At 51.0% G+C, this 72,089-nt stretch overlaps 1 protein-coding gene across 3 annotated transcripts; it reads right to left on the reverse strand.

Moving 5' to 3' along the window:
• Positions 1–203: 203 nt before the first annotated feature.
• On the reverse strand, positions 204–39,910 carry PRDM11 (PR/SET domain 11; the record flags this gene model as incomplete). 3 transcript variants are annotated; one of them, XM_080931574.1, is made up of 7 exons in its annotated part: positions 204–2,368; positions 3,357–3,968; positions 8,309–8,496; positions 20,723–20,790; positions 38,700–38,962; positions 39,382–39,485; positions 39,792–39,910. In XM_080931574.1, 7 exons carry the CDS (start codon positions 39,908–39,910, stop codon positions 204–206), a joined length of 3,519 nt encoding a protein of 1,172 aa, XP_080787700.1. The 3 variants fall into 3 exon arrangements, with proteins under 3 accessions (XP_080787700.1, XP_080787701.1, XP_080787702.1); XM_080931575.1 differs by lacking the exon at positions 3,357–3,968; XM_080931576.1 differs by lacking the exons at positions 204–2,368; positions 3,357–3,968; positions 8,309–8,496 and adding exons at positions 13,825–14,384; positions 16,774–17,195.
• Between the last annotated feature and the right edge of the window lie 32,179 nt (positions 39,911–72,089).

Genomic DNA, 72,089 nt, shown 5'->3' on the forward strand with positions numbered 1-72,089 from the left:
GGAGACAAGGGCCAGATGCCAACACTGCTCCTTTCTGAAAGCTGCCAGTGGCTTCTGGTGGACATAATTAACTTAGTCTTTAAAAAATTTCAGTGTGGGTGTATATATATATAATATAATATATATTTATATAATATATCAAAGCTTATGAGTATAGATTAAAAAAATATTCACCGGCTTTGTTGCCGCCAGAGCGCAGGCCCCTACATGTCTGGGTAGAACTCAGATCCGTGGTCCACAGCCTGCATCATGGGCTTCTGCTCCAAGGCAGACATCCTGCTGAGGACCTCTGCTGAGAGTGTGTAGCTGTTACCAGACTTCTCCTCAAACCAGCTGTCCAGGGCTCGCTTGGCATCAAAGTTTGCGATGGGTGGTCCGTTCACAGCGATTGTCAACAGGTCACTGAGCTGCTCCAGGGTCAGGCGGGAGCGGTGGTTTTTGCGGACCCGCTGGAGGGCACTTCGGCCTCTCTCGCAGCAGGCGGTGGAGGTGGGGAGAACTTTAAGGACCTGAATGATCTTGTTCAAGAGTGGAAACCTTAGCTTGTACTTGCAGATGTGGCTGATGAGGTCTTTGAAGCCATTTTTGGTGTAGTAATCAGCCTTGAGGTCTCTCCACTCCATCAGCAGGCTCCCCCGGGGATCCATCCCTTCACGGCACAAATCCCGGGAGAAGGCAGGAATGGCTTCCAGGTGGTCGAAGATCTGAACCATGTCCTCCTTGCCAAAGCTCAGAAGCTCCTCGCTGCTCCGGGGCCAGGCGGCTAAGTCGAACACTTGGCAGGCCTTCACAAAGACCCGGCTTCGGGAGTCGAACCTCTGAGCCAGAATGACCTGCGTCTTCTGACAGATCTTCTCCCTGATGGACTGGAACTTGGCCTCTGCCACCCTGAGGTTCTTCACGGCGATCCCATTGAAGCTCTCTCGAAAGTTCTCCTCGAATTCCTGCAGGTACTCCCCCGGGGAGTCTGCAAGCCGGCTGATCTCCTGGATCGCCTCCTCGATCTTATCATCCACCTGTGACACCAGGAGGTACTCTCCCTGGAAGATGTAGGCCAGGCGTGACAGCACAGCGATCACATCCAGCAGGAAGTAGATGAGCTTCATTGACTGATAGTCCATGAGGAACTGCAGCAGGGCCAGGGCTATGGCTGAGGCGTCGGCCCGCTGTGTCTGGCTGCTGACATCCTTCAGGTGGGCCACCACTTCCAGGTAGTCCTTGATAAGGGCATTCAAGACATTCTGCTCACCAATGATCCACCTGACAGCACGAATGTCCCCCAGAAATTCGGTCTCCTCGCACAGGGTGGAGGCTGTGGAGCGCAGCTCACACATGAGGCGTGGGGAGTAGCGGTAGAAGCTGAGGAGCTGCTTCAGGTTGTTCTCCAGCTCCTCTAGGCAGGGCAGCTCCTTGCCACTGATGGCATCCAGGATCTCCAGGTGGGGCCGGTGCACCATGAAGGGCAAGCACAGCAGCCATGGAAGTGTCTTTCGGATGGTCATGAACATGCTGGCACGCAAGCTGGCGGTGATGTTGGCCCCGTCTACTCCCAGGCCCACAGTTGGCTTCTCATCCTGTAAGCGGATGCCCAACGCAGCAAAGGCCCGGTCAAGTGCCTGGAGATAGCTTTCTGTGCTGGAGAAGCCGAGCTCCTGCAAGGACAGGAATTCTGTGGCTGGGGGTCCGTCACTGCTGGTGTACTGCACATAGACGGCCACCGTGTCAGCCAGGAGGTCGTCACTCTGTCCATCCAGGATGATGCTGAGGCAGGGCGACTGACGGATGCGCTCCACCAGGTCCTCTCTCAGTGCCCGGGCGATGTGATGGATGAGGATCTGGCAGTCCCCCTCGTTCATATACTGGTCCACCACCTTGAGCTCACACTTACGCAGCAGCTCTGCCAGTGGCCGGAAGTCGAGGTAGGGCCTTCCCTCCAGTGCCAGGTGGTAGGCAGTATTGAAGAGCAGGGTCATGTTGCGGCACATCTCCTCGGTCTTCTCCGGGTGCATGCGCAGCTTGTACAGCTGCAGACACTTCTTGTGCAGGTTGCTCTGGCTGTGCAGCTTGATGGTGTGGATCTTAAACTGCTTGGAGCCGATGATGAAGGCGGAAGTGCGTGAGGACTGCACCGTGTACTGGCGGCACACATGACACCACATCTCATTGAGGGTCGGGGAGTACCGGAGGAACCAGAATTTCTTCAGCCACTCCTGCTTGAAGCGCCGGATTCGGCGGCCCGTGGCAGAGGACATCTTGGAGGGCTCATCGGTTGCCGTTATCACATCATTGGAGACAGATTCATCTGCTGAATCCACTTCCTGGTCATCATCCTCCATGATGGCCGGACCCGAGACCATACTCTCTGAGGCTGGAAAATAAGAGGGTTAAGAGAATTCACATGGGCTGTTGACAACACAGACTCAGCGAGGTACTCTGAGGGAGAGCAGGCCCCAGAGAGATGGAAGCCCAGTCTGGAGTTGATTCGAGGGAAACCCTGCTCTCCACACTGAGGTTCCCTCCCTATGAGTTGCCCATGATGGTCCTGGACACGACTTATTATGCTCCAAGCTGCCTGCACCAGAGCTCAGCCTTGACTTGTGGGTGTTTCTGGGGTGGAAGGTTCTAGAAGAGGCAGAATGTTTGATGTCACACATTCAGGTTACACCAGAGGCCCTGGCACTGATATGGTCAGGGTAAGCATGTGGCTCTTAACTGACGGCAATCTGGACACTGAGGTGAAATGTGATTTTTATGTCTACCCCACCCCATTCTGGGGGCGGCTGAGGAGGAGAGCCTGAGGGAAACAGCCCGGCTTAGCTGCAGACCTGCACAGAACCAACCCCCATTTTTCCTAGGTCCAACAACTTGAAGAGATCGGCCCCAGGTTCTCTGGTTCCTCATCCTTCTAGAACCCAGGCTGGGAACCGAGCACCATGTGGGTAGGACAGAGTCTGGAAGGAGTGGACGAGGCTGTGCTCCTGGCCTGAGCTTGGGAAGCTGTGAAAGCTCCCAGAAGACACCCTGTTCAAGACTGGGGGAGAGAGAAGTTGGGTCAGGGGAGACAACGGTGGGACCCCTCCCCCCAAGAGAAAACAACAGGTCAAGAACACAGCACACAACCCTCCTGCGATGGGACATGTTTTATTGACAAGGAGGATACAGGTTGGCACATGCAATGCCCCCCAGAGCTTCAAGCCAGCCTGTCTTTGGCACCCGAGGGAGTGGGCTCCCACCCCAGAGGTGGCTGCCTCTGCGTTGCACTCCTCCGGTCTCCTGGCAGGTGGCTGCGACAGAGACTCTGTGTCACCCACCACACATTCTTCCCTTAGACAGCAACTTCATCCTCAGCAACTTACCTGCAGGATCTGGGAACTCTGGGAGCTCCAGTACCTGCGGTGGCAGGATGGGGGGCTCAGGCAACCTTCCAGACTTAAGCATATCTAGCTCCGCCTGCAGTTCCCGCACTTTCTTTTTCAAGCGAATGCAGTTAGGGCAAAAGGAGGTGGTGGGCAGCTCATGGGGGTCAGATGCCAGAGAGGCCTCGGCCGGACTGTCGGCTTTGAATGATGTCGGCTCCTCCTCCTCATCTTCCAGTGGGCCTAGCTCCTTGGCCACCCTTTGAGGGACCTTCCAGTCCCCTTCCCCTGGGGTCCTGCAGATGCCGTGTGTCAGGGCAGCTCTTCCATAGTCATCGTCCTGGTACTTGGGGACTTTCCGGATGACCAGGGAGGTGCTGAGGGCCAGCTGGCGGGCTTCCACGTTAGTAGACTCCAGTGAGGCCTCTAGTACATCCTTGAAGATGAGGTCTATTTTCTTCTTCTTGGCCGGAGGTTGTATGTCCCCCTCATCATAGCTGCGCTTGTAAGAATCTCTTCCCTGCTTCCACACAGGGAACTGAGTGGGGTCCCTTAGGTCTTCTGGGCTATCCAGGGCTTTCTCAGCCTTCTCTCTCTGCAGCCTCTTCTCTCCTAGGAAGGAAAACCAGGGTGTGAGGATATGGGGAAAAGCCCCAAATGGAGAAACCAACAGGGAACAGGATGGGCCTTCTGCTAGGGAACTGCCTGACCACCCCCTGGTTCTGACCGTCTGGATCTCACCTGACCCAGATGGAGAGAAAAACGGGTCATGGGAACTAGAGCTTTGAAGAAGTCTCACATGATAAATGTTACACCTGTTAGTTGGCACATGTCTGAAGGAGACAAGAAAGTTACCATCCTATGGGGATGGCGCTGGCCATACTACGAGCCCAGGAGACAGCATCTCACCCTGTCTGATGAATGCAATAGCCTTCAGAGCCGAGCACATATACGCCCACCATGGGACAAGCTGTCCTTTAGACCTAGGAACTACACAGTTGCAGGGCCTCAGCAGAAGGCATGGGGATAGCGCAGTCCCGCCCTCCTCCATGCCCGAGGGTCTGGAGAGCCAAGGGAAACAGCCGCCCACAGTTGCTGCCTCTTTAGTCTCCCAGCGGTCTAAAGACAAGAAATACATAATGAAGGATGGTTCAAAGTCCCATGGGCCTCAGTGATGGATAAGGTTGAAAAAAGAAGCAGGGATGCTTGGGAAAGATCCCTAAACGTGTGAGTCTCAGCTACCCTAAAGATAAGGGCAAGGTGACCGAGAGACCCAAAGAATCTTCAAATACAGCTGTTTCCCCACCCAACAAAAGACACCTCTTTTTCCTTCATGTTTAATTACCTTGAATGTTGGCGTGATCACCCATAGTAAGCTATTTTAGATTTTTTTAACGAGGCCAGCTGAATAGCACAGGCTGCTAGAGGAAGTGCTGGGATGCCCAGGGAAGACATGCTGAGGAGAGTTGTCTCTCAGCTTTCAGAAGGTTCTACCAGCAGCCTGTGGGGTTGGACAATCTCAAAGGCCTCCGGGATGGGTCAGGGTCAGGGGCCTGGGGCTACAACCTTGAGCCTCTGTTCAGTGTCCAGACTGCATAGGCCCTTGGGTGAAGGTCAGGAGGCTCCATGCTGCCCACCCCCGCAGGCTGCTTCCCTCATGTCTCCAGGCTCCCACAGGAAACGGCACAGCAGGGTTAGTCCACTCAGGCCCTACTCTGTCCTCACAGGTATTACCTTAAGTAATAACCTCACCCCAGGCTCCTGGCACTCGGGCAGCTTCCAGAAGCCCTTGTATCTCTACCAGCAGAACCACAGGAAACTCAGTGATGAGATGGAGCCCTTCAAAATAAATTTTGTGAGCTGGAGAGATGGCTCAGATCAGAAGTACTGGCTGCTCCTCCAAAAGACTTGAGTTCAATTCCCAGCACCCACACGGCAGCTCATAACACTCTGTGACAGACTCTAATCCTAGGGTACCCAGAAGACACGTCAAAGGGCAGAAGACACACCTGTGGTACCCAGGCATATATGCAGACAAAACACCCATATACATAAAGTACATAAATAAAATTAAATTTTACAAATGTAATGCAATGTGCTTGTACCACAGAGCAGGCGAGGGGCTGACCAAGAGGAATCTCTGAAAGGCAAGGGTGCCCTTTCACCTTCTCATGGACCCTCAGACATCAGACAGACCGCTGAGAACGCTGGGCGGTCAGAGTGATAATCACAGACAACTCTCACTGTCTGTAACCAAAGATAGTCATCCATGTTTTCTAGGATGAGCAGAACAGCCTTCTGAACTTGTGGCTTCCTTCCATATAAAATCCCTGGTCCACAGATGACCTCTGATAAAGGTCACCATGAATTCTATTCCAAATCCTCCATGACACTCATGGATAAAAATCAAAGAAAAAATTTTAAAATCCCCAGACAAGTCGCACAGATCACCTAGGTACACTGGCTCCTATCCTTCAGAGACAATCACAGAGGAACAAGACATCCTCTCCAGAAGCTCTGGGCTCCAACAACTCTTCCATAAACATGGCAATATGTGCCAGCTGGTTAAGCAGCCTCTGATCAGGAAGATGCCCTGCTCTCAGATGCAGCGGTGCCCATCAGTGATGCCAGTGCAGGAGAATCTGGAGTTCAAAGCCAGCCTCAGTTTCATATGGAATTCAAGGCCAGCCTGGGATACATAAGACTGTGTCTCACAAAGGGGGCGGGGACTGAGAGAGAGCTCAGCTGGTAAAATGTTTGTGTTGCAAGCATGAGGACTTGGGTTTTTGTTTTTGTTTTTAAACTATGTGTAGTGGCAGGCACTTGCAATTCCAGTTCTAGGAAAGTGGATCCCTAAGGTTCGCTGGCAGGCCAGCCCAGCGCATTTGTCAAGTTCCAGGTCAGTGAGAGTTGTCTCAAAAGCAGAGTGATTCCTGAAGAATGACACTTGAGGCTGATTCATACATGCATGCACCTGCATATGAATACACACACACAAACACACATGTAGGCACACACAGACACAGACAAATAGACGGATAGATAGACAGACACATACACACACACACAAAGCTAATATATCTATAATACCTTAAGTGACTGGGCAATGGGGACCTTCCTGAACAGGGCTGATAGGACATCCAAGGCACATTTAAAGGACCAGGACTCTGTACCTAACATCTAACATGCATCCATCAGCTACCAAGGCCCACGGTCACTATCAAGGACCACTTTGTTCACAGCTCCAGCTGGGTGCACTGTGGTTGCTGGTTTCCTCCTGCAGCCTACATTCCCGCCTTGTGATGGATAGATGCTTTCCTCCTGTATCTTCCAAGTCTCGCTCCTTTCAAGCCTCCTATGTGTCTTCACTCCCCATAACTCTCCTTTCTGAGCTGTCCCTGCTTTCCTGAGAATGATGCAGGTGGAGGTGCTTTGGAGAAGACACAGGAACACATGTCCCAGAAGGATCCACGATGGTAAGCAAGAGACAAAACTGCCACAGTAGCTGTGACCTTGCCTGGTTTTCTTTTCTCTGGATGGTGTACTTCTTCTGGAAACCCCCTGGCTGTTTTCATTGACTTCTGCTTTTACCGATGTAACCAAGGCCCACCAAACACTTCTGGAGGTTCTGAGGTCCACTGAACCCTTTTGGAGTTTCAGAAAGAGGCCCAAACAGTAGCCACCCTTCACCACAGAAGTCATTGTTGCAATGAAACCAGCATGGCCCAAGCTCAGACCTCTCAGCTCTCCTGCAATTCCCAGAGAGTTTCTGGGAACCCCAAGATCTGCTCTGTTTTGTCTTCCAAACGTCACCCCAGTGAGTCACTGATTCCATCTTCTTCTTCTGAACAAGGCTACCCCCAGTGAAGAGGTTAGATAAGATGGTGTTGAAGACCTTGGACCAAATGAACCCTGGGTGTGTGGATGTGCAGCTCTGTGCAAAGATGGCTCTCTTGAAAGGGCCTGGGTGCACCTGTTTACCCTGGCCAGGATGGCATCTACAGCTGGAGAACCAGGGGCAAGGAGTGAGTCATCCCAGTGGGGCTAGGACGGAAAGACAACCCACTAGGGTCTCCCAGCCTAAGCACATCTCATCTCCTCTAGCCTTCTTCTGGTAGAAAACATTTCTTCATGTTGACTATGTAGCATTTGGGCTACCAGGAACAAAATCAACAATACCAAGGCTGGCTTTGTCTGGTGGCTACTGTTAGATAAAACTTAGATCCTCGAATCAGATGCCTCAAGTTGGAAAGCTAGCCCTGGCCTCACTAGTCACGTGACCCTGGGTAAGCCACTGCATTTCTATAATGCTGGTTTTGGACATTTGTACAGCAATGGAGCTGATGCCACAAAAGTCATTTGACAACCAAGGACTTGGTGGAGATGGTCAGGGTAGAGATTGCTTCAATGGTGGTTAAGTACATTGCTCCATGGATTGATTCTCAGAGCATCTTGGCAGGTTAGTTCTCTTTACCTCGATCCTATAGCGAAGGGCAGAAAACCCAGCTAGCACACAGGAAGTTCTATTGAGGTACTGAGTGAGGAGTGTCTTTTCATCAGTAAGAGTTGGGGTAACAGGAATGGTGTTCATTCAACTGATTGATTTGGCTGGGATTTGCTGGTCTCTCAGGACAGCCTCCTAGAGAAGAGAATTCCTGCGGTGGCCACTGGCTTTCTGTGCTGAGAGGACTGTCCTGGCTCTTTGCACTGCTGGATACTGCATTCCTTACTGGTTTGCTTGGAAGTTTCCCAAAGAAGCTTTCTGGGCTTTTGTGATTCAGAGAGGGTATGACCTTCGAGGGTGGATGTGGGCGTGGTCTTGGGCCTGTAGGCGTGACCCTAGCTTGGGGCGGGGGTGTCCCTTCAAAATAAGTACTGACTTGTGGACCTAGCCTCTTGGGCATGTCGCTGGCCCTGAGGGCATGCTCGCTCCTTCCCAAGCCCTTACTCACCCCGGGCCAGGTTGCGGTGGATGGTTTCCTGGGACATGCTATGCAGGCGCTTCATGTAGTCCTCGCTGTACCAGACCCGCAGCCGCTCTCCTGGCCGGATGTCTCGGCATGCCCGGAAGTAGATGCGCTCGCTGTGCTGGAATGCCAGGAGGTTCTGCTCCCTCTCCTCCCGGGAAATGACCACGTACCTGGTGGGGAGGGGACAGGTGAGAACCATGGGCCACACCTGGTTGAGTGCCTCCAGTGTAGGGCACAAGAGGTCAGGGTCCGAGGACACATAAGAGAGCTGCAATCTCACCTAGAGACAGCTAATTAGAGCTGGTCCTCCTACTTACATCTCTATTCTGCATCCTGTTAACTCATTTAGGGCTGGAGAGGTGGATCAGTGGCTAAGAGCACTGGCTGCTCTTCCAGAGGCCCTGAGTTCAATTCCCAGCAACCACGTGGTGGCTCAGAACCATCTGTAATGGGATCTGTGCCCTCTTCTGGTGTGTCTGAGACAGCAACAGTGTGTGTGTGTGAATCTGTTTAATCTGAGACCAGAAATGGTATCTGCCCTGCCAACTTTGAGGGCCACAGTCAACACCAGACTCAGCAGGTGGCTATCCCTTCCACTTTTCATTGACCTTTAAAAAACCTAATTTGACGTCAATATTTTGTGTCTGGGGTGTTCTGTCTGCACTCATGCCTGTGTACCATATGAATACGCCCCTCCCAGAGGTCAGAAGAGAGCATTAAATCCCCTGGAAGCAGAGTCACAGACGGTTGTGAGCTTCCACGTGAGTGCTGGGAATCAAAGCTGGGTCCTGTGAAAGAGCAGTTAGTGCTCTTAGGCAGAGCCACACATGCTCCAGCTCCACGTTCATTGACCTTTAACCTCAGGCCCGACAGCAGTTAGGGCAGGGAAAGCTTTGGGCTGTTTCCATATTTTACTAGGCTTAGCAGAAATAACCAATCCTCTAAGACTGGCCAATGACAGTAGTGTTGGAGCAGCCTCTCTACAGTACTGCCGACAAAGGGGGAAGGTAGAGGAGAGAGAGCAGAGAACTGATAACACAGAAAGTCTCAGAGAGGCCGAGAAGCTTGTCCAAAGACACAGCTAACGATGCAGCTTTGTGGCCTATCCTTCCCTGAGCTCATGGCTCCCATGTTGACAATGCCCAAGACACCAATGAACCCACATCCCTCACCCAGTTTCCTTCAAATGACACTTCCAACAGCCTGGTTATCACGTTACCCAACTCTAAAACAGTGCTGCTCTGTGATACACTGAGGCCGGTTGGAGCCAAAGCCTTCTACACTGTGCTCCAACAACTCATACCCAGCAGAATAGCTTGAAGTAAACACACCCATATTTTAACATGTTTTAATTGCTTTGGGTAGGTCATCTCTGGAATTGTCTGTCATTATTCTGGTGACACAAGATATCTCAGGCCAAGGGATGAAGACCCAAGCAGTGGGAGAACAAATGCCAAACTCCTCCAATCTGGATAAGATCAATGGTGCTTACAGCGCTGGGTCAGACATCTTGCCCAGGATCTCAGCCTCAGCACACCTGTATCTCCATCTTTCGTGAGTATCAAAGAGCCCCCTGGAGCCGTGAAGATCTCATGGGGATCTTGATGCACCTAGCCACAACATTGTTAGCAAAGGCAAAAGACAGACCCCAAGACTGCAGAAACCACACTCAGCCTCATCCTCCACTCAAAGGACCTGCCTCAGCTCCAATCCTGAAATTCCTTTTGCCTAAGCAAAAGAATTCTAAGTTTCCTATTTAGCAAGAGTCAATTGATGTCCAAAACCAACCACCTTAATGGTCAGCAGGGCACAGAATGGATGTAGTTCCCAGCCTTTCTGTTCCAGACATATCTGGAAGGCAGATATCCTTCCCTCGAGAATCACTGGTTCACAGAACACAGAAGGGTAACGTCTCCCCTTTCCCTTTCGGTTTCTGTCTGGCCATCAAATATTAAACGCCAGAGAAAAAGGTAGATGAGGAACTAGTCCTTATCAAGGTTTGTTGATTCAAAACAGCAGTATCTGGAGTGGGTCTAAACATTTTGAACGATTTGTATCCATTTCCCTTCGCACCATCCCACCTCAGAGACGTCCTACCCAACAAAAGCCAGCATTTAGAAAGAGTGCCCTCAGTCTTGACACAGATCACACAGTATTTCCAGCATCAGACCAAAATGTGTTGAGCATCTTGCACTAGGTTGTTTTAAAACTTGGCTTTTTGAAATGAGGTACATATGGCAACTGTGGGTGAATCACAGCCACCCAGTCCCACGGCAAGACATGTTTACGTGACAGAACTTTCAAGAGAAAGTCAACTGCATCCAGATAAGACTCAGGACCCATCACCTCCCTTTACAGTGGTGGCACTCAATGGCTTGGCACATTCTCAGAATCCTGATGTGCTCATGCTTATGAAATACTGTCCCGTGTCACCCTGCCAAGGACCCCATGGTTTCCAGGAACTGACTCCTCCTTGTGGTCACACTCAGCTGTCTACAAGGAGGTCTGAGTTCCCAGCTCATGCTCCCTGGTTGGAAAAGCAGAACCGCGTGGGAAATGCCTGGCCCAGGCTGTTCTGTAGAGACTGAGTTCATGTCTGGCAATTCAGACTCAGGCACCCTACAGTGACTGAAGGTGACTGGCAGTGGTGGGGAGGGCAGGGGTCCTGGACAGAATCTCTCCAGAAGATAATACATTGTTTTGAGTCCTGTCTCCTCACTGGCCTTGGGTGCTGGACAGATAAGCACCGGGAGACAATTCTCAGGCCTCACCCACTGGGCCTTATCAAGTATACCATATTTTCTAACCGGGTCAGGAAATGACTATGGGTTCCGACTCAAGAAAGAAAATGGCTCACAGAGACGTCCACTTTGTTTAATGAGACCGACACAAGCCTGTCTTGGCCAATACAGCTTTCCACCAGAAAGGAAGTTGCCTGGGAAGACTGGACAAGAAGAGCAGGGTTCTGTGATGTCAGGTTAGGTCTCTGCAGCCTCTTGAAAACATCACCCTCATATGCAATGGGCTTTCTTTCAAGACTTCCTCTGGGGGAGCTGGGACAGGCTCCTCATTCATTTCCTCCTCCTATTGAACACTCTGGTCTCCTGGTCCCCACTGTCATCAAGACACCGAAATGGAAATCATTCCCACTTCAGATGGACCACTGTCCCTGGACTCTGACCTTGTTTCTGGTGTACAGCCTTTAATTCGGCCTCTTCTTCCCCAACACCAGAAACAGAGGCCAACCAGTATCACAGATCGTGGGCATTAGAGCAGACCCAGGCCAGTGGCTTGGGATCTCTGTGCCTCCTGCAAACTGAAATCTTAACTTCATGGTCATGCATTTTTGGTCAGGAACTTAAGAGAATGCTCTGGATTCCAAAGCCAAAGGTAGCTAAGAATTATCCATAAAGGACTCTACAGGCTACGATTTGGAGATTCCTGCCTTAAGGAAGCTCTCTTCATGCCTGGAGCTAAGCCAGGCTGATGACAAGTCAGAAGACAGCTCTGTGGTGGGGCACATGCCAGTGAAAACAAGCAGAAGCCACTCTGGTTCCTCTGAGGATTCCTGGCAGTCCAGGCCTTGCCTTTCACAGGAAGCTACCAAGGTCTGTGGGGATGCAGACACTACAGGGGTGTACCCCGGGGTGGCTCCTAAAGGACAGCCAGGACCTCTCAAGTCTCCAGCCAGAAACTATTTTTCTCCCTGGAAACTGCAACATTTTTGGGGAGCACACGGTTAAATTCACTGAGCATTATGACACCTTAAATGTGCAGGAAAAAAAAAAAGTTGACCTAGCAGCCATGGATGCTCAGCTGCCTTTGGCCTACAAGTTGCTGCCTTTCCTTTGGAGGGCCAAGCATGGGGTTGGGCATGCCCATGGGGAGTTTATGGAATCCAGGATGTGCAATGACCACAGAGCTCCCGTCCCCACACACTCTCCATTAGGCATCTAATCCTGTTCTGGAGGCTCGTGGAGTTTCCTTGGGATATGAAGAAAAAAAAATACACACTAAAAAACCAAAAAGATCCTGGAGCCTGGCTGTGTTCAAAGTGTGACATCTGATTCATTTTATTGCCATCTTAACACAAATATTTGAGAAGGCCATATTGGTTTCCAGCATGGACGGGCAGGGTAATTCCAGGCATCAGGCTATTACTGGACAAGACAATATGCAGTCTGATGGGGCAGGAACCCCCAAAGAACCACAAATTTGGGCAATGGAGCCCAGGGTCCAGGGACATGGCAGGTGCCATCCATCCATCATCTCACGGAGGACGAAGCATTAGTGTGTGTTTATAAACAGCTCTAGCAACAGCTTCAGTGAGCACTGAGTCCAGTAGGTATCCAGACCCACTTAGTTTCTTAGGGAGTAAGGGAGGGTGTGAAAGGTCTGCTGGGGTCAGCCTCAGGCCAGGGAGCAAGGTCAAAGCTGCACCTAGGTCAGAGTGAAGCCCTTGGCTTAGGTTCTCCTTCTTAACTCAAAGAACCCAGCTCCCTGGCCATGCTCCTAAAACAAAACACAAAGCTAGAGGTATGTTTGGCTACGTGAATATACAGCCCAAGCAAGCAGAGGCAAGGCATGCTGGGAGGTGGACTGGACACAGCCTCATTGGTCTCTGGCCTGGGACCTCCCACCGCTGGCCATCACAGGCCGGCACACTCTCCCTCCCCACACTGTTTTTGTTCCCTCCTCCAACTGTAGAAACCAAGGCAGAGTTTAGGTGAGGAGCAAAATCCTCATCTACTAATACTCCAGATCTGGCCTCTTGAAGAAATCTGTCCAGGTCCTCACTACATGGCTGTGTCATTTCTGAACCCTGACATGCCTAACAGTGGTTGGAATGACCAGTACTCAGTGATTCTAAAGACTGATTTGGCTGCATCCTCACTGTTCAGAAAGCTCCCTGAGATGGCCTACCGTGTACAGGCTTGGGGAAAAGTACGCTAAGGATGCAAAACCATCTCCTTCCCTTCATTAGCACGCCCCATTTTCCTTCCTCCCAAAAGGGCAAGCACAGCAGCGGAGCACGCAGGGCAAGCACAGGGCCAAGGCCGGGCCCCACCCACCCAGCTGAGCCGGCCCCGCCCACCCAGCTGAGCCAGCCCCGCCCACCCAGCTGAGCCAGCCCCGCCCACCCACAGGCCGAACACCTGGGAGGTCAGCTCTGCTTGCAGCCCTGACTTGGAAGCAAGATTCTGCTGGATGCTGGCCCCTGCCCCAGCAAGGCCTGCTCCATAGGATACAGGCCACGAGGAGAGCCACCTTCTAGGCCAAGCAAGCATTCAAGCAGGCAGCTTTTCTTGTGTCTTGAGCATCTTCCTGGGATAAGGGGTGGGCTGTATATCGCTCTGTTAAAACATGGGAAGCTGGACTGCACCAGGTGAAGGATGACTTGCCCCAGGGTCATCAGTCTTGTTTCTGGACACAAGAGACTCCCCCATCTCAAGGCCAGACACCACCGGGACTGCTTCTCCTTATGCAAACTGGCCACGTTAGAAATTGTGCTTTCTCTTCCGAGACCTGGTAGTCCGTGTTGGGGCTGGTTCTGAGGGGGCTGGTGTAGGGTCCAGCAGGGGTGCCTTAGTCTGGAAAGTGTAGTCAATGGGGGCTGCCCCGTCTGGCCCATGCTGAGATGCCTGAACTGCATCTCGGATCTCCACAAGCGTCTCACACATCTGACCAACACGGCTGTTCAGCTCAGCCACAGCTTGGCTGATGACATGCATGCTGTTTGCCATGTCTTGGTGCACAGTCACCAGCTCCTGGCAGAACTTCTGGAACATTTCAGTCTGATGGGCACGGGCATGCAGGAGATGCCAGTCCAGGCCCATGGTGGGAGAGCTGGGATGTGGCTCTGGGGTCCTGCATGCCTGGGCCTGGAGTGAGGGATGGGGCAGGACCTCTGGCTTACGGCCCAACATCTCGGACTGGTCTGAGGAAGATGAACAGAGCAGTGTGGGCGTGGCCAGGTGGGCCTCCTCCTCTGGAGGATGTAGCAGGGGCATCTGAAGAGGCTGCCGTGAGGGCCCAGGAGCTTTCTCATCTTCATCATCTTGGAGCATACAAGGAGAGGAGGACAGGTGATTAAAAAGGCGGAAAGGGCAGCCCCAGGCACAGGCCCACTTCTGAAGCCCCCTACTGCCCACCCCTCAGACCATACTGGCACCACACACAGAGAAATGCCAGCTTCTAAATCCCTGGGGTATGTAGGTCCAGCATTGGCAGAAGGGTGAGCAGGAGCTGGTCCCCTTCGTCCCACAGAAGCAGCTACATTTCAGGAAAGTAGTCAGTCCAAGGAGACCCCAGTTCCAGTGCAGCTGTGCCAGTCTAAGGACTCATGACTTTGATGGTGCCATCATTTCACTTCCTCCAAAGGGATGATAATGACTGCTCTGCTGAACCCCTGGGGCCCTGGCTGGGCTCTTAGTGGGGTTCCCAGACCTACAGTGCATTGCAGAGCTGAAAGCATTACCCCTGTAAGAAGTTCTAAGCTGCTCTCTTGTGAGTGCCAATCTCCACAAGGGACCTTCAAAGTTGCTTGGGGCCACCTTGTGTTCTTGCTGGAATCCTAACAAACAACTGCAGGGAGATGCCAAATGGCTAAAGATGAGAGGGAAAGGCTAGTGTAGGATTCAGCAGGATTGTGAAGGGTAAGGCATTAGTTCTAATGGCCCGAGGTGGGCCATCATGTGTCTGACATCATAGCCTACCCATGAGTGCTTGATTACACAGGTCAGTGGGTTTCCTGATGCTGGCACAGTGGGAGCCTACTGCTTCCTGAGCATGCTCCATAAATGTCAGCCATCCACTGGGGATGCCAGAAAGGGTGGGAAGGAGCACTCTGAGCTCCCATTACCCCTTTCTAAGCCCCCAGGTCACTACAGCCCCAGCCAGGCTAAGGCTTGTGGCTATAGAAGATTTGGAGGCTCCTGACTCCCATGTTACCTCTGCTAACGTCATCATCTTTCATCCCTAGGAGACAGAGGGGTGAAACATGTAGGATTCAGAAAATAAATTCTTCCGGATGCTGCCTGCTTTGAGGCTTCAGCAAACCCTGGCAGATCCAGGCTCAAGGCTGGTTCTGATGTCTCAGGACCACCTTCATTTTCTGGAAGATTGTTGGCCTCAGCTGGCTAACAAGGAAGTCTGCCTCATCGTGAGCACTCTCTTCTACTCCTGAGGCTGACTTTGTGAGTGGCCACCTGTCAGAGACCTCAGCCAAACAGGAAATAAGCAGATCTCCATGGCAAAGGGCCAGGGAGGAAGTCGGTGAACCACTTTCCTGCTGGCTGAATGCCGGACCCCACAGCCTCCTTGGATCCTCCTGGCCTGCTCACAGGACTCCACTGAGGACAGCAGATGAGAAAGGGTGTGGGTGTGTGAAGAAGCGGGAGGGAGGGAGGAGTGAAATTCCTCAGGGATGGACTGATGGCTCCTCCTCCTGGTGAACTCCAACTAGACAGGCTAAAGTCCCAGGAAGATGGGACACACAGGGAAACACATTGGCTGGGGCAAGGGAGCCAGCAGAGAATGGGGGAAGGGGGCGGGGGGGGGATACTGAGGGGTCAGGGGAGTGGGAGGAGCCCAGCCAGTTTCAGGTGAGCACCAAGAAGCAGGAACTGAACAGAAGCAGATCAAGCTCAGAAGACTGGAGCGTCGAGGACAAAGCAGACAGAGTGACCAGGCAATCATGGAGAAGTCTCTCCCTGGCCTAGCCTGCCACTTGGCTGCTGTGGTGGTCCCCCTCCCCCCACCAGCTACGATGGAGCTTCCCTGGCTTTTGCAGTTCCTGGAACATGCCAAGCGCCTTCCTGATGTGGGACTTGTACATGCTGTTCCCAGCCTGCTCGCCTTCCCTTCCCTCCTCTGCACCTTGAACTAGGCCTGGTTAACTCTTCCTCAACCTTCAAACACATCTTCTTCAGCCAGCCCTGGCCCTTTCTACAGATGCAGCACTCCATCCATGTGCTTCAAAGACATGCGGAGCAGCAGCAACCCCGGTGTGGGCCCGGAAGATCTGGGATGTGCTGGACTGGATGAGGCCTTATCCTTCCTCTACCGTGAACAATAATCTGATTCAAGGAGGCATGGCTAACCTTTTGACACTGAAACACAAAGTCAGCTACAAAGTTTCTGATCCAAGTACCAAACAAACAAACAAAAACCTTGTAGCGTTTTAAACAAGATTATGATCTGGGTTAGGTTGCCTTCATAGCTACGTGCATGTAACCCTTAGGCCACAGGTTGGATTTATCTGAAGCTTGTTTAGTCCTACAAGTGTCTGTGTAGGTTTTAGATGCAGACCTGTCCTTCCTGCTCCTGGCACAGAACGCAGCTCAAAAGTGGAGACAGGTCAGAGGTAAAATGGGGCCATGGAGAGAGGCAGGGCTAAGGGATAGCAGAAGAGGAGGCAAGTCCCACACTCAGCCCATGATACTCACAGCTGGCAGAGGGGCTTTGGGTTCCATCCAGCTCTGCTCTGGGGAAGCCGTGCCCAGCCCTGGCAGCGAGCAGTCCCGACTTGATAGCTCTCTCGTGGGCAGTGAGCAAGATGGGATGGGCATGGCCCCCGATCCCTGGGCCCGACAGTGACTGTCTCATGAAGGCCAGCTTGTCCTTGGTCCTGCGTTTCATGTCATCCCATCTGTGTTTAATATCCTTGATGGAGCGGGGAACCTGGCTGACGGAGGTGACTTTCCGAGCTATGCCTTCCCAAATCTTGTCCCTGTCAGCATGGGACAGCCGCATGGTCTCTCTCCCAAAGAGAACCGCTTCGTGATGGGTCACCTCTGTGACCAGAATGTTCAGCTCCTCCTTGGAGAATTTAGGCTTCCTCTTACGTTCGGCCAGGGGCAGCACATTCCTTGGGTTGAATACCCCACAAAGCATAATTGGGTAAATGACCATAAATGAGGGTGGTCCTCCTCCTTCCCAATCACAGGACCCATCTGAAAAGCCAGGAAACACTGAGCCCCACCACACCCTCTTTCTACAGTGATGCCTTTCCCTCTCTCCTCCTCAGAGGGACGTCAGGAGAAGGTGGTAGGAGTCCAGTGACCGCAGGGCAGGGCTACCCTACCTCACATCAGCCTTGAGTACCAGGGGGTTCAAGCTCACTCAACCTCTGCTGCCTCGTCCCTTCCAGACAAGTTTCTGACGGTTCCATCTATGTACAACAGCCTCACCAACTTAAGGGACTGGAGAAGCAGTTCAGTGGTTAAGGACATTTACTACAGCTCTCTGTTGAGGACTAGGGGTTGAATCCCAGATTCCACATCAGGTAATTCACAAATACCTGTCATTCAAACTCCAGCGGGTCTGTTGACCCTCTTTGGCTTCTGTGGGCATCTGCACACACACACACACACACACACACACACACACACACACACACACACATCCTTCGGTGGACTGCAGCGGCTGTGGCACTGATTGCCCCTGTCCATTATGTTACTTACACACAGAAAGCTTACTCTATCACCTGTGACCTGTTTCCCTTCTTCCAGGGTCTCTCAGATCTCTACTTCCCCATGTGTGTGCAGAGAACAAGCTCTTCTCCCTCATGGAACCACCAGAGGCTCCTCATGGTGTGGCTGCTGTGGTGTTCTAGTTAAGATGTGAGGCACCCAGGAGCATCCAGAAAGGATAACTTTGACTTTGCTGAGGCTCTTCAGCCTGACCTTGCACCTGCTCTGGCTTTAGAAGCCAAAAAGCATCCCAGTTCTACTCGCCTTTCATATAGCTTTGAAACTGGTTCCACCCAGGAGGAACCAGGGTGTTGAGGCAAACTCGGATCCCAACCCGTACCCCTGGATGCTTCCAAAATCACAGTAGTCCCAGCAGAACTTGGTTCCTCCAACTTGGTTCTGAGTCCTCCCAGCCAATCGAGTGTAATCAAATAAAGGAAAGCTCGGGGCTTTGGTGCTCGGCTCAGGACAAAGGCCTTGCACTCAGACAGACTTGTGACTATCCCTGTGCGACCCCAGGGCCTCTGTAAAACTCAGGTGAAGCCTATAGGGTCCTAATTATGCCCCTGTGGGAATTCAGAGTCTTTTTCAGGAGAGATTACTGAACAGTGTGCAATGTTCAATGAGACACTTACCTTTTACCCCTGCAAACCAGCAGTACCCAAGCATGAAGCTGTGCTCATCTAGAGTGAAAGCACTGCCAAAGGCACACATGTCTCACGTGCCCCTGGTTGAGAATTACTGCATGCAGAGCACTTAACACAGAGCTGGCATAGGTTAGCACTCAAGACATGAATACCCTTGTGCCTACCCCTAATTTCATAAAGACGTCAAGCCATGACCTCAGGCCCAAGGCCCTGGCCTGTGACAGCACAACTTAACAAGAGCTCCCAGAAGCAAACCCACACACAAACACAATCACAGGACACATGAGCTAAGACCGACCACCCAGGAGTCACCTGGGGTCAGGACAGGCTAGGGGTAGCAGGACAGAGTCATGTTAATAAAAGTGGGAGCAGCTGATTCCCACCCACTGAACCCAGCCACAGCCACAGGAGCCCTGCTCTGCTTGATCCTGTGTATATTATCAGGAAGAAGTGTGGCTTGCAGGTCTAGAGACACAGGGCCCCAGGCCTCCGTTTGCCACAGATGACATGAATGTGAAGAAGACTTTGTCCTGATCTGGGTCTCAGTTCATCACTGGGGCATGACAACCAGCACAGAGCAATGGCTGTCAGCCTGCATGGCCACAAAAGAGTCATTATTGTGATGCTCTGAACCCATCCCCAACCAGTTACACGGCAGTCCCGGAGTGTTAAACAACGGCCAAGTTGGTTGAGATGAGGCACCGTCTTCTAAGGGGCAGTGGGAAAACCCTTTGCCCAAACAAAATCTCAGAAACGGGACAAAACATGGGATAGGTCAGCTCTCTAAGCCATAGTTTCTGGAGGTCTGCAAGTAATAGTGTCACAGGATGCATCTGATTCACTCTTTCAGCTGTCCTGGACCTGACTGCGGTGACACATGAAGAGGACCAGCCCAGGGCTGTGCTCTCCGTCAGCAGCCTTTCTGCAAGGTTCACGCTCACTTGCTCCAGGTCCTGGGCCCTCAGAAGGCACATATTCCATCTGGAACCTCACACAACATGTCTGTGCCTCTCTGGCTTTTATGTAGTGGCAGGTGTTCCCGTGGGGGTGCAGAGGAGGGCAGGACTGGCCTGGCTACTCTCACAAGTCCATTTGTGTCTGAGCTGATGCTGTACTCAGCATCAGGGATCAACGCACTGTTAAGCCGACCTGGACCTTTGGGCAGAGAGAGAAGAAGGTAGCTAGGAGTATCAAGTACAACTTCTGGTGGCACTTTTAGGGACAGCTGACCATCCCGTAGAGGAGGCCATATGTGTGTGCTGGTTCTGCACCTGTCTAGGGCAGTGGAAAATTGTTGCACTCGCAAGAAGAGGATGAGCACAAAATGCCCTGCAAACCAGCTGCAGCCCGGAGGACATACAGGCGGCAGTGAGGCCATGGAAGGGACCTCTTTATGACTTTCCACTTCTAACCAGCTCCTTTGCATGTGATCAGACTGCCTGAGACATCTCTTGCTGTCCTCATCTCTCCTCTTCCCATCAGTCCCCAAAGGTCACCCATCTGCTATCTGAGAGGCACAGAACTGTACGTGATGGGGTCTTGAATTCATGATGTGGCTGGGCCCCTGGTCCTCAAAGGCCTTCCTTTCCTCTAAGCAAATCTAAATGCCCCATCAGCGCCTCTGGATCCAGATGTAGACCACCAAGTGGTGCTGGCGTTAGGTTGACTTTCTTCCTAATACACACACAGTGGTAAGACCCACACATACCATACAGGCCCGCTCAGAGCATTGATTCCCAACTCAGTGTGGGAAGTGACCCTTGTTCAATTCTCTCCTCTCTCTGCTAGACTTCAAGGATGCTTCCGACACACAGTCCTGGGTCACAGCCTGAGCCAGGGTAGAACCATGCTGGTCAGCAGTCAAGTTTAGCGTGAGCCCCTTGGGAAAGAGAGTCGGAGCTGACAGGAGCTTTCATTTCCATAAAACCATAGGATGGCTTCTGGGTCTTCCCTGGAATGATGTTATCCAGGCACCAAAAATACGCCTTGGAATAAATGTCAGCGGTCCATCCTAGGTTGGGGACATTTTCCTCTTTTCGGGAGTTCTATCAGGAGCCATGGTATGCAGCCCAATACCTGCAGCCTGCTGGTCTGGCCACAGGCTCTCTAGAGCCTGTGATGGAAGCCCATGGGACAGGACACTTCTTCCAGACCCTGTCAGCTGCAGTTCTAGAGCAGCCTGGAGAGAGCTCTGAGATCCTGGAGGCCCCAGATACTTCTTGGGCCCATCCCAGAGGCTGGTGAGGCTCACTGGAGCTGGTAGGGATGGGACTCACCTCATCCAGTTGGCCTTGGTCTCATCCGACCCATCTATGGACTTGTAGCGGTTGTTCTTGTCCACGATCTGGAAAACAGAGAGACTGTCTAAAGTGGGCCATCACGGGAGGGGCGCTCCTGTCTGGCTCCTTACCTGAGGTCCAGGATCCAGCTTCATCCTCAGTCTCACTCTTCCTCTGCCTCCTACACTGTCCACACCACCACCTCAGCTGCTGTTAGGAAGCCCTGCGGCATCCTCTCCACCCACTCCTTTCTTCTCAGAAACCCCGGAGACGACCTGAGAGCCTCTCCCATCTGTGCTGACAGAATGGGAATCCTGGGCAACATGGCCAGGGTCACGGCTCCTCACAGGTACTGGGGCTTGCACGACAAAAGCTGAAGGTGGCCCTTCTCTCTCTGCTGTGTGTGTAGGAGATGAAGGTCATCACTGGGGCCCAGGCACTAGTGATCTAAAAGGGCTCGTCCTCTGCCAAAATTTCAAACACTCAAGATCCTTGAGGTTTGGGGTGGAGCTATGACCAAGTGTCTGTACTCCATAATCATTCTGAGTATTAAAATCCATGGAATTCTAAGTTGTCCCTTACTTTGTGAAGGGCTTAAAAGACAGTTCTGATACAGATATTAAGCTTGGAGGTTAAGGCAGAAAGAGAGATACACTCAGATAAGAAGACACATCAGAGAGCATAGTTGTTGGCTTCTCCAATGGTGTCTCTGGTTTTTTCCTGACCTGTTATAGGCAACCTACTGTTAGTCTACTGTGGTTCTTCTGCAGATAATCAGTCTAGGATCTTTCTGTTTACTGTTTGACATCATTTGCACTGTGTTTGGGAAGCAAAGACTATAAAGTTCTCTTCACTACTTAATGAAAATTAAGTTAATTCTGGAAATTCCTCAGTTTTTATGTTTTTTTAATACAACCTCTCATTTACCCCACCCTCCTATGGTAGAATTTCTATTAAATAAACGTAGAATAGCTCATCGGCCTCTCCGTAGCTTACCCTGTCTTTCAGAGCAGTGTCGGGACATTTCTCAGCGCTCTTTCAACCCACCAGTGGTTTCTCCATTTATTCCAGCTTTGCCCATCCACCAGGGCTTTTCTTTCCTACTCCACTTGTTTATTTGACGATTTGTTTTCATTCTGGTCTGTAGAATTTTTGAGGGACACCTTCACTAGGTACTGGGCTGGTCTTGAACCGTCGCCCTCCCAGGTGCTGGGACTCCAGGCGCTCAGAACCATGCCCAGTGCTTTGCTTCCTTCGTATTGAGCATCTTTCACTCGACTAGTATTTTTCACTTTCAGCGTTATTGACTCTTTTTGAAAATCTACCTCTTTTTTGTTTGTCTCTTTGGGTTCTGCAGTGATAAGATCCGTCCTCCTCATTCCTATGACTTGGTTAGGGTATAAATCACAAAAGACGCACATTTCCTGATTGGGGAAACCTGTTAGATCAAGGCTGGTTCCTGGAGGACTTGGTGGAGCAAAAAAATCACAAGCCCTTTACACTGCTGCTAGCGCTCCACCATTCTCAAAAATGGCAGAACAAACTTTTGTCAGTTGTCATCAGACCATGTGACTTTCGTCATCTCAAGGTTTTCTCATTGAGCTTATGATGAAATTTACATTTATGGTCATAACCTTCCAGGTCTGTACATCTGAGCCTTGCCCAGCTGTCTGATTGACTCTGGCCTGTTATGGTTTGAACATGAACAACTGGGCACATTGGGTTCCTGTGTTGAACGCGTGGTTTTCTGGATGATGGTGCTATTTTGGGAGTTGCTGAGAACTTTAGGAGGAAGATCTACATTCAGGACAATGCTATGATGTGTTTTTTCTTTGTTCCCTGCTTGTTTGTTCACCGTGAGGTGAACACCTTCCTCCACAGGTTCCTACAGCCAGGTTCTGCCTCACCACAAACCTAGGATTAATAGAACAAATACTATGAACTGGGACCTTCAAACCGTGAGCCAAAATAGACTTTTCTTTGTTTTAGCAGTTCAGGTATTTTTCATAGTAGGGAAACATAACGCAGCCTCTCTGTGACCCTCACTCACTGCAGCCTGTTCTGAGGGCCAGTCAGCCCAGCTTGGGTGCATGCCTAGACCCATCTTTTCCATAAGCTTAAAGGAATCATATTCATGAATCATCTCAGAAATGATAAGAGGATAATGTAGCTGACAGCAAGAGCCAACGAAATGCACACCAGTCACTTTCAGCGAAGATCTTTCCCTTTGCTTCGAATAACCCCAAGTTGAGGCAGGAAGATGAGTCAGTGGTTATAGGCACCTGACAACCTGGGTTTAGTCCCCAGATCACAAATGCAGATAGAAAAGAACCAGTTCCTGAGAGCCATCCTCTAACCAAAACATACACACACACACATACACACACACCATATACACAGACACACCTGCCTGCATACAACATACACAAACACACACACACACACACACACTCCAAATAAATAAAAAATTATAAATTCCAAATAAAGACCCTCTCAGCTCCAACTCCTTTTTTACTTTTTCCCTGACAGGACATCCTCAGCACATCCTGAGCCAGTAGGAACCCCCACCCCATTCTGACACATACATTTTCCTCTCCTAAGAACAACATGTGATACTATTTTGCAAAAATCTAGAAAATGTTACAGTCTGGTCTGGAATGTCCCCTGCAGACTTTTGTTTTGACTGTTGGCCCCCTGCTGGTGGCACGATTTTGAAGGGTGCCACTATATTAGAAGACTTTAGGCGCCTAGGTGGCAGACTCTGGTTCCTGGCCCCTTCCCAGCCCCTAAGATGTGAGGTATCTTCACCATTTACACTGTACACTCTGTGGGCACTTCCCTGCTGTGATGGTCTCAATTCCTCTCAAACCTGGGCTAAAATAAGCATTTCTTCCTCTCCTCTTTTCTATTAGGTACTTAATTATAGTCATGCAATAGTAACTAATGTTGGGAGTTCACTGAAATGGCCTCCAAGTGACCACATCCTGTTAAAACGGTTTCTCGCTGAGGTGTGGGTACCCATCCCCCTCTAATCTGTGTGTTTCAGAGTATGTCACTTCTGTGGGCCTTCCTGATTTGAGCTAGCTTTCTCCTGCCACAGCCCTGACCTTCCGTAGCATTAGTCCCATGACATCCCATCACCTTCCTCACGACCCCAGGGATAAAGAACATTTCTGTTGATGGTATGGTATTAGCTGTGAGTCTGATGAGAGGCTCCCTCACCAGGTCCAAAGGAGTGGAGAAGACACAGGTCTCTGACATCCCTAATAGCAGCCCCACTGCCTTACTTAGTGTATATACATGGTAGAATCCTGGCAGATTGATGGATGATAAAACAAAGAGCCTTTTAAGTAAAAAGCAAGGGGGTAACCCCACAAAAACCTAACAGTGTTGATATGTTATTAAAGAAACACTGGGTCAGCCTGTACCAACTGCCAACTATTAGCTTGCTGAACTTCCTTAAAACATCCGTGAGACACATCCATCTTCAAAACATATAAGGCAACACACTTCACATTCTAATTTTTATGTATTTATTAAGATTTATCTATTTATTATAAGTAAATTGTGGCTGTCCTCAGACACCCACAAGAGGGCATCAGATCTCATTATACATGGTTGTGAGCCACCATGTGGTTGCTGGGATTTGAACTCAGGACCTCTGGAAGAGCAGTCAGTGCTCTTAACCACTGAGCCATCTCTCCAGCCCCATCACATTTTTAAAAGGTACCACTCATGGCTGGGCATGATGGTGCTCTGGAGGCAGAAATAGACCATCTCAGTGAATTCAAAGCTAGCCTGGTCTATAGAGTGAGTTCCAGGATAGCCATGGCTGTTACAAAGAGAAACTCTGTCTTGAAACAAAACAAACCAAACCAAACAAAACCAAACAAAATAAAGGAAAGCAAAGCCCTCAGAACTTAGCACTCCTCAGCTGCTACTTTCCCAGCACTGAAGAGAGCTGCCCAGTCCTGTAAGCACTGTTGTGTGCTGGTGTGACCACCTGCTGGTAATGGCCCTGCGGCCAGCATGCATAGCTCCTGTGTAGGTTACCAGAGGGCCCTGAGGCAGTAAATTGGCCCTTTGCTCAGTACTCTTGGAAAGTGATGGGACTTTTACAAGGCAGGGCTAGTGGGAGGTCTTAGGTGCTTATGGAAGGCTAGTCTCTTTCTAGGGGGCACGAGGTTTGCAGCTTGCTTCCTGCTGCTCCCCAGCATAATGTAGGCTGGGGTTAAAACCACCGAAGCCAGGAGCCCAGCTCTTAGCTTGGCCCTCACATGGTCTGTCCCAGCAACAGGCCCTGGGAATGCAACACCCTGGTGGAGACCTTGGCTTACATAATGAGACACAGGACTCCATCCCCAGGACACCCCAGAAACCCACACGTATACCCCACTGTTACCAGCAGGTGGTCACACACCAGCACAGGGCTATGGCCATACTCATAGAATCAGAGGACACGGGTGACACTCTAAACATTCAGCTATGTTCTATTGCTAGAGGAGAGAAGTGGGGTGTTCCTCATTTGTCACAGTAACAAGGTACTGGGAAGATGTCCCCATTGGTAACAGTGCTTGCCAGTCGAATGTGAAGACCTGAGTTCTGTTATGTCTCAGCCCCTTGGACATGCTGCTGAGGTGCCTGTTTAACATATCAGAGTTCTCCCAGTCAGGTTCTCCCAGCATCCCTCAGTCCCTACCTAGGATATGGCTAGCATACCCCGTCCCCACCCTGAATTCTCTAGCTCAGGGGGCTGGGTTGCTCTTCCCTATATAATCCAGCCATTTTGGTTACCTCTCCATTTTTGGACCTCCTAGTGGCTGTACCTGATTCCCCTCTCCCTCTACCTTCCCTCATGTCTGGTCATGCCTCTGACTATGCACTCCCTTTATCTACACTAATTTTTCCCCACCCTACCCAGGAGCACACACTCTTTCCTTTTTAATTTCTTTTTTTTTTCTTTTCCATTCAATTTCAATCCTCAGAACCCAAATAAAAAAGCTGGACATAGTGCTGTGACCTTGTAACCCTGACACTGCAGAGAGGGATGGAGGGTCTTGGGGCTGTTAGTGAGAAACCTTGTTTCCAAAACAAAGGTGAGTGGGCTGGAGAGATGGCTCAGCGTTTCTTCCTGAGGTCCCGAGTTCAATTCCCAGCAACCACCCAGACAGCTACCGTGTACTCATATACATAAAATGAGTGAATAATTCTTAAAAATATACATAAAATAAGTGATTCTTAAAAGTAAATGATTCCTAAAAATATAAATGATTCTTAAACCAAACAACAAAGCCTCTACACATACATACATACATACATACATACATACATACATACATATATACATACATACATACATACATATATACATACATACATACATACATACATATATACATACATACATACATACATACATACATACATACATACATATATACATACATACACATGTGCATGTACACAGGCACAAATACATGAAGTTTAAGATGTGAAGGTCATATGTACTGCAGCTCAGACCTCCCCTCTCCTCCTCCTCTACAAGCTCCTCAGATCAGATGACAGGTGCCCTAGTATATACCAGGACCTCCATGGATGGCAGAGTCTAGTCCTTATATCAACACTGCATGCCTAACACTGCATGCCTAACACTGCATGCCCAACACTGCATGCCCAACACTGCATGCCTAACCCTGCATGCCTAACACTGCATGCCCAACACTGCATGCCCAACACTGCATGCCCAACACTGCATGCCCAACACTGCATGCCCAACACTGCATGCCCAACACTGCATGCCCAACACTGCATGCCCAATACTGCATGTCTAACACTGCATGCCCAACACTGCATGCCCAATACTGCATGTCTAACACTGCATGCCTAACACTGCATGCCTAACACTGCATGCCCAACACTGCATGCCTATATTACGTCTGCCAGCTCATAATTTAGGACCTGCACGTGTGGCCTCAGACAAGTTTTCTCTGTAACTCCACCTTGCAGCCCTTCAGCGCTGAGCACAGCAGAGGGTAATGGTGGGTATCAGCATCATGTCTATGACCAAAAGGCCAAGTACTCCCTCTTGTTACTTCTGCGTTGTGGCGTGGTATATGCCAGTCAACACCAAGTGGCACTAACTACCTTCTGGTCCTTTACAGTTTCAGTGGAGCAGAGAGATGTGATTGGACTGGGAAGGACACGGAAGCTGTGGCTTCTACCTTCTGGGGGATGTCCTGGGCTTAGCTTTACTGCCATTCGGGATGCTGTTCATTCCCACTCCTCAGAACATGCTATCAGAGGAGCAGCTTTAGAAACACAATGGTAAAGACTTAGAATTCTTAGTCTACTGCTTTGAAGAGACACCATGGTCAAGGCCACCCCTGTGAAAGAGAGCAGTTAACTGGGGGCTTACGGTTTAACCTGTTATCGTCAGTCATGGTGGGAACATGGTGACATGCTGGCAGGCGCTGTAGCCGAGAGCTACATCCTGATCCACAGACAGGCAGAGAGAGCATCACCAGGCTTGGTGTGGGCTTTAGAAAGCTCAAAGCCCACCTGCTTTCTCCAGCTAGCCACACTTCCTAATGACTCCAGTCCTTTCACATGGTGCCACTTCCTGGTGACTATGCATTCAAATGTATGAGCCTCTGGGGCCACTCTTACTCAAACCACCACGTTCCATTCCCTGGGCCCCATGAGCTTATAGCTGTATCGTAATACAAAAATGCACTCAGTCCAACTTCAAAAATCCCCACATTCTATCACAGTCTTATCACTCTTTAAAAGTTCAAAGCCTCTTCTGAGATTCATGCAATCTCTTAACTGTAACCCCCCTGTAAAATCAAAATCAAAAGCAGATCATATACTTCCAACATACAAGGGCATATAATACACATTACCATCCCAAAGGGGAGAAGAGTAAGGAAATATTGGGCCAAAACAAGACCAAAACCCAGCAGGATGTGTTCCAAATTCTGCATCTCTATGTCTGATGTCAAAATACTCTTTAGATCCTTAACTTCTTTCAGCTCTGTTGACTGCCGCACACTCTCTGGCTGGGTCCTAACCTAAGAGGTTAGCAGCTCTACTCCACGTGTCTCCCAGGACTCTGACATATCCAACACCTTGGAATCTCCAAGGCAAATCCAGGTTTCAACGGCACAGCTTCACACAATGGTCTCTCTAGGCCTCCACGTAGGGACACTCCTCACATATGCCTGGCCTCAGCAACTTTCCTTAGCTATGAATGGAGATTCCACAAACCCTTTCTGACTCTAAAGCCAGAACTCTGTGGCCAAAGCTGCCAAGTTTGGTTGCTTGCTGGGGCAAGAATTCGGCCCCTCTTTGAATGACATGTGTATCAGCTTGCTCTTGTGGGTGCTTTCCCTCACTGCTGAAGCCTGCTGTCGGTTTCTTTTCATAGTTAGAACCTTAGCTGGGTGGGTCCTATCCTGAGGTCACCAAGACCTTTATTGCTTTTAGTATCGGGCTTTTCTTTATACATTTTTCTCCCTGGGCACAGAACCTGCCTCAGACATCACATTTCCTGGTGCTTTCTTTCACAAAATATATTTTGTATTTCTGGTTGTACAGTTTGCTCCTTCTCATTATAGGTCTGCAAGAGTGATTACCAATAACTACACATACAATGAAGACTCGAAATCTCCTCAACCAGTGCCATCAACACAAAACTCAGCTTAGCCTCGGGCAGATTTTTAGGACAATGGTAAATCAGTTACAATCTTTGCCAGCATCTTATAGGAGAGGTTTCTAGGACACTTCTAATGTTCTTCCCATCTAAAACTCCTTAATCTAGGTCCTCACAGTTCAGACTGCCCAGCTCTGTCTTCCATGATCCCATTATGGTGGCCCAGTTAGCCCCACTTACAAGCATCCAGATGCTTTTCTAGCCCCAAGTCCCAAAGTCTTCTATGTCCCCCAGCAAACATTATAATAAACCTATCACACCTATACCCTAGGCCCTGGTACCAATGACTGTCTTACTGTTCTATTGCTGTAGAGAGACACCATGACCAAGACAAGTCTGATGAAAGAAAGCATTTAATGGGGAGCTTTCCTACAGTTTCAGAGACTTAGTCCATTGTCATTATTCTCATGAAGCCATGGGGACTTCCTTTTATTGTTCTAAAACTGCTATTGATAACATTTCTGTTTGTAAAAACACCTTATTGGGTGGTTTTGATTGACTCGATTGGCACAGCCTTTGATGAGTCTGGGAAGAAGTGCACATCTTGGCACATCAGCCCAACCCATGCCTAACCTACTTCTGCCTTAACGGTCATTGTTACGGCGACTCCTTGAAGTATCTGCACTGCCCTCGGCAGTTCTGACACGCAGTGCATTCCAGGCCTGAGCTCTACAGTAACCTCAAGGACCTGTCATCTTACATGACAGACACCTGGTGCTTTGCTTCCCTGTGCCCCAGCCCTCAGCAACTGCCAGACGTTCTGTCTCCGCCTCTCAGAGTTTCGTGATTTCTGATTTTTCCTAGAACTGTTGTGGAGTGGATTTCTTTACTTCTGTGTATTCACTGCCATAAACACACACACAAAATATTACATGTGCGCATGCATGCGTGTGTGTGTGTGTGTGTGTGTGTGTGTGTGTGTGTGTGTGTGTGTCTAGCCCTGGAGATGTGTTAAATAAGGCCTATTCACTTGAACCCAGATCTTGTATGCAGTCTTCACCATCCTTGTCTCTTTGTGAAGCCACTTGAAGTTGGCCAAGGACAATCAAAGCAGCCTGTCACCTGCCCACCACCACAGGCACCAGGCCCACTGCACATCAATATTTATAGCTCCCAGGTGTCTTCCAGAGGCTGTGTGCTTGTGAGAGAAGAGATGACAAGCTCAAAGCTGTACTTCCAGTCATTTGGAGAACAGTCCGAGCCCTCTGGCCACATTAGACAGTCCTTCCCCTTAAGGGTCCCATGGTTCTGCCTGAGAAGAGTAACTGATCCCACAGAACCAGTGTCAGTACCAACCACCCACCCCTTCCTCAGGGTGAGGAGCAGGCTCCCAGGGAAGCAGAGGACATTTTCAGGTCCTAAGGTAGACCTTAAGAAGTATATGAGGTGGGACTCACAAGGACGGCTTGGAGCAGGAAGAGTCTTGAGCAAACCTAGAAGAATCTGCCTGCCCTACAGGTAACACAAGTGCAAACTGGAATGGCCGAGGGAAAAAGCAAACAAGAAATGTGAAGTACCATACCATGTTTTAGAAGGGTTTCCAACAGAATGGAGTCATATCCTGGCGACTCTGTAGTCACAAGGACTACTGATCCTGCACAGGGTACTGTGTCACAAAGCTGGGATGCGGGGAAGAGGAAGTGACCTGATCTGGCCCACTCCAGAAAATACTGATGGCTGTGTTTCATGACACTGAGGTAGCTTGTGTCACTCAAGGGTTGATTATGCAATATTAGTTATTATTACTTGTCATTAGACAGTGGCCAAAGGACAGATACACACTGTCTAAGTAAATAAAATCTTCCTTCTGGCAAAGCTCCTAAGCTCCTCATGGTGGTAACAGTAATCAAAGCCAGGGACAAACACAAGGAAAATAAAGAGATTACTAGGAAATTGTCTTGGTGGATAAAGTGCCTGCTGCACAAGTGGAGTTCACATCCCCAGACTCCATGTAGAAGCTGGGCATGTGTGACAGTACTCAGGAAGCCAAGCAAAAGACCCTGCCTTGGTAAATGTAGTGGGGAACAAATGAAGAAGACAATGAATGTTTGCTTCAGGCCTCCATGGCATGCACACATATGTGTGCAAAACACATGCACATCACACACACACACACACACACACACACATGCGCGCGCGTGGACACACGTACGCATAACACAAAGTTATGAGCATTCCGACCCCAGAGACTCTAACAACTTTACCAGAAGCACTATCTGTGAAGCTATTGTGTGTCATGTCCAAATGATTTTGTGGGTCTCAACTGTGCATGGCAAACTCACTCTAGTTCTTTTTTTATTGCCGCCTTTCCCTCCCCATACCCCCTAATGGGAAAGACACGGCACTGCTGTGGGGAAAATGCATGATCTGAGCTGGCAGGAAGTGAGGAATGAGATCAGTTGAAACTGTGGGGCATCCTGTGCACATTCTATTGGCCTGCGCGATCTAGTAAGCATCACTCTCAGGAAGGAGAAAAAGGAGGCTAAGAAGTCTGACCACAGTGTGTCCTTGAATGGCTCCAGGGGAGGCCTTCATAAGGGCATTACTCCTATGAGAGACGTTGACAAGACAGCACTGAACACGGAAACATGCCAGGGGTAACAACCTGGAGTGACATAGGACAGGACAGCCAACCACTGATGACACATCCAGTACGCCTTCACCCCATTTCCACATACCCCTGTGAACTAAGAATGGCTTTTGAACCTTTAAAAAAAAATAAACGTTTTTGAATGCTCTTAAAAATGTTTTTCTTCATGTAAATTTACTTTTATGGATTTTTACATGAATATGAAATTCAAATTTCATTTAAAAATCACATACAATTCAGATTTTTAGACCCTAGATGAAATTTTATTGGAACACAATTTACACTCCCTCATCCCTAGCTCGTCTGGGGATGCTTCTGCAATGCAATGGGCAGAAACTGGGTGCTTCGTGGCCTCTAACTAAAAACATAAAGACTTATTTTTACATGTGTATGAGGTTGTCTGGAGAGGCCAGAAGAAAGTGCTGGAGTGATGGACAGTTGTTAGCTGCTGCAAGTCATAGGTGCTGGGAACTGAATTTGGATCTTCTAGAAGAACAGCAAATGCTCCTAACTGCTAAACCATCTCGCCAACCCCTTAAACTACATTATGAAATGCTTGGATTATACCTATACACACAGACCCATATACACGCAACTATAAATACAAGCATAAATGTTACAAGCTGTTGCAACAGGTGGTTTGGGGTTAGGCTTTCCAGCTCTATTTTCTTCCCTTAGCCTCCTCGGTATTCAGAGTATAGGTATGTCCACCACACCAAGCTCTTTGAAACTTTTGTAGTTAAGACTTAGTAGAAGTTAAATAAAAAACGCTCAAAAAGAGCTCTTGTTCAGGATGGGGAGACGCAGGTGGCCACATGAGCCCGAGGACGCAGTTTGAACCCCCAGAACCCACAAAGAGCAGCGCACGGTGATGCTGAGGAACAAGAAGAATCCTAGGGCCCACTGATGAACCACTTTAGCCCATCAATGAAATTTGGGTTCGAGAAGAGAAAACACTGTTTCAGAACATAAGGTAGAGGAAGACCAAGGAAGACACCCAAAGTCAGTCTCTGGCCTGAACAGCACACACAAAAGTGCACACACAGATACTCACACATACACAATCACAGGCAAAACACTTGTTCACCTGTATACACCCACACACACATTCCAATCTCTCCAGTGTCCCCTCACCCGATGGACAAGCCTGAGGTTCTGTGCTTCTGTGAACCCCCTGAGACAGCAGATAGACGTCCGACTCCAGGCCACATCGTGAGACTCCAGGCTTGCTGATTCTTTCTTCTCTCAGTTGTACCACCCCACTGAGTTCTGTTTTACACACCTTGCTCGGCTGCCCTAAATCCTCTATGGAACAAAACATGGACTGGATGAAAAACTTAAAATAGAAACCTCTGCTGGCTCCTCTTTCTTCTGCCTCTTTTCCAAACCACAGGGTTACACAGTGGTTCTAAGCGTGTGTCTGCGGTGCTCTCCTAGCCCACAGCATCTGTTGGGGAGGTGTGGTGTGGCGTGGGGGGCTGGGAGACTTTGATCCATGATTTACAGCATGATAAATTCCACTGGGCTGAGAGAGCAGAGAAAGGGGCGTATTTTGTCTCAGCAGCCAGAACAGAGCATGAAGCTCACTCCAGGGCAGCCAGGCAGTGGCCCACTGCTCCCCTCCCCCCCACCCCCAGCAGAACGACAAGACACCACGGTACAGAAGGAACATGGTAGAATCAGAGGAGCAGTACTGTAAGTGGGGAGTCCACCCCTGGACAGGTGTTACATGGTTCAATAAACACTAAGGGTTGTGTTTACTATGATCGGGCCCCATTCCCACTGGAGTGCCATGAACACGTATCATTGAACTATTGTGCAAAAAGTAGTGTGTGTGTGTGTGTGTGTGTGTGTTGTTTTTTCCCAAGACTACTTTATTTCACTTTTTTTTTTTTTCTTGAAACAGGGCTTCTCTCTGGCCCAGAGCTCACTCATTTGGCTAACGTGGCTGGCCAGGGAGATTCAGGGATTTGCAGGCCTCCACTTCCCCACTGCTGGGGTTGTAAGAGCTAGCCACCACAACATGCTTTTCCATATGAGTTCTACGTCTCAAACTCAGGTCCTCATGTCTGTACAGCAAGCATTTAGTGACAGGGCATCTCTAACCTCAAACACGTCTTCTTGGACAAGGCCAGGGCTTCTGAAACCAGGAAAAAAAGGATAAGAAAAAGATGGTAACCAGGAAAGCTTAGGAGCAGAATTTGACCAACGAGTGAAGCTCGTTTATGATGCAGGGGTTCCAGATTCTGGCCCCAAATCAGCATCATGATCCAGGTCTTTCCTTTCCTTTCTTACTTATCATTTGAGTAGGACAAGCTGCTCCCTGGGCTCGCAGTGAGGTATAAACAGTTGTTCCTGGCATATGTGGGCGCATACATGTACACATACACACAGAGAGAAACACAGAGACATACACATACATAGAGACACACAAACACACATATACACAAATATACAGATACATACATATACAGATACACATACACACATATACAGATACACATATATATACAGACACACACACATATATACAGATATACACATGTACAAATACAAACACATATACAGATACACACACATACACACACAGAAAGAGAAGTTCCTGCTATCTTGAGCCTTTCTGGTCTTTTCTCTTTAGGTCTCTGGTATCGATTACTACTTGATATTTGGAAGGTCAAAGGCCCACTATGTGGCCTAGCCTCCTCCCTTTGTCACCTTCCACATTTTAGCAGAAGTCCCTGACCCACAAGCCTCCTCCGTTAGTCTAAGAGCATCCCTGCCTCCTGGATGAGAAGACCAAAGAGGACATGGCTGCTCCTAAGGGGATGAGGTATTTATTGTACATATAAGGGAGAACACAGGTAGAAGCATCAGGAACGATCCAGACTGAAGCCGGCCATGAGAAAGGGTGGGGGAGAGAACCAGGGAGGAAGAGACAGGAACCAGAAGCCAAGAGGCCAGGATCAAAACCAGAGACTAAAAGGATCTCTCAGCTAAAATGGCTGAGTTATAGAGGAAAGAGAAGCTGGGGAAGGGGGTTCAGCTCAGCCCTGGGCTGAAGAGTTAGGGGTGGAGGGATGGATAGGGGCGGTATACCAGCCAGAAAACTATGAAACAGGTAGTGACTGAGGGAGACTGGCAGCCAGAGTCCATTCTGATATGTTAATAGGCACCTTAGTTTGCTGTTTGTCCCACGTTTGAGACCTAACACCTCCCAGTCTCTTCCACTTCTGGGAGGTCAACAGAAACCATGAATTAATTGACTCTGAAGCTCTTGTCTTCCTCCATGGAAGAATTTTCTAACTACCTTGAACCCAGCCAGAAAACCTAAGATCTGGGGACAAGAACAAGGACAGTATGAGGCCTATCTTAATCTCATTCCTGTCATAAAATACTGACAAACCTAACTTAAGGGAAAAAGCGGGGGGGGGGGGGGTCATTTGGCTTACAATCCCAGAGTCTATCATATTGGAGAAGTCACGTGGACAAGAGCTCTAGGAAGCTGGTCCAGTATCCTGCCTAGGGAATGCCACCACCCAAGATGGATCTTTCCACATTGATCAACCTATCAAGACAATCCCCAAAGGCTCAATAATCTCCTAGAAGCCTGTCTCCTAGGTGACTCCAGATCTTACCAATTTGGCAATGAACACTAATCTTCAAAGAGCCATTAACTAGCCCACCACACCCACCTACCTACCCTGGGCTGCCCCTTAGTGATGGAAAATGTGCTGATCCACCCCTTTCTATACTCAGCAGCTTCTGAAGAACCTTCCAGAGGTGCTACAAATGCATGTATGATGGTGTTCTCACCTCCTATTTCTTTCCAAAGCACTCCTCCTGCTGGCCCTAAGAATGCTTTCTTTCTAACAACAGCTCCCCTGACCCTCCAATCACCACCCACCTCTCTTATCTCTCTTTTTCACTTCTGAACTCTAGCAATTTCTGAGAAGTCAAGTCTTCTACAGGCTACCTCTATGCTAATCAGGTGCCTCGCTCCAACACTCTCCGGAAGGGAGCTACTGATAAGCCTTTGTTGTGGGTTGAGGTCCTGGGAAGTGCAAACCACTTAGCACTGCCCCCCCCCCTGCCTTGAGGTACCAGTAGCATGCCTCCCCACTCTGAGCTGTCAATATGGCCAAAGACCATATGGGCCCAAGATCCCAGGTTGAGGCCTACCGCTCCTATAACGCAACAATGGTTTTGTGGGCACAAGATCCAATAGACACTTCTGGGCCCTGATCCTGGGCTTCCTAGCAGCTGAGACACCACTGGCCCTGCAGTCTTTGTAGGCCTCTCTTGCTATGTAGGCAGGCCCCTCTCCAGGCCTGCTTTCCTTCAGTGCAGCTCCCTCCCCTCATGCTCCCTTCTGGACTGTTAACTGTTGAAGTCCCTTGATGCTGAGGCAGGGCCCCATCCACTTCCACTAGCAGCCTGTCATTGTAAGTCACATCTCTATACTCTCTCTGCATGTCCCAGAACTGTCTGCGGACATCGCCACTCGACAAGACCAACACTGGGATTTCAGTTATTCTCAGCCGGCTCTCCACCTGGCAGTCTTCCCTTCAGAAGTGCTCCATGGGAGGCAGGGAGGACCTAAGCTGACCTTGATACATGGCTCCCTTACTGAAGCCATCCCACCCTGACTGGCCTTCATCCCCTATCTAGTCCTCAAGTCCATCCTTCTGCCTCTATGTCTCTGTCCCTGTCTCCACCCATGCTACCTCCACACACACACACCACCACCACCACCACCACCACCACCACCACCACCACCACCACCACTACCACCACCACCACTCTAAACACATATACACAGAGCAAAACAATTAAATAAACAGCCAAACTAAAGTTATCTGGTCATTCATCATCATTTGAAACAACCTGGAAACTTCCCAGCATCCTTCACAGAGTGAAGTCTGCATGAGACCCCCCTGGAAAACCTCCATACCTTCTCCAGCACCACGGTTGCTGTTCAGACACAATGTGGGCCCCTTCCTGCTACAGGGTCTTTGTTCATGCCGGTCTACTGATCTGATAACTCTCACCGACGTGTGTTTTGGTAATGTGATGGCTATTCTTTTTTTTTTTAAAGATTTATTTATTTATTTAATTTATACAAGTACACTGTTGATATCTTCAAACACACCAGAAGAGGGCAATGGATCCCATTACAAATGGTTGTGAGTCACCATGTGGTTGCTGGGAATCGAACTCAGAACCTCTGGAAGAGCAGCCAGTGCTCTTAACCACTGAGCCATCTCGTCAGCCCCAGTGATGGCTGCTCTTAATTGTCAACTTGACTACATATGGAACTAAGTGAAACCCAAGAATTGAGGGAAACTCTTGTGAGGGATTTTTTTTTTTCTTAATTTGGCATGGGGGATCCACTTATCTGGATCTTTGAGCCAGAAGCCTATATTAGGATGTGGAAGAAGAAAGATTTTGTTCTTTGCCTGCTTGCCCTCGCCTTGCTAGCAAGGCCACTCCTTCACTGGCATTGGAGTCTGCTACCTCAAGATTCTAGTGAGTACTGAAGGCCGGATGAGACATCCAGCCTCACGGACTGAACAACTACTTGATTCGTGGGACCTTCCTTTCACACACAGCCATTGTTTGATTAGCTGGACCACACTCATTCTGATAAATCATATATATAATTTATTATATACATACACTCGCACACACACATGCCACACACACATACATACACATACATATACAAACACACACATATATGGGAGGGAGAGGGAGATTCAGTTTATCTGTTTCTGTGAAGAGCCCTGACTAATACAGATGACCAGCTCAGCATCTGCAGGCCTCTTCTGTCCTCAGTCCATGTGGATTTCCCTGGTTCTTCACTCTCTTCTAGTGTCTTATCTCACAACTACCAGTAGTTTTATGTGCACTTCATTGTCTTTGGTTAGTTCCATCTCCTGCCCATGAAGGTAGCATTTATACCTGATCTGGCCTGCCTTGGGCCTAGCACCTAGCACTCTCTCAGAGAGGCATACGTATGCTGTAAACGGCCATGCTGCTTTCCTATGCCCCACCCACTGCTCACCTCTCCCCCAGAGCAGTCCTAGGAACCCCTCGTGTTTTTGAAAGCCCTTACTCTTCACTTTGGCACCCTAGCTGTCCCACCAGCCACAGGGCTCTCCCTCCTGAACCTCTCAGAATCGCCCACCTCTGGACCTCAAGTCCTCACTAGGCTCACCCGGGTGAACCTTCGCCCCAATATCTTCCCTTAGTCAAGACGTCCTGTGCCACAACCAGCTACAGTTCTGCTTGGCCACCATCACCAGCTTCCCTGAGCCCTCCGTCTTGGGAGATTTATCTTGCTCAGCCCCCACCCCCACCATCCTCTCTGCTAATCTCCACTGCCACCATGGCCAACTTCTTTCCCATCTCTCCCGTCCACATGGGATGAGGTTCTATCCCCTTCCAAGACCAGCTGTGCCTCATCCTTCAGTGCTTACTCTGAAGAAACCCAGCCTTCAACCAGGCCAACAGCAGTAACATCAAGCAATGATAAATGCTTTAGTGACTTAGAAATCACATTCCCAAGAAAGGGGCAAGGCCACCTGGAATCATCTTCACTGGTAGCTCTTATTAGCCTGTGTCACAAAACAGGCACAGAGAAGAAAGTGATACATTTATACACTCAAGGCCATTAGAAAGTACACAGTAAAGTTTGCTGACATTCCCTATACAGGCTCCAGGTACCACAAACACAATGTCCCAAAGTGCTCCCCCTCTGGTGGCAACAATCACAAGTGCATGCTTGTCTGATGCTTGACTTTCCAGGAGAGCTCTGGCTCTCAACAATGGGAACCATGCCTGTATTTCAGAAGGCCTTCCTTCCAGTACCTGGCATGCCCATTTTCTGAGCAGAATATCATGTTCTATGGCCCTGCAACCCCCAACTACAGGTCTTCCACTCTGGAAGAGGGGTTGGCTGAGGTCTTCGTAAATACCTCGTGGTATTTATATGACACAGCCATATGCACACAGGAGGACACTTAGGAAAATCAGTCTTAAGTATCTGATGACGACTCATCTGCTTGGTGCCGAGGTAGGGTCCCTTAGCATGGCCTTTAAACACCAAAGGGTAAAAGCCACATGGCTGGACAAGAGGATAACAAGACCCTTCATTCATGTGTGTTGCGGTAACCTCCCCAACCAAATAAGCCCGTGCAAAGAAAACACAACTCAGTTAATATGAATACAAGCTGTGCGCCTAGACCGGGCTGATCTACCACTACACTACTCTGTTCCCCAGCTATGAGATCCCTTATAACTGCAGTTTCTCCAGGCCACTTGCTTCAGCTCCATCTTCCTTCCACCTCCTCTTCCTCCACTGACCCCCTGTTTTCTCTGGCCTCCCCCTCAAACCTTTTAGCTCCCTTCCCCTGCCCAATCACCAGCTCTAGCCTTTATTTTACAAGTTAAAATGGGAAGAGGGTTCCAATGAAGTCACCTGAGTACGTGACTAGGCAGCCCTTCTTGGGGAATTAGGATCAAAATTCAAACAGCACCAGGGCAATCCACAACACACACGTCCATAGGCAGCCGCATACAAGCACTTGTGCAGGCATAAATTATCACCTGACTGTTTCCCCAAGCCCCAGGTCAACCTCTCCCCGGGAATAAATGGTACAGGGGACACTCACCAGCCATGAGAAGAAGCCAGCTGACTTGTCCTGGGTAGAGATCTGCCCCTCATAGGGACCAAAGATGTGGCCCTTGGGGACCACCTCACTTATGCACCGCACGTCACTCTCCCCACCAGCTTCCTTTACCACCTCCATGCCCTGAGGAATGGTGAGGGCTGCCCGATCTGGGATGCCCACAGGCACTGGTGTGTCGGACACAAACACAGGGGGACCGTGGTTCGGACATTCATCCACAAAGTATTCTTGGCAGGACTCGCAGACTGAAAGGAATGTGAAGAAGAGGGAAAGTTCAGTACAGGTGGGATATAAGAACCGCCCCCCTTCTGGCTAGGGAAACACTGGGGGCCACTTGGAGCAGTAGAAAACACACTGCATGTGGCTCAAGTCTACCAACCCTAGATCTGCCCAACCAGCTGCAGTCCCCCATCCATCAGAAGCAATAACCTATGATACTCCCTGGGGGGTTGAAGGACATGCTACTAATGTCAAGGCTTCTGTCTCAAGTTTTAAAAAAAATGGGTTTGGGGTCATGTGTACATCTGTGGACTCTAAGACCCTGCTGCTGAACCCTGATGTGTCCCAGATGAATACCTCTCACTGCAACTCTGGCACAATGACCCAGGGGCAGAAGGGATAAGGGGTGAGGGGAGGAGTCACCCAGAGCCTCAGCTCCACTTACACCAGAAGTCCACATGCTGGAAGCTTTTGGTCACAATGAGGTCACGCTTTCCCTTCAGTTTCTTGGGTTCAACTTCCAAGGAAGATGGTTCCAGTCTCTGAGAGCTGGTCAGGGCAAGGGCCCACAGGAAAAAAAAAAAAGCAAGACATCAGAGACAACCCAAGAGGCAGACAGACTGACCAGGACAGAGTTGCAGGTGAGCAAAGAACTCCCACAGGCTGTTCGCTGTAGGGACTCCTGACAGGGCCCTGGGCAACTCTGCCCTAGTGCATCTAGTGCCTGCTCACCTCTGACCCCAGAAGCTGTACAGTAAGGAAGGCTAGCATTCAGTAAGAACATCCCCTGGGTCCCCAACCAACCCAGCACAGCCACCCACCTCCCGTCCTCAAGTCACCACCCAGGGGCCTCACCAGGGCTGGCCATACTCCTGGTCCCGGAGTGGTGAGCAGACCTCTGTCTTCACTACGGTCACCATGTCCCCTACAGCCGCCTTGGTGTGGGCCAAGCACTCCTTCATGTTCTCAGTCATTCTGTCCTGGGGACAGGCAAGGGAGGTGGAACCAGCACAGGAAGAAGATGAAAGAGACAGGGGAAGAGGGGTGAGTGGCTGGGAGAGCAGGGGTCCCTAGGAGTCTGGTTACCCTCCCTGCCATCCCCAGAGGAAGCGCTTGAGAACTCAGACAACAAAAACAGCTGTAGCCTGGCCAAGAGGAAATGCCATTTCTATCCCTGGCTGGTCCTGGGGACGACTGGAGCCACCAGCCTCAAGGGGTCAAGGCCCAGGGGCAGCTCAGGCCAGGAGGCAGGCCTGAGAAGCACAGCCTGGACACTAATTCCAAAGGACACAAGGAACCCCCAAGAACCTGACAAACTGCCAAAGTGGGCAGGAAGGGGGACTCCACAAATCCAACTGGGCCCGAGGGAGTGGAAAGCTGAAATGAGCTCTGCATGGCTGGCTGTGAGGCCCCGAGCAAGGGGCTGCCAGGAGCAAGAAGCCAGGCCCCTTGGGCAGCTCACAGCAGGTACAGACGGGGCTGGGGATCTGGTTGTGTGCCAGCCAGGGCTAGCCCTGCCCTGACTCCAAGCCCACCTCTCTCTCTAGCGGGAGTGTCCCCAGAGCATGCTTACCGCCCTGACCACAGAACCTGGTTGCCGCCCCTCCCCAGGGTCCTCATGCCAGACCCCTGGACACTCTTCTTCAGAGGACTGTGCAGGAGCTCGGCCTTGGGACCGTTCCGGGGCCCCGGGACTGGGCAAGCAGAGTGTGTGTGTGACTCACTCCTCAGGGCCCCCGCTGGCCACACCCCTGCTCCTCGGCTCACCAGCCCCCTGCTCCCCACCGGGGGCCCCAAAGCCCGCGGCGGCGGGTGGGGTGGGGGAGCGGCACGGCCTGCCCCTCCTGCGAGCCCGAACGCGGGGGGCGCGCCCAGGGGACCGCAGGGGACAGGGCGCCCTGCCCCCAGCCCCGGGGCCGCCATTCGACCGCGTGTGTGGCCCGCGGGGAAAGTGTGCACGGGGGCGGCGTCCCGGCCGTCACCCACCTTCGCGGCGGGGCGCCGCAGCCCGGCCCGCCCCCCGCCCGCCCGGCAGCCCGGCATTCCTTGCGGGGGCATGTGGCTTCTTGCCGGCCCTGGGGGCACGCAGTTGGCTGGCGGACGGGAGGGGCGCGGGGCTCGCAGGACACGAGCGGCGGGGGCTGGGGGACGGCTGCCGAGGGGACAGCACCGGGTTCACGCGCGGACGGTCGCGCGCGGCCCGCAGCCGCCTCCGCAGCGCCGCCTCCGACACCCACCTCGGCCACCGCAGCCGGCGCCCTGCGCCACCTGCACCGCCCCGGGTGCGAGCGCGGCGGTTTGCTCCACCTCCGGGCCCGGGAGATGGCTCCCCAGCCACCCGCAGAGAAAATGGGTGCGGAGGGCTGAAGGCTGAGAAGGGACTGGCCCCCAAGGTCACGCAGGCTGACTGGGATGCAGTTGCAAGGAGTCCCAGAAGAACGGCATCTGGGAACAGCCTGCACTCTGAGAGTTCAAGTCTCAATGACAAGCTGTGCAGCCCAGGAGCAGGTATTAGGGGCTGAACACTTGACGCTTCCCTACATTCAAATCCTAAATCCCAAAGTGACTATTTGGAGAGGAGACGAAGATTGGATAAGTTGGTCAGGGTCAGGTAACCGTTTAGGGGAAGGTGACACAGGTCTCTCTGCCAGTGAGGATACAGTAGAAAAATCCCACCTGCAAGGTAGAAAGCCTTTATCTGAGTGAGTGCACCTTGACCTTTGACCCCTTAACCTTCAGACCTGGGAGGCTGAAGCTATGTGACCTGTCTGTGATACCTGAACACGGCTGTCAAGCTGACTGATAATGTTATCTCACATGTTCATTTCTCTCAGTAAATCTATCTAATGTGGAGAGGGGTCATCAACGTGTGTAGAGGTCAGAGGATAACTTGCAGGAGCCTACTCTTCTCCCGACAAATGTGGCTAATGATAGATTCCATCAGATGTGGTGGGTGACAAGGACAGAAAATAAATGTGGAAGAGGCTACAACCCCAGGCCAGAGAGCTGATCAGTCATGGTGGTACACACCTTTAATCCCAAGGCTCAGGAGGCAGAGGCAGCCAGCCTGGTCTACACAGCAAGTTCCAGGACAGCCAGAAGAATTACATAGTGAGACCCTGACTCGAAGATAGATAGATAGATAGATAGATAGATAGATAGATAGATAGATAGATAGATAGATAGATGTAAAATAAATAAAAATAAGAAGAAAAAAAAAGAAAGCTGGTCCAGGTAGCACCAACAAGGGCAGCTTAAAATGGTCTCCACTAGGTTGGATTTCTCTTTTTTAGTCAATCAGTGACAAACTCTGGCTTTCTGGGAGTACACAGCTTAGGACCATTTTGCAGTGCTACCCTTCTCTGGCCCCTGTCTACACCAGCCACAGTGCCTGGGAACTAGAATCCCACCCATGTCCTCACTGACCCCTACACCCCCACAATGCCTCAACCAGTCTTGGTCATAATGTTTCAGACCTGTTCTTTGTTTGTTTGTTATTTAATAATGGCCTTTAGCTAGTTTGCAGTAGCAAGCTCCCGGAGGGCAGGACAAATGGCTTTCCCAGGCTCTCTGACTGACCACCTTTAACACATGGGGACTGGGATAGCACTCAAGGGCCAGAGCATAAACTTGCAGGAGCCTCCATTCCCAGGGAGTCTGTGATACATGGGAGAGACTCCCTTCAGTTCTGCGCTCTGAGCATCTATCCTGGTCTCAGGCCCATCCCATCCCCACAGAACACGTATCTGCCAAATAAACTGAAGGTCAAATGACCCGGGTCAAAATGCACTGTGTCTTCTATGTACCACTGCCCCCCCCAGCAGGAAAGAAAACGAGGCTGGCACCGAGGGGCTGGAGCAGTGGTAGGAACAGGCGTGTCAGTGTCGGCTCTGGAGCCTCTCATCGTCCTGGCAACGCCAACCTCTGGTTCACAGGCTCACGGGCACCCCAGAGTGGTTAACACAAAACTACAAACTCACTTAAGACATCATGAGATTTTCTTTTCCTTTTGAAAAAAAAAATTATTTTACAGGGGCTGAAGAGATAGCTTAGCAGTTAAGAGCACTTGTTGCTCTTCCAGACAGCCCAGGCTTGATCCCTGGCTCTTGGAAGCTCACAACCATCTGTAACTCCAGTTCCAAAGAATCCAACACCCTCTTCCGGCCTCTGCGGGCACCAAGCGTGCATGTGGTGCACAGACATACATGCAGGCAAAGCACTCATACATATAAAATAAAAATAAATAAATCTAGAATAGTTTTCAAAGCTTTTTATTGATTTAAGTTTATTTTAAATTGCATGTGAGTGGTGGTACCCATGGAGACCAGAGAGGCTCTGAGATGGCTTGCAGCCGGAGTTGCAGGTGGTTGTGAGTCACCTGATGTGCATGCTGGGAAGTGAACATGGGTCCCATGAAAGTGCAGTGTGAGCCTCTGTGCCTCTCTCTAGAGACCTGCTTTGTTCACGGTCTAGAGTATCAACGTTGTAGACGACAGCATCAGCAGTCACATCAAAAGGCTATGTGCTGAGCCTTAGCAAATCTTTAAGGGTAAGCCAGAAATAATCCTAACTCCCACGGCATCCTATGGGAGAACTGGGATACAGACTGAGGGGAGGACTTAGGGAGCTGAGTACCAATGCTTTATAAGGGCTGTATTTTATCGGCTGCCCAGAGATGAGGGCATGCAATGGGGATGGGAAGGGACACATTAGAAGAAGAAAACACATAGGAACTAGAAGAAGAAACACATAGAGAGTCCAAATCAAATGGTCTCTAGATAGCACCTCCACCTCCTAGTAGAGAGGCCTGTGGCTTTTGCTTGAATGAGGTTCTTGACATTTTCTTACAGAATCACATCCAGGTAATACGACTCTTGTCTGAGTTGCTTGGTGGCTGTGGTGATTTGTATATGCTTGGTCCAGGGTGTGGCACTATTAGAAGGTATGTGTCTGTTGGCATTTGTGTGGCCTTGTTGGAGTAGGTGTGTCATTGTGGATGTGGGCTTTAAGATCCTCATACTAGCTGCCTGGAAGCCAGTCTTACACTAGCAGCCTTCAGGTGAAGATGTAGAACTCTCAGCTCCTCCTACACCATGCCTGCCTGGATGCTACCATGCCCCCGCCTTGATGATACTGGACTGAACCTCTGAACCTGTAAGCCAGCCCCAATTAAATGTTGTCCTTAAAAGAGTTGTTTTGGTCAAGGTGTCTGTTCACAGCAGTAAAACCCTAACTAAGACCAAAGTGTTTCAGACCTGTCAGTGTGCCAACACTAGGATCATGGCATACTCTTTACCAAATCTCAAAGCTCCAAAACTTGATCATTTGTTGAACATGTCAGATTTTGACTTATGATGGATTTGGGATTCTTAGACTTGGAATATTTAAGCAACTTGTCCGAAGTAGGATGCTTAGGAAACAGTGTGTCAGAGATGACAAGCATGTCCTATGTCTTCTATGTTCTTCCATGTGGTACCCAACAGATTATAATACTCTGTTCTTAGATGGGTAGTGATGGAACATCCAACCAGTTCTGAGCTTCCCAGTAAACATAACAAAAAAGGGTGCCCTGCTCTCACTGTCCCTAACATCAATTCAGGCCTCTCAGAAAAAGCCCAGCTGCCTAGAGGCCATGACCACTTGTCTGAGTGCTGTGCATGTAAACCCTGAAGTGGGTCACAGGCACCATTGCTCTGAAATTCTCTGTCTCGATGGAAAGCTTTCCGGGACATGGGTCGGAATAGGTTGTGACTAAGTGAACTTCTGCTTTGGGCTGGTGACCTTCAGCAAGTCCTCTATCAGTCTCAGCAGGCACGGGAAGGCACGGGCTAGGTGAAGCTCTAAAAGCCATCTGTTCTGGCCTCCTTGCCCAAGCAGAGGGCAGCCTCATGAAGCACTCCGAGCTGCTGGCACTGCTCCCTCCAGCCTGGCTCCTTGGAGTCTGCGCTCACAGAGATTAAGCCTGGTGAAACCTTCAGCAATGAGATGCAAACCCACAAGGAGGGGCAGAGAGAGGCCAGAGGCCTGCAGCTCATTTTCACACTTGGCAGAGAGCCAGGACCCCAGACTGCCTGGCAGCCCGGGGACTGGGGTATCGGGAGGCTGTGCCCACTTGGCTTCCCTTAAGCTTGGTCCCCTGAGAGTTTCCAGTTCTGTTTAGTATCCACCCTGAATGTCTAAAGGACTTAAGGTCAGATGTAGACCTGGGTTGGGGATCCTGAGTCTTGGGCGCTTGGTTTTGTTTGGGCCATAAATTGAGATATTTTCTACCAATGCTCTAAGCCTCAGTTTCCCCTTTGTGAAAAGTCATCTTCTTCTAAGACAGAGTTTCACTATATAGTCTAGCTGAAGTGATGCCTGCTGTATAAGCCACACTGGCCACAAGCTTGTGGCAGTCCTCCAGATTCAACCTCCCAATCCACACCCCATCAATTAATGGAGTTAATCAATAAGCCACAGGAGCAAGAGTGGGGACATTTGGGAACTATTAGGAGAAATAATTGAATTATATTTTCTTTGTGTATGTGTGTGTATGTGTATACATGTGTACACACACATCTGGATATGTGCAAATGTGTATGTGTGTTCAATGGAGGCCAGAGAGATCTTTAAATCCCCTGGAATTGGGATTTCAGGCAGCTGTGGGTCACCCAGTGTGGGTCCTGGGAACTATACTAGATACTCTGCAAGAACAGCAAACGCTCTTAACCCCTGAGCCATCTCTCCAGCCCCTCAATAGTTAAGTTTATACGCCCAGCAAGCACTATCTATGGGGAGAATGATCAATATTTCTTGAATTTATTTGTAAGATAAGTCTGCAAATGCAAGTAGCTGCTCCTGTGAAGTGCAAAAGGCATTTTACAAAAAACCTATTAACCTACTTTTAAAGAGCGTCTGAGCCAGGTGTGGTTGACACTACCGCTAATCCCAGCACCAGGGAGACAGAAGGAGAACTCTCTGTGAGACCTAGGCCAGCCTAGTCTACACAGTGAGTTCCAGAACAGTCAGCTGCAGTGGGACCTCGTCTCAACAACAACAAGAACAACAGATAGTCTTATAACTCACAATCCCCCTGTTTCACGTGCCAGGATTACTAGAGAGTGCATCGCCATGAGATAAATCTGTAACATGTTTTATGTTACAGAATTCATGCAAGGCCCCTCTCCTTTTTGAGACAAGATCCCTCTATATAGTCCTAGCTGTCTTGAAATTCACTATATAAATCAGGCTAGCCTTGAACGCATATCTGCCTCCCAAGTACTGGGATTAAAGGCGTGAGTCACTACAAACCAGCTGAATTTATGGAAGCCTTACATCAGCCCACATTCTGTCACGGATACCAGCATGACCACACCTAGGCTCAGGGACTTCGACACATGACCACTTGTCTTGGTTTCCCTGTTTGTTTAGAAGGACTGAATATCTACACTTTTCTATTTCACAGGTCAGATTTGCACACACAATGGTTAGTCCATAATAATCACTTTATTAACAGTAGTTTCATTGTTATTTAAATATCATTTAAAAGCATCATGAACTAAGCCCAGTTGCTTGGGAGGTTGATAGGAGGAGAGTCATGAGTTCAAGGCCAGCCACAGAAACAAGATCATATCTCAACAAATAAATAAATAAAAAAGAAAGAATAGACATTAAAGGTTGGTAAAATTTTGGAGTTGGGCTATGAATATAGCTCAGAGGAAGACCATTTGCCAATCATGTGTGATGCCCTAAATTGTATCTTTAGCACTTGGATGAAGAGCTTCACAGCAGTTACTACTCCCGATAGAAAAACACTTCTCATCCATCTATAGTGATGCTCAGCTCAATAGAAAAATCTCGAACACTTTGTAAAAGAAGTGATAAATGATAAAATGCTCAACCGAAACGTGTAAAATCTTTTTAATACTCGGTCTCTGGGTGTCAGAGATGATGAGTATGTCTCCTATCATCCCTGCTGTGGTACGCATGCAAACATCACTAGTTGATGAGTACAAGTTTCTTGGCTGGAACTTGGCCTCGGATAGGAATCTTTCTTGGTACTTGGAAGGCAGCCCCTTCCAGTGTCTCCATTAGTAAACAGACAAAACCTTAACATCTTAAAGCTTCTGAAGATCGCCAAGAGCGAGAAGTATTTACTCAAATGTTATGGGTTGGAGTGTGACATGGGACAGTGTGTTTCAGCATCCAGTTACTCATTTGTTTGGAACCGGAGAATGTCAACACCAAAAGGGACCCTTGTGTCACTGTGGACTTTGACTATGATCTCACTGGAAAGTCACCAGCAATATGCATGCCCTTGTGGTGGACGAGAGAGGAGCAGAGACATGGAACTCTGTTTCGGGGTGACTCTAAAGTGCCATGCAGTGGGGCGTGAGCCCAGGAGTGACATAAAGAGACATAAAGTGATCCCATTTGAGGATTGGGTAAACCCATGTGAGGTTTGACTTCAGCATGGGGGTGGTGAGAAAGGAGAGAAGGAAGAAGGGGACGAGGGGGAAAAGGGAGGAGGAAGAAGGGGATGAGGGGGAAGGGGAGGAGGAAGAAGGGGACGAGGGGGAAGGGGAGGAGGAAGAAGGGGACAAGGGGGAAGGGGAGGAAAAGAGGGCTAAGAGAACGAAGCACTTGAAGCAATGATTCTCAACCTTCCTAACGCTGTGACCCTTTAATACAGTTCCTCACGTTGTGGTGACCCCCCCAACCATAAAGTTATTGCCATCATTGCTTCATAACTGTAATCGTAATGTAACTATCTGATATGTACAATATCTTAAGTGACCCCCGTGAAAGGGTCGTTTGACCCACGAAGGGATTGCAATACCCAGGTTGAGAACTGCTGCTTTAGAAGAACTATTCCCATCTGCCAACTGACTCTCAGAATGAACGCCAAGGCAGCAAAGCGGGGGTCCAGATTAGAAGCTGTGTACAAAGGGGGCACTGGGAACCTATCTGGTGGGGGGAAATCAATGGAGCAAGGCAGCCTGGTATTTCCACCATGAAGTATCCCTGGTTTTGTCTTATGGTCCTGTTTTGAAAGACCTGCCTGCCCGCTACATCCTTCCCCTCCCTTCACAGCACACTCAGGTTGTGTGCTGATCAGATCAACAGGCTGGCTAGCTGTTAGCATCCTAAGCAAAGGCCCCAAAGGGCTGTGCGCACCTACTCTGCTCTACTCCTCTTCCTGAAGTACACATTGCTCAAGAAGCGTCCCCATTTTGACTGTTTTGTTGTTGGTTTTGGGACACAGTCTGCCTATTCAAAAGAGGCCAGCCTTGAATTCTTAATCCTTCTGCCTGAGCCTCCTGAGCTGAGGTCACAAACGTATCCCAATGTACCCAGCTTCATGTTTGAAAATAAAATCAATCAGTGGATACAATGCCATATGGGAAGAGTAACCCTAAAAAGAGAAGCTAGACTCCAGAATTCTCTGTGGGATTTGATTTATATAAAGAAACAGAATAACCGAGGACAACCTTGGTGTGGAACTGTTAAGGTTTAACTGGTTGGATGTCCCATTCCCATTCCCTCACAGGCCCATGGTTTGAAGAGGTAGTCCCCAGCTGGTGACACTGGGGAAGGTGTGGAATCTTTTGCATTGAGTTCCAGCAGGCAGAGGAGAACCTAAAGCCCAGGGTTTACTGGTTCCCACTGAGGTCTCATGCAACACAATCTGTCACTGCGAGGTGAACAGGCCTCACTACATTTGCCACAGACGGAGCCCCAGCCACCATGCCTTCCCACCAAGATGGCCTATATTCCCTGGACCATGAGCCAAAACATAGCCTTCCTCCCTCAAAGTGTTTCTGTCAGGTATGTAGTCACAACTACAAAAGGAAGTAAAACAGGAGTCAAGTTCAGAGTTATTCTTGGAACCAACTGGAATAGGTAAAAATGGAGCCCGAGGGTGCTAAAATCAAGTTTAATTTCTCAGCCTGGGTGCTGGTTTCATAGGTATACTTGTGGAAATATCTCTGGCCATGCTTCTGTATGATGTGGTTTTGTTTTGTATGAACTAGCATGCAAAGGCAAGACATCTGCAGGGGACCCAAAGGCAGGAAACATCACAGGCAACTGTGAAACTGAGCTGCAGTCAGATCAGGGCTTCCTCCTGTGGAGCCCAGCTGTTTGGGTCTGGGAGAACACTGTGCTCCTCCCAAGGTGGTCCCTCCTGCAGCACTTCCGGAATGCACCACATGTTCTCTGTTGGTAGGACTTGGAGAGGCAGAGGTTAGAATAAGCCCTGGAGAACATGCTTCAGAGTGGCGCCGCTTTTGTGGGCTTGCACCCACTGTGTTTGACCCAAGTGTCACAGCTCCCTTCTGCAGCAGCGGGGCCCACTCTCAGTCCCAGAAGAAGGAGCGGTCCATGTCAACCAGTGTGATCAGTGGTGTACCTCCACGGTCTCCCCAGCAACTGGACACAAAACTTGGCTTTTTTTGTTTTGTTTTTCTTTTTTCATGATTTACTTGTTTTTATTTTATGTGAATTGGTGTTTTCCCTGCATTCATGTATGAAGGTGTTGGATCCCCTGGAGCTGGAGTTGTGAGCTGCCATGTGGGTTCTGGGAATTGAACCCAGGTCCTCTGGAAGAGCAACCAGTGCTCTTAATCACTGAGCCATCTCTCCAGCCAGCTCTCTGGTTTGATTTTGTTATTCGAGACAGGGTTTCTCTGTACACAGCTACAGCCCTGGCTGTCCTAAAACTCATTCTGTAGACCAGGCTGGCCTCAAACTCATAGAGATCTGTCAGCTTCTGCCTCCCAAGTCCTGGGATTAAAGGTGTATGCTACTACAACCAGAGAGGCTGGCCTTAGGAATTTTATCACACATGACTTCTCTCCTCTGCAGCAGACAGCTGACTCACCTTGGGGCAGTCAGTAAGTGAAAGGTGTTCATTTTGTGACTTTATTGAGAAAGCCCACAGCCAAGGCAGCCACCCTGCAGAGGACTTTGCAGGGCGCATCCATGAAGCCAGCCAACGTGGCGGAAGGACATGGACTCATTAATAAATGTGTTTCAATATGGCCTTGGTTTCTAGCACTCTCTAAAGGGAATGTCTCTTGTTATTCCTAAGAAGCCCTTTGGCCAGCACCTGAGTTTACTTCTGGGGACTCCAAAGAGCTTCAGGGTGGGGCCAGCCTCATTAGAATGCTAGAGCTTTCAGCTTTGCCCACTGAGCTCTGAAACTGGGAACAGGGGCTGGGGATTAAGCACTACTTCAACAGGGCTGGGGTGTGACTCTCAGGCAGAGTGCTTGGCTGGTATGCACAGGGCACTGGATCCCATGACCAGAAGCAAAGAATTAAAATAAAAAAATATATCTTTTTTAATGTGGGATCGGGGAAATGCTCAGTGAATACACTTCTTTGCTGGTATGAGAAGCTGAGTTCAGTTGCCAGCCTCCACAAAGGAGTATGGGGTCATGTTGGGGAGGGGACAGATGGGTCTTAGGGACTTGCAGGCTACCTAGTCTGCTGAAACAGTGAGTTCCAGGTTCAGTAAAAAACCCTGTCTCAAAAAAGAAGGTGGACAGAGAGGGAGAAATCTCTGGTCTTCACGTGTGCCTTCCAGAGTGCGGATGTGTGTGTACTGCACACACACACACACACACACACATACACACACACACACACACACACACACACACGTTCACAAGTTGAGGGGGTGTCCACAGAGAGGGCTCAGTAGCTCCCAGCCCTTGTCCATATCACCCCCTATGCAGCTCTCCCAGTGCCTGGGTCTTTACTATAAGTCAGGAATGGTGAGAAACACCATTCTGTAAGTCAACCCCATGAATAATGGAGGCTGAGGAAGGCTCGGAGCCTCAGACCTACAGAACTCAGAGCATATACACTTGGGATCTGAAAGAATAGTCTAAAGTGGGCATCCCACGGGACTGAGTCCTAGTCCTCTGGGGTCTGTGCTGAGTCTGGGTAGCCAGTGTGGGCAGCTGAGGCTGGAGGATCCGAGAACTGGTTGGTACTGGGCACACTGGGAGAGGGGGGCTTCAATGAGCAAGGCTGGAGTGCTAGTCTGCAGGTGGGAAAGACATCCCACCTCTTCACTGCTGGAACCCCGCTTCAGAGCCTCTGCAGAGTCTCTGCTCTGAGCAGCGGTTACCCACCCTTGCTCTGCAGGCCTCACTGCAGGTCTGGGGTCCTTCCAGACAGGCTCATTCCGGTGGCTCCAGCTCTGCACCTGGGCCTTGGAAACCATCTTAGTTGCTTGCTCTCTGGGTTGGGAGTTAGCACTGGGTGTTCTATGGAGAAGGACCCGGTACTGGGGCCTCTTCAAGACACACAGAACCTGGACCCATACTCCAGATCTTGAATTCAAGGGCAGCCCCTGCTACCTAGTGCGGCCTCACACCATGGAAACAGGTAAAAGCTACACATAGCCCCCATCCCACCGTTTCTCTCCTTTCCTCTGAGCCTCCTTAGGCTTTGTGAGCTCCGTAACACATCAGCACATCGGGCAGTTGTACCGAAGAAGGAAGTGACTCCTCCCCAGTGACTCTTCCTGACCTCAGCGACTAGCACACAGCAGCAGCCTCTGCAGAGGCTCCCGACCGGCCACCCAGTCAAGGCGAATCTGCCACAAGGGCCCCTTGCTTTCAAACCCTGCACAGTGACCATCTCATGCAGAGCAAATAAATACAGGACACTGTCCCCATTTCCTGTGACCTCATCACTCATGGCTCTTTCTCCCACTGCCCCTAGCGTAGCCCCAGGAGTCTGCCCTGCCTTTCATATTACTTTGCGGTGGCCATTTCCTCTGTAAACAGTGCTCTTTCCAGCAGACCCACGTGCTTGCCCCGCCCTCCAGGTTCTGACAGATGTCAAATCTCTGGGCATCCCACACTAACTAGCATCCCTTGCTCTTTCTCTCCTGCCTGCTGCACTTTCCGCCTGGCACAACACCATCCAACTTGCCCAGTATTTATTTATAAGATCGGCCCCGGACTCTCTCCAGCTAGAATGTAGACTCCGGGAAGTGATGCTTATCTGTTCTGTCCCTAGCTGTGTCCCCTGCAGCCAGAGCAGGGCCTGGTGCACAGTGGACACACAACAGGCTCTGGGATGCATGGCCTCCTCCGGCTGATGAGAGGTGTACGCCATGATGCTTCAAAGTATCTCAATGCAACTCGGGAAGTGCCTGGACCTCTCTGGGGCTGTGGATCCACTTGGTAAGATGTGTAACATGTATGTGCAGCTCCATGAGTAGAGGCCCTTCAGGTCCTTCTTGTCCAGTCTGATGACTTGAGGTCTATGCCCAGTCCCCACATGGTGGAAGGAGTGACTGACTCAAGTTACTGTCTGACCTCCACGCATACACCACAGCACGTGGACACCAACACACATGCACGTACGCACACACACACACAAACACAAATCTATCTCCAAATACACAATAACATTGGTAGAACACACAGAATGGGTCTGGTACTTAGATGTACTTGCATGCACTGGGTGGCTCTGGGCAGTTGAGGTGAGGTGAGAGGTAAGCTAGGCTTCATCCTTGACTTCCTGAGCCAGAGTCTGCCTAACATGCCTTTGCTTAGGGGACTATACATGTGCATGCTCAAGATGTGAGGGCTGCCAGCCTGAGTTCTGGGCATTCTTGTCATTCTGCACTGAGCATCTCTAGTTATAAGGGCTTCCTGTCCTCTGGCCCTCAAACCATTCCTGCTGCGGGTTCCATCGTAATAAAGTAGGTTGAGGGGACTATGAGCTTGTACTATGAGCTGGCTTCCTAAAGGTGAACACTTGCTCCTCTGTTTGCTATGAAAGGTACTGAGCTCTCAGCCCTGGTTCTTTCCCTACACAGGAGCCACTGTATACTCATCATATCCCCACAATCTATCTGAGGGCAGGGTGATCTTCCTGCACTGCCCACACAGTTGTCTGCCATGCAGGGGCTCCTACTGTGTGCTAAGCTGCTGGTGATAAAGTTGTTCTGATCCTTTGTACTTTAGTATTGACACTGTGAGCCTGGGATTCTTCCATGACTCATGTACTCGTGTGTGTGTGTGTGTGTGTGTGTGTGTGTGTGTGTGTGTGTTCGTGTGCCCAAGGCAGTCATGTATAAAAACCAGAGGAAGCATTTTTTCCATGCAGGTAGAAGGGCTCAAGTACAGACTCACGTGCAGACAGAGATCCTGGCTTGGTGGGATGCAGACAGGCCCTGCCTTTTGCAAGTCCCTACAGTATACAAGATCTCCCTCTTCACTGTGTGGGTGATGGGACAGGAGCTCTGCTTCAAAATGACAAGCAGTGTGAGCTACTGAAGCTTACAGATGAAGGAGACCAAAGGGGAGATGACATTGGCTAAGACACCTGATTATGTATGACACTAACACTTGTAATGACTTCTTGTCACACCTGTGGGACAGACTGGGGTTGTGGGACTGTTCTGGTGGAGCTGACAAGCTCAGGAGGAAGAGGTTCTGCAGAGCAGGAACACTGTCAGGAAAGTGACCTCCCTCACAGGCCTCCAGGAAGGAGGTGGGAGGGGAGATGCTCTAACTGGTCAATGTCTTGGCAGGGTGGGGTGTCTTATAAACTCAGTGGAGGGCGCCATTCCCTCCCTCCTGACCTCTCCTGCAGTACCAGAACTCAACTCCTTCACTCTCCTACATGATGGGAACCCAGAGACGGTCCCCATCCTCACTGACCAGCAGCTATGCCTGTGGGCATGCCTTACCCTGTCCCTTCTTTTTCTGGCACCAACTGTCTGGTGTCTTGGGGATAGTTGGGTGTGTGGTTGTGAAGGCCAACCAATCAGAATCTGGATCAGAAGACTGTATTAGCAATACTCAGGGGTTAGTGCATGGAAGGGTAGGAGACCCAGCCAACAGATGAAGAGATGGAGCGTCACAGGAATCCACTACGAAGAGAAGAGGATGCGTAAGAGTCGTGCCTGCCGCCAGGCTTGTGCCTCACTTCCACCCACAGCCCCACCCCAGCGGCTGCCTGTGAGTGCAGCAGGCACTCACAGAAGAAAGCAGAGAAGGCTGGACAGACAGAGTCCTGAAGACACTGTGTGAGCCCCTGGATCCAACACTGCCTGAAGCTCTCGGGATCCTCTTGGACCCCTGAGCTGAGCCACATAAACTCCATTTTTGCAGGATGACTGAGTTTCTCGCAGGTTGTAATTTCATAAAGTCCACAACCTTGAAAACAGTTTTTCTTTGCTTTTCAGACGGAAGTTCAGAGAGGTTAAGTGGCCTGAGCAAAGCCATAAGGGTCTAACCAGCACGAGGCCTACCCTCTTGCTACTGTTCCCAGGTGGCAAGTTGTAGGACAGGTGATGAGCTGCAACTGAGAGGAAGGGACCCTGCACAGGACAGGCCTTCCTGAGAGGATCCCACAAGATAGTCACATAGGACCTGCTCCCCTGAGGCAGCAGGAAAAGTGTGGGTGGCAACTGTTGGAACCTCTACTTCTATTTCTGCAGCTTTAGAGAAGCAGAAGGTCCTGCAGAGAAGCCTGAGCAGTCTGCTCTCTACTGCCAGACAGGCTGGTCACACTGCCCAGGTGACTCCACATGGTGGCAGTGTGCTGGAGGCCAGTGGGAACCCTGCTCAGAACAACCAGCTGTTCCCCAGTCAGCCCTGTTTCCTGTGCCAGGCTTCAGAGCTGCTGACGTGTATGGCAGACTGAGGACAGGTCCCAGATGATGGCTCGGGAAACATCCAGCCTGCCAGCTCCACTTCCTTTGGACTGCCCCCCTGAGCTGAACCCCACAGACTCTGAGCTGCCGTGGATGAAATCCTGTGCTCCCAGAGGTACAGGAGGCCGGAAACCGGAGCACAGGCAGCAAGGAGCAACTCAAGTAGATCTGGGGAACACAAGTGCGGGGTGGGGGGGGGGGAGATTCCCTTGTGTGATCAGAACCAGAAAAGCCTCCCGTTGTCCCTGTATAAAACGAACCAAGTTAGGCTGGGCTGCTTGAGCCTGGGACCTCTTCCACTTAGTCACTGAGCCCCACTTTACCTGTCTGTACAATAGGGTGATTGGGTTTCCTTTAGTACCTGCTTGCTCTGGCTTTCTGTGACCACGAAGTGGGGTTGGGGGTGGAGGTTGACTTACACAAACTCCCAGCACTGGACCAGCAAGTGATAAACACCTTCCTGTCAAACTACTACAGAAGTCAAAATAAACTATGGTAAAGACTGATAGATTCCATCCCTGACATCCACTGTAGCCCGTTTACACCAAAGCTTGACAATCCAGTGGCACCCACATGGACACAAAATGCCACTGCTGCTGGCACCCAGCACCCTACTAGCAGAGCCTCCTTCCATTTCTCTCACAGGTTCCCGGATGGGAAATGAATCATGAAAACCAAGAAGGTAAAATTAGTCTGCCCTGCCAAGGAGTAATTTATGCTGTGACCAGCCCCTGGAGGGAGGACTGTGCACAGGCTTGGCTTGGCCTCTGGAGTTGGCAGAGGGCAGGCAGCAGGGCCATCTGGAGCCCCTGTCTCCGGGCTATTCTATTTCTGGCCTCAGCTTCCTGGGCTGCTGGCACAGACTCTAGAGTTTCCCTAAGTCCCTCCTTGTCCCCTCCTTGGCAGCAGACCTTCAGCAAACAGGCATGCCTGGATTCCTGCTTAGGTGCCCATCCCACCGCCCTCAGGTCACAGGTAAGGGAGATTCAGCTCAGAGAGGACACTTGGGCAACTACAGGGAAGCAATCAAGCGGGATCTGAACCCAGACCCCTGCTTTCCACGAGAGTGCGCTTTCCCATGCTTGGCAGTGCTGCCTGACCTCCAGCCCTCAGGTGAGTGTGACAAGGAGTGACAGCCCCCACCATACCTACTATGTGCTTTCCAGTCTTGGCTCTGGACACCAAGCCTCGCATGTTCTAACCACTGGCAAGGTGGAGGGAGGTTTCTTACTAACCAGGGAGTGGGGCTTGCAAAATGCCACACAGCAAGTTGAGCACCATCGCGGAGGTCCTGCTCTTGGACTGTTTAAGTCTGGGTGGGAGTGAAGGACTCCCAGTGCACAGGGGCCTATGTGGCTGTGTCACTCATAGGACTGACCAGGCCCAGTAGAGACCCTGGGTCTGTTCTTACCTAGGCAACTGTTTCTATTTGTGGAATCCATGAGGAGCACGGGAGCAAGGAGGGGTTCATCTGGGGGCAAGCGAGTCAGGTACGTTACCTCACCTTCCTGAGCCTTCTAAAGATAGGCTCAGGGGAGCTGGGGTGTGGGATGGGTGAGCATTGTAGGCTGAGAGAGTTCGATGGCAACGCAAGTGTCCTGTATGAAGGTGGGCACGCTGTCTGCCCTCCGTCCCTCTGGCCCCAGAGGAAGCCAAAGCCAGCACCAGTAACACCCACAGATACCCCTGTAGAGAGAATGTACTTCCAATCCAGGGGCTGGCGGCTGAGCTGCTGTGTAGTCAGCTGGGAGAAGCATCTCCTCCTCCCGAGGACGCAGTTCAAATCAGCTCTGCTGCAGGTGCCCCAGAGTGAGCACAGCCTCTGTGGCCAGGGTACAGCGCTTTCAAACTGCACTGCATGGGTCTCTTCCCATCAAAACTGCTGCACAAAGAGTCCAAGTGGCTCCCACAAGCCCCCATCATCAGTGTCTCCCAGAAAAGCCCCAGTTCCAGTCTGATGCATTCCTGGCTCATACGGCCTATGCTTAAAGACAGGGACGGGGCTAGACAAGCGCACCTGCAACTCGGCTCCTGGGAGGCTGAGGCAAGAGAAGCCCTATGAACTTGAGGCCAACCTGGGCTACATGGTGAGGCTGTCTCCCCTGTCTCGGCTTCCCCGGTTACACATGGGAACTGGCAACAGCAGCTGCCATGGGTTGGTCTGAGGAGTATTAGGTTCATCACAAGGCACTGAACTTCACCTAGGACACAAGAGAGGTGTGAGACCGGACCCCTGTACAATTCGCTCTGACACTATACTCACGACCTGCACTGAGTGATAGCAGACCAACAGGAGCCAGTAGCTAGAACAGAGGGGGCAGGCAGATGCCCTGCCGCCCACCAGCACCCTCTAGCCCGTTAGTCTTTCAGAGACTTACTTTTCCCAGTTGAAAACTGGACCAATGATGGCTGTTCTGTGCTTCCCTGGGGAGGTCTCCGTGTCCTCCCTCTAACAGGGCAGAGGACCTTGGAGCAGCGACTCTCCAACTGGCCATTTCAACTACCAGGAGGGTGTGTGGCTCGGTGCTGGGGTGGGTTGGGCTGGGGCCAGCCACACACTCCTCTGCTTTTAAGATGTAATCCCAGCTGTCTGCACTCGATGACCACAAGCCACTGCCCAGAGAGGCAAGGCTGAGCAGACTGCCGGTGCTGCCACTCTCTGCCAAAATGATCACATTGGGTGGCCTTGTAAGAAAGGAGTGGACAGACAGCCAGATGGCCCAGCTACCACTCCCAGCCCTGCCAGTGGTCAGCCATGCGGTGGCTTTGAGAATGTCATTTAGGAATCTGTAACCTTGGTTTCTCCTCTTGGGCAACAGACACAGCCAGGGCACCGGTTTCACAGGCAAGTTGGTCGGGCAGGGCACACTCTGCTGTTTGCAAGGACAGTAAGGAAGAGTCAGAAGCCATTCTCCCAACATGGAACCCGGGAATGATGTGCTCCAGAGGCCGAGGCAAACCCTTGCCTGGGTCAGCACAGTGCTATGACACCCAGCTCCCAGGGGAAAGTCTGGCCCCAAGTTGCTTTCTTCTCTTGCCCACCCCCACAGGCCAACAGAGATCAAATCCACAGCCACAACAGCCCCATTGAAAACCAGTGAATGTGTCCAAGGTGTGGGGTTACATTAGGTACTATGCTCCTGGCCACCTCCTCAGAGCAAACGACCAGGACGGTCACTTTCCCTCTCTGCAGGCCCCGGTCCAGAGGCTGCAGAGCCAAGCAGGGTAGAAATCTGATCAGCCACTGCATTCCCAGGCAGCAGTGTCCTCTGGGACACCCACCAACTGGGGAGTGGAGGTGTCACAAAGGCAAGAGCCAGCCCAGGCTGCTCACCAGGGACGTGGGCTCCTCGCCCAGTGAGGTGGCGGTGAACTACAGCAGAGGCAGGACCCCATGACAAGGACACTGCTGGTGCCTACCCTTTGCCTGGCCAGCCCTGTGCACTCAAGGCTGCTCAGTGACGTGCGTCCTGTTATTTCTGGTTTGCAGTGGGTATGGCCAAGCCACAGAGGTGCCACAGTTCTAGAAATGGTGGCTCTGGAGGAGCTGGGTCAGGAGTTCAACCAGGCACTCTGAATCCAGAGGCCATTGATCCTTTGAAGCATCGCCATGCCTCCCTGCTCATCAGAATAATGTCACTAGAACAAGGACAGAAAAAGGAGACTGTGACAGAGAGGAGACTCTGGGGACCAGGGAAGCAGATTCCCCATCCAGCTCAAAGAAGAGGGCCTGGTATAACCGGCATCCATGGGAGGCATTTGGTTCTTCACAGACTCTCAATGGACACATTTTAAATATCGGTTAATACATTTAAAAAGCACAGCAGGTTGCTGTGACCCAGCAAGAGCAACTCCAGAGAGGCCCAAGGAAGCTCTGGAATAAAGTCATAGCTCATCTAAATGTCCACCAGTAGGTAATGGCTAAACAACAACGGCGTCCAAGTGCTATGGATTGGTGTCTTTAAAAAGATGCTAGATCTCCATGTGAAGACATAACCATCTGGGCTACACAGCAAAGTGGGGCTGGTGGGGGAGAACAGAAGACAGCCCAGTCAGGAAAGTGCTTGCTGTGCATAAGGACCCGAGTTCAAACCCTAGGGATGTCAAAAATCCAGGTGCACCAGTGTGTCACTGAAATCTGGGGAGGCAGAAAGTGTCCCGGGGCTTGCTGGCCAGTCAGTCCAGCCAAATCATAGAGCTGCAGGTTAGCTGCAAGAGACAACTGGGCAGCCACAAGGTCACAACGTGGAAAGTGACTGAGGAAAACATCCAACACTGACCTCAGGTCTCTACATGCACTAGTACATGTACACACACAGCCAACACACACACACATATACACACACAGCCAACACACACACACACACATACACACACAGCCAAGACACACACATACACACACAGCCAACACACACACACATACACACATAGCCAACACACATACATACACACACACAGCCAACACACACACACACATACACACAGCCAACACACACACACATACACACACAGCCAACACACACACATACACAGCCAACATACACATACACACACACAGCGAACACACACACACACACACACAGCCAACACACACACACACACACAGCCAACACACACACACATACACACACACAGCCAACACACACACACATACACACACACAGTCAACACACACATACACACACAGCCAACATACACACACACATACACACACAGCCAATACACACACACATACACACACACAGCCAACACACACACACATACACACACACAGGCAACACACACACATACACACACAGCCAACACTCACACACACAACCAACACACACCACACACACATATACACACAGTCAACTCACACACACACAGCCAACACACACACACACACACACACACACACACACACACTACGGAAAACAGATTTTTCTAGGTAGAATGTTGAAAGTGAATGTACCCAATAGTCAATACTTCAGGCAACCATCGCTGGCGATGTGCTGCATACCGTGAGACTGTATACAGGAAGAACTCCGCAGGGCTATGGCAACTGGGATGCTAGCTTTACGGAAGAGCTGGGCACTTGGAGCTGCTAAGGAAAGCCTTGGCTGTCAACATTCCACTTTTAAAGCAAATATATAGTTGTCTGAATCTTTACAGGATTAAAACTCAGCACAACAAGATTTAAAAGGCACAGAGCTCTGCCTTGGGGACAGTGATCCGTCTCAGCCCTCAGCAGCTCAATGACCTCCAATAGGGCGAGAGCCTCAGAGAACATCCCAGTGCGCCATGGACAGGTGTCCCTGCCAAGCCCGGTTAGGGAAGCAGGGATCCAAGGCCTATCCACTCACATGTGGAGGCATTGTAAAGAAGCACTGTAAGCGGGTAGAGCCCAGGGAGGAGGAGGAGGCCCCGTGTGGGTCCCACAGTGAATTAAGAAATGGCTTAGGCAGTCAGTGGTGAACAGCCTTCCCTTCCCCACACCATCCAGCTTCTGCAGTGACCTCAGCCTCCCTCCCAGAAGCTGCCTAGCTCTGTCCAGCTTTGGGGGTGCTTTAGGATAGAGGGTGCATTTGGGAGGAATGATTCAGAGGTGAAGTTCCAAAAGGAAAGAGGAGAAGGCAGGCAAACATACCAAGTGTTCATGGGACCAAGTGACTGACTGTGACACTGTACCCAAGCAAGACCCCTAACTGTCCAGTGAACCCTAACCCCAACAGGCGGAACCTGACACGGCCCCAGATGAACCCCAAGCCAGGACCATGTAACCGTGATGTCAAATGCTGATGACATCACTACTTCAAGCCAACACCAGTGTGGATGGGAAGAGCCAGGGGGGAATAGACCTGAGCCTCAGCTCTGCCCTCAAGTATCCACATAAGACCCTATCATCTTCACTGAACTCTTGAGAGCCCCAGTCAGTTTATCTGCCAATTGGGCCAACGGTGCACCTCCCAAGCTGGCTATGAATAAGTAACGTCAGCTCACATTTTCATGAGAAACGGTGGCCGCACGAACACAATTGGTCACAGACACACTCTAGACCCAAGGCACCAAGAAAATAGATAGGCAGTGTCTGGGCTCCGAGACGGTTAAGCTTGCTGGGTGTGGTGGCACATGCCCTTCATTATAACACTTAGGAGATAGAGGTAGGCAGATCTCTGTGGACTTGAGGCCACCTGATCTACACAGAGAGTTTCAGACCAGCCAGGACTACATAGCTGGACCTTGTCTCAAAACAAACAATCAAAGCACAGGAAGAGAAGTGAGGAACGGGGAGGTTTTATTGGGGGACACTCAATGGTGCCTGAGACAAACTCCTGGGTGCAACCTTAGAGGATTACATTGGGGGACCCTGCCAAGCAGGCTCTGGGTGTTCTTTGAGAAACAAGGACATGAGGAAACAAGGTGATCCTGCATGACATAAATCAGGGAAGCCGCCAGCCCCAGGGAGGGCAGCAGGGAGAAACCTGAGACCACTGACCTAGGATCTGCTCCCCCAACAGAGTACCACTCTTCCAGTGTGACCAGAGCCACGCCAAAACCAAGGCACCTCATTGACTCTAGGCTGGTTGGCTTGAAGCCCAAGTTGGGTCAGGTGAAGAAGGCCCGCCACGCCCCATCCTGCAGGAGTTCAGCCTCCACGGAACAGCAGCTGCCCGGCCTGCGGCTGCTGCAGGACCCAGCTGGCCTGAAAGCCTAACAGAGAGAGTGAGCCAGAGTTCCCTTAACAGGGCCCCAAGGAGAAGGGAGAGGCTGGTGCTGGCGGGAGGGGTGCTCCCACAGCTCCCTCCTGGGCAGCCCCCCTTCCTGGGCTTGTGGCCACATGCAGGCCCAGGCACACCTTGGGTTCTTCCCAGAAACCGAGGACAAGGTGGGTCCCTCGAGCTCAGAAAAGAGCCTGGGAGAGAACTGAGGAAGCAACCCCTTCACGCTGTGCTGTGGTCCCCTGGGGTGGCACAGGCTGGGCCCAGCTTCCAGGTGTGGCAGAAATGCTGGCCTCAGGCCTGGCCATGAGGAAATCAACATTGGAAACAACTGCAGGCACTGTCCCTTCTGGCCCCAGCTCTTCAGACGGCAGACCACAGACTTGAGTAACCCCAGCTGCTACAACTAACCTCAGTTTCCCTTTTCCTTGCGCAGGCCCCACCAGGCCCCAAAGAACCTGGACATCCACTGGCTGTTCTCCAGGTTATGTTACTACAGCTCTCATGTTAGACATGGGGGGAAAGAAGCTTCACCCACAGCCAGCAACTACAAACTCCAGAACAGCCTAGGAAGGCTGTGGCCTCACCCTAGGGGTCTGCTGCCTCACTAGCCAGGACTGTCTCAGAATGGGCAGAGAGCTCCTCCCTGGCAACACACTCCACCGAGCCCAAGGACAGTCCCCCTGACAGGTGAAAAAGGATTGCACCCCAGAGTGGTCTTGTCCTTCCTCCAAATAACCATGACGGTTCCAAGTCTCCCGTTACAGGGACAGAAGTCCTCAACCTAAAAGCTAGCTGCATCTCACCCCTGCTAAGGAGCGATCAAGAATTCCTCAGAGGTCCACAGAGGTCCTTCCTGTCTCGAGGGCCATCTCCTCCCTCTCCCAAATTCCACGACCACTTGTCATGCAGTGGATCACGCAGGTCTTCCTGACACTTCCCTTCGCCTACCTGTCCCCATGCCCAAACATCCTTCCTCTACCGACACGTTGGGGGTGTTCAGCTGCTCCCTGCCTCTGGGAAGTGAGCATGCATTCACTCTTTTCCTCATCGCCCTCCCCGTCTTCACTTCTTATAGTCAGGTTGGGAGTCGGATGCTCAAACTACCTGTGATGTAAAAAACACCCTCAGTTTCAGCCTCCAGACAGTGGCCCCTGGCTGCATTTGCAGACTACAGTGAAAAGGGCATGGGGGCCTCACGGTGCAGTAAGAGTTTCTCCGAGTTTGCTCTCCAAGTCTCTCCCTACAGACCTGTGACACTCTTTTGACGGTTTTGTAGCAGAACAATAGCTCGCAGCTGCTCAATTGGCACGAGCCAGGCTGCTGTCACCCTAGCATTCCAAGGAGAGCCACCAGCACTGTGCTTGCATTTCCAGACCCCAAGGGAATACTGGGCAAATATGCGATGACAGAATGTTGGGTCGATAGGTCCAAGCACCCCACAATACAGCTGCACTTGTGCCCAGAGCTCTCCATGCCTTAGACTGGCCTGGGCTATAGTCCTTCATCGTCCGTGTTTGCTGCACTACTCTGCGGTCAGGAGTGAAAAGGGAAAGCCACCAGCCACTCAGTGCAAAGATTCCCGCCGCCTGGTCACTACCAGCAATAACCCAGAGTGAGTGATCTTGGCTCAGCCTTTCCTATCTGTGCGACTCTGGGTAAGTCACTTCACTTCTTTGGACTTCGGTTTCACCTTTACAAACTGAATCCAGTAACATGTGCACAGTGGGGCAGCTGAGGCCAGCAGGATTGTGCACACACATGCGCAGGTGTGGCTGTTCCTGGGCCTCTGAAGAAACCCACGGGAAGCTCAGTATTTCTTGGGAGGGATAAGTCCTGTTCCAACAACCACTAAGCTACAAGTGTCTTTGGTACACCTCCTCCTCCCCCCCTTCCCAAGGGGCTTCTCTCTCTCACCACACCCCCTGGTTACTACAAATACAGGAATGAGGTCACTGGGCACAGGAGAAGGTTGGATTTGGAGTCTGGTCTCACTAAAGCAAATGATTCCTATAAGGTCAGTGATCTCTGAGCCTCAGTATATACTGCCTGGTTCTGTGTCAACTTGACACAAGCTGGAGTTATCAGAGAGAAAGGAGCCTCCCATGAGGAAATGCCTCCATGAGATCCAGCTGTAAGGCATTTTCTCAATTACTGATCAAGGGGAGAGGGTCCAGCCCATTGTGGGTGGAGCCATCCCTGGGCTGGTAGACCTGGGTTCTATAAGAAAGCAAACTGAGCAAGCCAGGGGAAGCAAGCCAGTAATTAACATCCCTCCATGGCCTCTGCATCAGCTCCTGCTTCCTGACCTGCTTGAGTTCCAGTCCTGACTTCCTTTGGTGATGAACAGCAGTGTGGAAGTGTAAGATGAATAAACCCTTTCCTCCCCAACTTGCTTCTTGGTCATGATGTTTGTGCAGGAATAGAAATTCTGACAAAGACACTCATTTTCCTCAGTGGCACAGTGGGGTGGGGTGTCCTGTGAGGTGGCCTGCCTGCCTTGGGACTTTGGATAAAGGTTTTGGGAGTAGGTAGAACAGGGAAGTGAATGTTGGGTTTCCTTCTGTGTCAGAGGGGAAAGAAAATTCCACAGGCCACAGAAAGCTCCAGAGGTTTAGGTGTGTCTCACTGAAAAGATAGAAGCCAGCCCTCCATAGCTACTCCACTTTAAGGCTGATGCCAGGAGGCAGGGTGCCAACCGCCCATGTCTGCTCCCCTCCTCCATCACCACTTCATCTGAGACTCTTGGTCTAGCCAAATGTGACTCCATGAAAAAGATCCTGAAAACAGCTATGCCAAGACCCTACCGATCAAATCCATTTTAAATCGGCAAAGAAACCTGTTGGGAGTTATTAGACAAGACATAAAGTAGCCCCTCTGGCTTCCTTTGTGATGTAGCTTTCACAGGGTGACTGGGAAGAGCCAAAGCTCTGTACCCTTCAGCTGGTCAAGTCATCTCTCTGAGCCCAGGTTTGCTCCATACATGGATATGAGAAGCAACTGTTGTCAAGGACCACGGTACTCAAACATGTTCCTCCCAGCAGCTGACCCCTCCTGGTGAGCAGTGTCTTCACTTTGGTACTATCAGCATAGAGGAAATGTTCTTCCCCAGAATATGAGGTGGGACTGACACTCTCATCTCTGTGACCACAAAAGGAAGCTAGAACCAGACAAGCTCCATGGCACCAGACAGCAGCCAGTGTGTGGAATGAGTGAGGCCACATCAAAGCCAAGCACAGAGGCCTCTCTACCCACCTCTTTTCAGGTACCTTGTCCTTGGTAAGGAATACAAGATTATGTCCTTGCCCAGAACGAGCTTCCCTGGTGCACAGTGACTCTGCATCCAGGAAGGTGGCTCCAAGTTGACCTGACACCAGTCACCTGATGCCCAGCGGCACTTGCTGCGAGCTGTCTATACAGCCAGTCAGGGGAGTGGCCTCCTCCCATTAGGACACTGCTACTGCCAAGCAGCAAGGCAAGGGACCTGACCTGAGGCTCGGGTACAAGGTCACAAGGTCTTCAGGGCACAAGGTCAACCCCACCAACCTGGTCTCTTTCCAGCTTCCCTCTCCCGGCAGGGTCCCAGATCTAAGAACTCCCAAACCAAAAGGCGAACCCTAGGACTCTGCCCACCTAGCCGAGTCTTCACCAGTCCACTCCGACCTGTAACCACGTCCCTCTGCTGGCCTCCTCCTCTTCTAACACCTCTGCAACCTCTTCTATGCAGCCCGTGCACTCTAGGTCACCGTGTCTCATAAAGTCCCTCAGATGCTTCCTGTAGCTCACCAGTGTGCAAACTCATTCTTGGCCAACACGGCTTTTCCAACCTAGCTGGGAACTGGGGCCAGAGTTAGGCAGGAGCCAGGTGACCCTGCCTCAAATCCCAGCTGCACATCTTACCAACAGTGAAGCCCTGTCCCTTTCTGAGCCTCGGTGTCACAAACCAGAGGCTGGGAAAACACAGATGAGGGGACTGTGCAGGGAAAGCACGTTGTGAGGGTGAGCACTCCAACCATCCCCAATTTCACACACTTCCAGGCCACAATCACTAAACCCTACACTGTTCACAGGGGTGAACCGAGCGCCAGATAATCTAAGAACAGAGAGGGAGAGATAAACCAAACAGGTAAGTAAGGCGTAAGATATGTTATGAAGAGAGAAAGCAGGAAGCTGAGGCAGGGAGTCGTGCGGGCAGTAATTCTAAACAGGAAAATGCCCCAGACGCAGTAGTTTTGGCAGTCCTGGTGCTGAAGACGGAGCCCGTACTGAGCTAGCTGGGGACTGTCCGATCTGAAACTCCTGTCTGAGGGCAGGGCAGGACATTGTTCTCTGATATCTGTCCCTCCCTCCTGCACCCACACACTCACCAATCACAGACCATCTTTCTAAGGGTGCCCAGCATCAGACTCTGATGCCTCTCTTCTTTCTCATCTCCTACACCCAGCCCGCCCTGAGGCCTCCTCTGCCGAGGAGACTGTGCCCTGACTGGGAATGAACAGCTATCCCCTTCCCACTACCGTAGACTATGACCACATTTCCTGGTGCCTCGCTGCACGCGGCCTGTGGGCTGTGTAAGGCAAGGACTGGGTGGCCCAAGCCTTGGCACAGCGAGAATACACAAGCTTCACGTGGGAACCAAGGGCAGGATGACACCCAGGCCCAGATTTTCTTCCTGCAACCTTTTTTGGAGCTGCTGAGATAGTGAATATCAGCGGTGTAGTTACACTGTGTATGTGAACATCAGCCCTCAGTATCAGCAGATACAAATCTGCAATAGGAAATAGGCTTTTTAAAAATAACAACACACAGTTTTCTTTCTTCTGTTTTTTTTTCCTTTCTGCACGGCTTGTTTTTCCACCATGGCCCCTGGGCCAGCTGCCGAGAAGCCCCTCCCTGACCCCACTCTGAGAACACGGGGCTTTGGGGCCTCCAAGGACTTGAAGGCTCCGATCAGAGGTGGAGATTACCAGCCAGCTTCAGCCCCACTCCCAGGTACTCTTGGGCCAGACACTCCTGCTCCACATTAGAGGGCTGTCCAGGGGGGTCACTGGCCACACGCTGCACTTCCACAGAGCTTGCTCTATTATAAATACCCTTTCCTCCCTCTCACAGACACACACTCTCCAAAGCTGGCCACAGGTCCCTTCCCCACACCTCTCCTCTCTTTCTCTCTGTCCCTCTATCCTGGGAGCTGCCAGGGTCTTTCTGCCTTTGCTCCAAAACACCGCTTTCAGGTGACATCCCACTTTCCAATTCTGGCCGTGTCATAAGCTCTATACCTCTCACCCCACTGCTTAAAGCCTCAGTTTCCCCATCTATGCAACACTGGTGGGTATCTCCAGAAGAGGGGTGTGGCAAGCACTTGAGTATATCCTAGTGGTAATGGTGGGTGTTTGAAGGCCCTGTACTAGGAGGTCCCTGGGTTACTGTGTGTGAAACACGCACGCACACTCCTGAGGTGGTCTCTGAAAGAGGCTCCTTCCAGACTTCCTGTCTTACCATGCGATTTCTCCTGTCACATGCCCCTTCCACTGTACTGTCCAGCACACTGAGACACTCCAAGGCATCTCCCAGGAGCTGGGGCCATACTGTTTGGACCTTCAGATGCCAAAACTGTTAGCCCCTGCCTCAGACAGTAAAGGTCTCGGGTGTTTCACTGACCTGAGAAACTGACAGGACAGGGCTCCTCAGTGCCTGACAGATGTAAGCCCTCGGGGAATACTAGTGGCTGTCATCCTCTCCCCACCCCACCCTTGCACTGAATCACCCCTTAAGTCAGCAGAGATCCTGGGGCCTCCGATCTCATCTCCTCCCCCGCCTCTCCTGGAATTGCCTAACACAGTTCTCTGGAGCTCAGCACACCTGCGAGGCACCTCATTCGCCCTCTACTTAATGCTGTGTCTGGAACCTTCCCACTGGGACTGCAGCTCAGGGAAGCTTGGGCCACACCGCCTGTCCTCAGACTCTGGTGATTCCCAGTCAGGGCCAAGTACTCAAAGAGGGCATTCACCCAAGCAGCTCTCAGACACAAGATACTTACCCAGGACAGGATCATGTAAGATCATCATCAAGTAACAACACAAATCCAAGGATGAGACCAGAAACATCTGTAACCCAAGTTTAGCCTAGTCCAGAAAGGCTTCCTGGAGGAAGTGACATAAGCCAGCCTGAGTCTCAGTGGTTTCAAACAACAAAGGTCTATCTCTCAGTTATACTGCATGGTTATTGCGGACCATCAAGGTATACTACTCGTGGAGTGACACAGAAGCAGTTGCAATCCTGCTACCAGATGCCACAGCACCCAGAATGAGACCCTAGGAGAGTCTAGCATTGACGGCTAAGTGCTTGGAGTCACGAGGAACACATCTCTGTGGGTTCCACATCAGTAGCTAGTTACATGGCCTAAGTCTTGAATAAGAGGACTTGAAGTCAGCCCTGTGGTGTACCTCGATTTGCTGGAAATACTTCTAGGAGGGCAATAAAGACCACCAAGGGGGCTGGAGAGATGGCTCAGTGGTTCAGAACACTGTCTGCTCTTCCTGAGGTCCTGAGTTCAAATCCCAGCAACCACACGGTGGTTCACAACCATCTGTGATGGGATCTGATGCCCTCTTCTGGTGTGAGCGATTGTGTGCTCACATAAATAAATCTAAAAACAGACAAAACAAAGACCAGCAGACATTTCACACCAGTCAGCCCCCCTCACCTTCTCGCACTCACTCGTAAATCCTAGGTCAGGATTCCAAGAGAAGCCGGGGAAGACTGGGCTGGGCACAGAGAGGTGGAGAGGGCGGGAGATGAGGGTGAGGGGAAGGGAGAGTCATAGGCAGATGTGACAGCCAGCAACAATCTGATCCTTTACCACTAGGCAGACTGGAAGGGGAGTAGAAGCAGGGACTAGGGAGCCCGAGGTCACCCCAATATCACAGGGAACAGGTCAAGAGCAGGTGCCTTATCTCAGACTCTAGCAGTTGTCCTGGGAACAGGCAGTGCTGTTCACCAATGTGCCTGTAGGAGAAGTTAGGAGGCTGGGATGGGTGGACTGACTGGGAGGAGGGAGGCAGAGACACCATTGAGATCAACGCCATTGGAAGCTTATGAAGGAAGGCCAGGAGTATACTTGGATCCCCAAGTGAGTGACCACAAAGGCAGCAAAACTCCAACCCCCCTCTTTCCGACTTTCTGATAACTCCACATTGAGTCTAGGTAAAGAGTAAGCCAGAGGGAAGACTCGCATCAGACGCCTCAGAGAACCAACCTAAGAAACATTCAGATCAAAAAGCTCCAGTGGAGGTGATGACATGACAACAGATTAAGGGCTTCGGGGACAAGTAAGTGCTCATCATTCTTGAGAAGGATGCTCTGGGAGCACCTGCTCCCTGGGGGCACTGTGGGTTAGGGGCTAGGTGGGACAGGCTGGGGTGGGTCTGGCAAACAACTCTGATACCCGAGATGCTTCACAGAGCATCCCCCAGGAGCACAGCTCTAGCTTCTGAAACCAGGAGCCTGACCCTGAGCCAGGTTCTTGATCGATCCTATCTCAATGCTCTCCCAGCTGAATCCCTTAGATGCTGTCCTGAGCCCACTGCAGGGAAGGAGAACCCTCTTAAAGAGATAAGTACAGCCCTGTAAAATCCAAAGCCCTGGGAGGATCCTGAAAATGCTGTCCTCTCTATGAAACTAAATAAACCAAGGAGCCTGGGTCCTGTGCCCAGAAAGCTCCCAGCAGAGACCATGCCCAGCTCCCCAGGGATGAAGGGAATATGGGACTTCCAACCCATATACCCTATACCACCAACCAAAACCTAGGAAAGTCCCTGCCTTCCTCTGCAGGGGACAAGTGGGCAAGGCAAACTGCGGTCCCACGGGCATCACACTTCATGGAGAATTATTCTGCTTCAGACAGACAAAACTCCCAAAGTTTATAGGGTTCCCAAGATAAAGAGGAGGCTCCCTTTACGTCTCGAAGTGTCCACGCACAAAGAACTGGGTATGTTTCTGGGTCACTCTAAATCATGGACCATGGTTGTCCTCCACACGAAGTCACGGTCAAAAAAACAAGACTTTCTCCTGTAGGTCACCAACTCGTTTTAAGGGTCTCAGCTCCTACTCTGATGGGCTCACGATCCCAGCAACTTTCTGCCGTATTAGCTCAAGGCTGACCTACAGTCTCTGCAGCGACTTGCCTAGGGCACGCTGGCCTTGGAGGAGGAAGGTCATTGGCCACCAAGTTTCTGCAGTTTCTGCATCACCTAGTACCTTGGGGATCGGGAATGAGGAGGTGGGGGGTGGAGACGACACTCAGGGGCGAATTCCTGAAGAGTCCACGCCGAAAACAAGACTTCAAATAGATAAAAGGCACGCCCTCCCTCCGCCGCCCAATGCCCGCGGCAGGTCACAGAGAGGCATGCGGTTCCCAAGGTCCCCAGCCCGGCCCCGAAGCACCGGCGACCGGCGACCGATTCCCTGCAACTAGGCCAGCGGCTGCATCCCGCCCTGGCCCCGCCCTGTCCCCTGTCTACGCGTTCACTTTGCGAACACCGAGCCCGGGGAAGCTGCTCCCATTGGCCGGCGGCCGCGTCCGTCAGCGCGCGGCGGAGCCGAGGAAAAGGCTACAGTGGAACAAGGCGGGCGAGTGCGCGGAGGAAGGAGGCGGAGGCTGGGCCGCCCGAGGCCCGCGTCGGGCGGCGGCGACGACCTGCGGGCCCGGGCCACCTTGGGACCCGCCCCGCTCCCGGTGCTCCGGCCCGTGCCCGGTCGCCCGCCTGCGCCCCGCTTCCTAGTGTCCCCAGTGCGCTCGTCGCCGCGGCCCCCGCGCCGGTTGGCGAGCCGCCCAGCGTCTTCCGAAGCCATGTTCACGTTCATGGCCACGGTGGCCACCGGGCCCACTCACCTTCGCGGGTCCCCACGCGGGGCGGCGGGCCGGGCCGGGGCCCGGGCGGCGGGACGCGGCGGGACGGGACGGCCGCGCGCGGGGTCCCCGGCCGGGCAAAGTTTCAGCGCCAGCGGCAGCGCGGCGGCGACTCGCTGCTGCTCTCCTCTCCTGCTTTGACCACCATCTTATTAGTACAGGAAATGACATGGAAAACGGAAGAAAGCGGCGTTTGGGGCAGACGCGGACCCCCCAATTCAGGGGGCCGGAGCCGGGCCTCGCTGAGCCCCGCGTCCCCCGAGCCGGCCCCGCGCGGGAGCTCGCTCGTCCCCGCCGCGCGCCCCACGGGGAGGGCGACGCTGCGGAGGAGGAGCGGGCTGCGCCAACTTTGCGCCCGGGATACTTTCGGGGGTCGCGCTGGAAAGTTGTGGCGTTTGCGCAAGCCCATCCGAGGGTGCCCCCTGGCTCTGCCCGGCTTCGACACTGTCGGTCTACAACCCAATAAATAGTCAGAGGGCGATAAATGCGTTTATAATTTTAACCCTTACTGGGACCCCTTCCGGGCCCCTTTAACCCTTTGGATGCTGAGAATCAACTGAAGTTGGGTAACATGTGTCCCATGGATCACCAAGGGAAGAGCCCTGGGGCCTGTGAGAAAAATTAACTATTTATGAGGTGCTTAAAGAGTGGGTGTCACTTGCTGCTCAGATCAAAGTACAGGTCCAAATCAGAATACAAAACTGGGACCGACTGCTCTCTAACTTTCCTTGCCTGGTGCCTCATTGTATCCATCTGTGAAATGGTACTCAACAAAAAAGATATTGAAAGGATGTGGTAAGGTTGGGATGTTTAAAGATAGTGTGAGTGGTCAGATGGGAACCAGAACAAACATACCCCAAGCAACCCCTTCTTTGTAATGACCCCAAGGGGAGGCTGCTACAGGGTGGGTTTCCTGGCTGTAGGAGGGCCTCACCTTAGGCTGGAAATTGCCGAAAAGGATTCTACCTTAGTAAGAGGTCTTGGAAGGCCTGCCCAGTGCCAGGTAGTCCAGGAAGGTCCAGATAGTCCAAAGAAGGTGTCACCTCAGGGGAGCCGATTACCAAGGGAAAGGAGCTTCCACTGGGCGATCCTAGGGGGCTTTCCAAGGTCAAGCTCCCAGAGGAGACGGTAGCTCCCGGAGACCGGAGACCCGGTGGGGGCTGGGAGAGGAGGCAACTTCTCGGCTTATTTCTCTTGATCTTGATAACAAACGCTTCATGGGATCCCTTGTCTGTCACTTGCAGTATGACCTTGAGTGTCTGTAGCTATGACCCTGTTTCCTCATCTTGCAAAGCTGTAAGGTCCAGCTGCCAGCTCTAAGGTGAGCCCTGAGGGTGCCGGTAAAGAGCCTGGAAGCAGCTGGAATGCTATGCAAACGGCTAGATTCTGTGTGTCCACAGCTGTAGCTTTCTGAAGCACTGGGCATTGTGGGTAATATAGAAGACCTGGATCTGCGTATCCCAGTGTGGCTACAGCCCAGTCAGAAGTCTGTAAGTCTACCTCAAGTTGTAACCAGCTCATGGTGAGGTCAGGCCCACGAAGAGCCATCGGCTGAGGGATTCGCCGCTTGTCCCTTCTGAGAGGAAGAGACCTTACATGAAATGACATCAAAAGTGGGCCAGGAATCCATAGACCCCATGCCAAGAAGGCAAACAGTGAAGACCTGGGGGTGTCAGTTCCCAGGGGTTTGGCACGTGGCTTGCAGTGACCAGTGCCCTCTGTAGAGAGTGGGTAGGACGGAGATCCTGAGATAGACCTGAGATAGATCAAAAGGCACAGGAAAAGAAAGGGTGTGGCCAGAGCCAGAGGATGAGCAGTCCCCGGTGACTGGTTTTCTCTGGTCTGAACCATTTGACAGGGCTTGTGGGACCC

The sequence above is a fragment of the Micromys minutus genome (assembly GCF_963924665.1).
Source record: "Micromys minutus genome assembly, chromosome: 17".
NCBI lineage: Eukaryota > Metazoa > Chordata > Mammalia > Rodentia > Muridae > Micromys > Micromys minutus.